This window comes from Aegilops tauschii, chromosome 5, assembly GCF_002575655.3.
Source record: "Aegilops tauschii subsp. strangulata cultivar AL8/78 chromosome 5, Aet v6.0, whole genome shotgun sequence".
In the NCBI taxonomy this organism is placed as follows: Eukaryota; Viridiplantae; Streptophyta; class Magnoliopsida; order Poales; family Poaceae; genus Aegilops; species Aegilops tauschii.
In genome coordinates, this window is record NC_053039.3 from 435,941,623 (window position 1) to 436,012,504 (window position 70,882).

The 70,882-nt window shown below is 51.2% G+C and overlaps 4 protein-coding genes and 1 long non-coding RNA gene across 5 annotated transcripts in view; all 5 read left to right on the plus strand.

Moving 5' to 3' along the window:
* Positions 1-25,462: 25,462 nt before the first annotated feature.
* Positions 25,463-26,406, plus strand: LOC141022956 (uncharacterized). The gene is made up of 2 exons (XM_073499247.1): positions 25,463-26,263; positions 26,377-26,406. The coding sequence occupies exons 1-2, from the start codon at positions 25,463-25,465 to the stop codon at positions 26,404-26,406; spliced, it is 831 nt and encodes a 276-aa protein (XP_073355348.1).
* Positions 26,407-31,000: 4,594 nt separating this feature from the next.
* LOC141022957 (F-box protein At3g22700-like) lies at positions 31,001-33,680 on the plus strand. Its single transcript, XM_073499248.1, has 2 exons — positions 31,001-32,139; positions 33,449-33,680. Exons 1-2 carry the CDS (start codon positions 31,001-31,003, stop codon positions 33,678-33,680), a joined length of 1,371 nt encoding a protein of 456 aa, XP_073355349.1.
* Positions 33,681-44,565: 10,885 nt separating this feature from the next.
* Positions 44,566-45,787, plus strand: LOC109749131 (chlorophyll a-b binding protein, chloroplastic). Its single transcript, XM_020308118.4, has 2 exons — positions 44,566-44,824; positions 44,927-45,787. The coding sequence occupies exons 1-2, from the start codon at positions 44,685-44,687 to the stop codon at positions 45,576-45,578; spliced, it is 792 nt and encodes a 263-aa protein (XP_020163707.1). The 5' UTR covers positions 44,566-44,684; the 3' UTR covers positions 45,579-45,787.
* Positions 45,788-53,155: 7,368 nt separating this feature from the next.
* Positions 53,156-54,142, plus strand: LOC141022958 (uncharacterized). The gene has a single exon (XM_073499249.1). It carries the CDS (start codon positions 53,156-53,158, stop codon positions 54,140-54,142), a length of 987 nt encoding a protein of 328 aa, XP_073355350.1.
* An 11,617-nt stretch (positions 54,143-65,759) lies between these two features.
* The window catches only part of LOC109749139 (uncharacterized), a 6,995-nt gene continuing 1,872 nt past the window's right edge, over positions 65,760-70,882 (plus strand). Inside the window, exons 1-7 of the long non-coding RNA XR_002229560.3 lie at positions 65,760-66,163; positions 66,251-66,445; positions 66,626-66,768; positions 66,976-67,116; positions 67,327-67,447; positions 69,704-69,802; positions 70,593-70,681. This is a non-coding gene — a long non-coding RNA (uncharacterized lncRNA). The remainder of the gene's footprint in view (positions 66,164-66,250; positions 66,446-66,625; positions 66,769-66,975; positions 67,117-67,326; positions 67,448-69,703; positions 69,803-70,592; positions 70,682-70,882) is intronic.

Sequence of the window (70,882 nt, forward strand, 5' to 3'; positions counted from 1 at the left end):
TGGGATACCCGTGGTGACAATGGGGTATTTTATTGATCCACTTGATGTATGTTTTGGTGATCAACTTGCGGGTTCCGCCCATGAACCTATGCATAGGGGTTGGCACACGTTTTCGTCTTGACTCCCCGGTAGAAACTTTGGGGCACTCTTTGAAGTTCTATGTGTTGGTTGAATAGATGAATCTGAGATTGTGTGATGCATATCGTATAATCATGCCCACGGATACTTGAGGTGACATTGGAGTATCTAGGTGACATTAGGGTTTTGGTTGATGTGTGTCTTAAGGTGTTATTTTACTACGAACTCTAGGGCTGTTTGTGACACTTATAGGAATAGCCCAATAGATTGATCGGAAAGAATAACTTTGAGGTGGTTTCGTACCCTACCATAATCTCTTCGTTTGTTCTCCGCTATTAGTGACTTTGGAGTGACTCTTTGTTGCATGTTGAGGGATAGTTATATGATCCAAGTATGTCATTATTGTTGAGAAAACTTGCACTAGTGAAAGTATGAACCCTAGGCCTTGTTTCCTAGCATTGCAATACCTTTTACGCTCACTTTTATCATTAGTTACCTTGCTGTTTTTATATTTTTAGATTACAAAAACCTATATCTACCATCCATATTGCACTTGTATCACCATCTCTTCGCCGAACTAGTGCACCTATACAATTTACCATTGTACTGGGTGTGTTGGGGACACAAGAGACTCTTTGTTATTTGGTTGCAGGGTTTCTTGAGAGAGACCATCTTCAACCTACGCCTCCCACGGATTGATAAACCTTAGGTCATCCACTTGAGGGAAATTTGATACTGTCCTACAAACCTCTGCACTTGGAGGCCCAACAACGTCTATAAGAAGAAGGTTGCGTAGTAGACATCAAGTGGGCTCTGACCACTCCCCCCTGATTCTTGACGACGGTACTCACTCGGTCTCCTTCCCTTGGTTTTAGTTTGATGCATCCTGGCTCTTGGTGGAGGGCTTTGTTAACTTGATAGCGCAAAAGATCTCTACTTTCCTATCTTCTAACCGTCGCTCCTTTGGCCCGATGGACGATTGGCATCAGTGCTCCTATTTTCTTCGTAGATTCCTTCGTGGATGGTCTAAGAACCACTTTGCCAAGTCAATGCATGAAAGTTTGGCTGGCTGCCCAAATCGGCTCTCTTGATGCTCGCGCGGACGGTCCGGGCCTTTCCCCCGCCGAGTGGCAGACTCGGTATGGCTTAGAAGAGGACCTTTTGGTTCTCCACCGTCAGGAGGAAGTTTATTGGAGGCAAAGAGGCACTATTAATTGGACTTTAAAAGGCGACTCGCCCACGTCGTACTTCTTTGCAATTGCTAATGGCAGGCGTCGTCGATGTTTGATCGATAGTCTTCTTATCAATGGCGTCAGGGTCTCTGACCAGTCTGAGATTATGCGACATGTGGTTAATTTTTTCTCCTCTCTTCTCTCCGCTAAACCTGAGGTGGGTTTTAGGCTGGCTAGTGCTTTTTGGTCCTCCCATGATCAGATATCGAATGATGAGAACGAGAACTTGTTGATTCCCCTATCTGAAGATGAGATCTTTGATACGATTTGTTCTGCCAACTCTAATGCGGCTTCTGGGCCCGATGGCTTCTCCATTCCCTTCTTTAGGCAGTTTTGGCCTTAGTTAAAGGGCCTCGTCCAGGCGATAATCCAAGGTTTTTGGCTGGGAACTGTTGACATCTCTAGGCTGAATTACGCCGTGCTCACTCTTATTCCTAAAGTCAAAGGGGCAGACTTGATTTCCCAATTTAGGCCTATTGCCTTGATCAATAACTTTGCGAAGCTTCCGGCTAAAGGTTTGGCTACTAGGCTCTCTCCGATCGCTCACCGTGCCATTAGTCCTTTCCAATCTGCGTTCATAAAGGGTAGATTTATTCTGGATGGCGTGCTCTATTTGCATGAGATTGTCCATGATTTGCGGATCAAGGGTACTAAAGCGGTGGTTCTCAAGCTCGACTTCGAGAAAGCTTACGATTCGGTGAGCTGGAACTTCCTTCGTCAAGTCCTCCTTGCTAAGGGTTTCGATGGTGCGGTGGTTCACCGTCTTATGCAGCTGGTCACGGGAGGACATACGGCTGTGTCGGTCAATGGGCAGATCAGTAACTTTTTTGCTAATGGCAGGGGCCTTAGACAAGGAGACCCAGCTTCCCCCCTTCTCTTCAATTTTGTAGCGGATGCTCTCTCTCATATCCTGTCTCGGGCAGCTCTTGCTGGCCACATCACCCTTATCCCCAATGGCATCACTCATCTTCAATACGCGGACGACACCATTATTATGGTTGAACTTAACGAGGCCAGTCTTACTCATTTGAAATTCCTGCTTCTCTGCTTTGAAGCTCTGTCGGGTCTTAAAATCAATTTTTCAAAGAGCAAAGTCATTGTTACTGGGGTTACTGACTCTGAGGCTCAGAGAGTTGCGCATCTTCTAAACTGCTCTCTTGGGTCCTTCCCCTTCAAATATTTGGGCCTTCCGATCTCCCCCCATAAGCTATTGGCTAAAGACTTTGCTCCAGCTGTCACCAAGGTAGGGAATAGGGTTTTACTGTGGAGAGGGCGTTATAATACCCAGGTGGGCAAGGTTGCCCTCACCAATGCTTGTTTGTCTTCTCTCCCAATGTTCTTAATGGGCTTCTATCTCCTGTCTGGAGGGATACACGCGGGCTTTGACAAGCACAGGGGTGCTTTCTACTGGAATTCTTCCGACAACAAGCGCAAATATAGGATGGTGAAATGGAAATTATTGTGTAGGCCTAAGAACATGGGGGGCTTAGGGATCATCAATACGGCGGTTATGAACAAGTGCCTCATGATAAAGTGGTGGTGGAAAATTATGTTCCTCGAGGAGCGCCCCCTCTAGCTTTCTTTTCTCAAGGCTAAATACTTCCCGGCCTCGAGCCCCATGTTTGCTTCTTCTTCGGGTGGCTCCCAGTTTTGGCTTCAGCTAGTTAAAGTTCGCCTAATTTTTCAGTCTTTGGCCAAGTTTGTAGTTAGGAATGGTAAGTCCACTCGTTTCTGGTTAGATTGCTGGGCCGGGGACTCCACTCTCGCGGTGGCTTTTCCGGCTTTATTCTCTTACTGTTCTGATCCGGAGATCTCTATCTTTGAGCTCTCGGTTAACAACTGGGACCTAGCCTTCCATCAATCCCTTTCTCCTGCAGAGTTGGATGACTGGCAACGTCTTACTGCCTGCTTCCCTTTGCTCTCGGATGAAGAAGACACGGTTGTCTGGCCTCATTCTTCTTCTGGTCGGTTTTCGGTTAAGTCTGCTTACGCCAAGCTTATCTCAGGCTCCCATACGCTCAAATTCAAGAATATTTGGAAGGCGCGTATCCCTCCTAAGATCAAAATCTTCATGTGGCAAGCTCTCCGTCGAAAGCTCCCTGCGGCTGACCAAATTCGGAAAAGGAATGGCCCGGGCTCTGATAGATGCGCTTTATGTGGGGCCATTGAAAACACCGAGCATATCTTCTTTCACTGCTCTTTGGCCAAATTTCTTTGGAGCTGCATTCGACATTGGCTTCACGTTAATTGGAACCCCTCGTCCTTCGAGGACTTGCGGCGCTGTGTTACTGCTTTATCCGGGCGGTCTAAGAGGGTGTTCTGGGTTGGTTGGGCAGCGATCTGTGTTGGAAATATGCCCTAGAGGCAATAATAAAATGGTTATTATTATATTTCCTTGTTCATGATAATTGTCTATTGTTCATGCTATAATTGTATTAACTGGAAACCGTAATAGATGTGTGAATACATAGACCACAACATGTCCCTAGTAAGCCTCTAGTTGACTAGCTCGTTGATCAATAGATGGTTATGGTTTCCTGACCATGGACATTGGATGTCATTGATAACGGGATCACATCATTAGGAGAATGATGTGATGGACAAGACCCAATCCTAAGCATAGCACAAGATCGTGTAGTTCGTTTGCTAAGAGCTTTTCTAATGTCAAGTATCGTTTCCTTAAACCATGAGATTGTGCAACTCCAGGATACTGTAGGAATGCTTTGGGTATACCAAACGTCACAATGTAACTGGGTGGCTATAAAGGTGCACTACAGGTATCTCCGAAAGTGTCTGTTGGGTTGGCACGAATCGAGACTGGGATTTGTCACTCCGTATGACGGAGAGGTATCTCTGGGCCCACTCGGTAATGCATCATCATAATGAGCTCAATGTGACTAATGAGTTAGCCACGGGATCATGTGTTACGGAACGAGTAAAGAGACTTGCCGGTAACGAGATTGAACAAGGTATAGGGATACCGACGATCGAATCTCGGGCAAGTAACATACCGATAGACAAAGGGAATTGTATACGGGATTGATTGAATCCCTGACATCGTGGTTCATCCGATGAGATCATCGTGGAACATGTGGGAGCCAATATGGGTATCCAGATCCCGCTATTGGTTATTGGCCGGAGAGGTGTCTCAGTCATGTCTGCATGGTTCCCGAACCCGTAGGGTCTACACACTTAAGGTTCGGTGACGCTAGAGTTGTTATGGGAAATAGTATGTGGTTACCGAAGGTTGTTCGGAGTCCCGGATGAGATCCCGGACATGACGAGGAACTCCGGAATGGTCCGGAGGTGAAGATCGATATATTGGACGAAGGGTATTGGAGACCGGAATTGTTCTGGGAGTACCGGGTGACGACCAGCGTGACCGAAAGGTGTTTCGGAGGCCCCGGCAAGCATTGGGGGGCCTTATGGGCCAAGGGGAGGGGGCACACCAGCCCACTAAGGGGCTGTGCGCCCCTCCCAACCCCTCTCACGTAACGTGGAGAGGTGGGGGCGCCTCCCCTAGGGCAGCCACCCCTCCTGGCTTGGGGGGCAAGTTTCCCAGGGGTGGGGGCGCCCAAACCCATCTAGGGTTTCCCCTGTGGCCGCCGCCCCTCCCCTAGGGAACCCTAGGGCGCCTCCTCCACCCCCCTTCTCCCTATGTATAGTGAGGGAGAGAGAGAGGGCAGCCACACCCCTTGCCTGGCGCAGCCCTCTCCTCCTCCAACTCCTCCTCCTCCGTAGTGCTTAGCGAAGCCCTGCTGGAGAACCACGAGCTCCATTGCCACCATGCCATCGTGCTGCTAGAGTTCTCCCTCAACTTCTCCTCTCCCCTTACTGGATCAAGAAGGAGGAGACGTCCCCGGGCTGTACGTGTGTTGAACGCGGAGGCGCCGTCCGTTCGGCGCTAGATCGGATCTTCCGCGATTTGAATCGCCGCGAGTACGACTCCATCAACCGCGTTCTTGTAACGCTTCCGCTTAGCGATCTTCAAGGGTATGAAGATGCACTCCCTCTCTCTCGTTGCTAGCATCTCCTAGATTGATCTTGGTGACACGTAGGAAAATTTTGAATTATTGCTACGTTCCCCATCAGTGGCATCATGAGCTAGGTCTGTGCGTAGATTCTATGCACGAGTAGAACACAAAGTAGTTGTGGGCGATGATTTGTTCAATTTGCTTGCCGTTACTAGTCTTATCTTGATTCGGCGGCATTGTGGGATGAAGCGGCCCGGACCGACCTTACAGGTATTCTTACGTGAGACAGGTTTCACCGACTGACATGCACTTGATGCATAAGGTGGCTAGCGGGTGTCTGTCTCTCCCACTTTAGTCGGATCGGATTCGATGAAGAGGGTCCTTATGAAGGGTAAATAGCAATTGGCATATCACCGTTGTGGCTTTTGCGTAGGTAAGAAACGTTCTTGCTAGAAACCCATAGCAGCCACATAAAACATGCAACAACAATTAGAGGACGTCTAACTTGTTTTTGCAGGGTATGCTATGTGATGTGATATGGCCAAAAGGATGTGATGAATTATATATATGTGATGTATGAGATTGATCATGTTCTTGTAATAGGAATCGTGACTTGCATGTCGATGAGTATGACAACCGGCAGGAGCCATAGGAGTTGTCTTAATTTATTGTATGACCTGCGTGTCAATGAAAAATGCCATGTAATTACTTTACTTTATTGCTAACCGTTGGCCATAGTAGTAGAAGTAATAGTTGGCGAGACAACTTCATGAAGACACGATGATGGAGATCATGATGATGGAGATCATGGTGTCATGCCGGTGACGAAGGTGATCATGCCGCGCCTCGAAGATGGAGATCAAAAGGCGCAAGATGATATTGGCCATATCATGTCACTTTATGATTTGCATGTGATGTTTGTCATGTTTACATCTTATTTGCTTAGAACGACGGTAGCATAAATAAGATGATCCCTCACTAAAATTTCAAGAGATGTGTTCCCCCTAACTGTGCACCGTTGCGAAGGTTCGTTGTTTCGAAGCACCACGTGATGATCGGGTGTGATAGATTCTAACGTTCGCATACACGGGTGTAAGCCAGATTTACACATGCGAAACACTTAGGTTGACTTGACGAGCCTAGCATGTACAGACATGGCCTTGGAACACAAGAGACCGAAAGGTCGAACATGAGTCGTATAGTAGATACGATCAACATGAAGATGTTCATCGATGATAACTAGTCCGTCTCACGTGATGATCGGACACGGCCTAGTTGACTCGTATCATGTATCACTTAGATGACTAGAGGGATGTCTATCTAAGTGGGAGTTCATTAAATAATCAGATGAACTTAATTATCATGAACATAGTCAAAAGGTGTTTGCAAATTATGTCATAGCTTACGCTTTGGTTCTACTGTTTAAGATATGTTCCTAAAAAAATTTAGTTGAAAGTTGATAGTAGAAATTATGCGGACTGGGTCCGTAAACTGAGGATTATCCTCATTGCTGCGCAGAAGGCTTATGTCCTTAATGCATCGCTCGGTGTGCTGAACCTCGAGCGTCGTCTGTGGATGTTGCGAACATCTGACATACACGTTTTGATGACTACGTGATAGTTCAGTGCGTAATGCTAACGGTTTAGAATTGAGGCGCCAAAGACGTTTTTGAAACGTCGCAGAACATATGAGATGTTCCAAAGACTGAAATTGGGATTTCAGACTAGTGCCCACGTCAAGAGGTATGAGACCTCTGACAAGTTTCTTAAGCCTGCAAACTAAGGGAGAAAAGCTCAATCGTTGAGCATGTGCTCAGGTTGTCTGAGTACTACAATCGCTTGAATCGAGTGGGAGTTAATCTTCCAGATGAGATAGTGATGGTTCTCCATAGTCACTGCCACCAAGCTATTAGAGCTTTGTGATGAACTATAACATATCAGGGATAGACATGATGATCCTTGAGCAACTCGCGATGTTTGACACCGCGAAAGTGGAAATCAAGTAGGAGCATCAATTGTTGATGGTTAGTAAAACCACTAGTTTCAAGAAGGGCAAGGGAAAGAAGGGATACTTCATGAAACAGCAAATCAGTTGCTGCTCTAGTGAAGAAACCCAAGGTTGAACCCAAACCCGAGACTAAGTGCTTCTGTAATGAGGGGAACGGTCACTGAAGCAGAACTACCCTAGATACTTAGTAGATGAGAAGGCAGGCAAGGTCGACAGAAGTATATTGGATATACATTATATTAATGTGTACTTTACTAGTACTCCTAGTAGCACCAGGGTATTAGATACCGGTTCAGTTGCTAAGTGTTGGTAACTCAAAATAAAAGGCTACGGAATAAACGGAGACTAGCTAAAGGTGAGATGACGATATGTGTTGGAAGTGTTTCTAAGGTTGATGTAATCAAACATCGTACGCTCCCTCTACCATCGGGATTGGTATTAAACCTAAATAATTGTTATTTGGTGTTTGCGTTGAGCATAGACATGATTGGATTATGTTTATCGCAATACGGTTATTCATTTAAGGAGAATAATGGTTACTCTGTTTATTTGAATAATACCTTCAATGGTCTTGCACCTAAAATGAATGGTTTATTGAATCTCGATCGTAGTGATACACATGTTCATGCCAAAAGATATAAAATAGTAATGATAGTACCACATACTTGTGGCACTGCCATTTGAGTCATATTGGTATAAAACACATGAAGAAGCTCCATGTTGATGGATCTTTGGACTCACTCGTTTTTGAAAAGATTGAGACATGCAAACCATGTCTATTGGTAGATATGCATGAAGAAACTCCATACAGATGGATCGTTTGGACTCACTTGATTTTGAATCACTTGAGACATGCAAATCATAACACATGGGCAAGATGACTGAAAGGCCTCATTTTCAGTAAGATGGAACAAGAAAGCAACTTATTGGAAGTAATACATTTTGATGTGTGCAGTCCAATGAGTGCTGAGGCATGCAGTGGATATCGTTATGTTCTTACTTCATAGATGATTTGAGTAGATGCTGAGTGTATTTACTTGATGAAACACAAGTCTGAATTATTGAAAGGTTCAAGTAATTTCAGAGTGAAGTTGAAGATCGTCGTGACAAGAGGATAAAATGTCTGTGATATGATCATAGAGATGAATATCTGAGTTACGAGTTTGGCACACAATTAAGACACTGTGGAAATTGTTTCACAACTAATACCGCCTAGAACACCATAGTGTGATGGTGTGTCCGAACATCATAACTGCACCCTATTGGATATGGTGCATACCGTGATGTCTCTTATCAAATTACCACTATCGTTTATGGGCTAGGCATTAGAGACAACCACATTCACTTTAAATAGGGCACCACACAATTCCGTTGAGACGACACCGTATGAACTATGGTTTAGAGAAACCTAAGTTGTCGTTTCTTAAAAGTTTGGGGCTGCGACGCTTATGTGAAAAAGTTTTAGGCTGATAAGCTCGAACCCAAAGCGGATAAATGCATCTTCATAGAATACCCAAAACAGTTGGGTATACCTCCTATTTCAGATCCGGAAGCAAAAGTGATTGTTTCTAGAAACGGGTCCTTTCTCGAGGAAAAGTTTCTCTCGAAAGAATTGAGTGGGAGGATGGTGGAGACTTGGTGAGGTTATTGAACCGTCACTTCAACTAGTGTGTGTAGCAGGGCACAGGAAGTTGTTCCTGTGGCACCTACAGCCATTGAAGTGGAAGCTTATGATAGTGATCATGAAACTTCGGATCAAGTCACTACCAAACCTCGTAGGTCGACAAGGATGCGTACTACTTCAGAGTGGTACGTAATCATGTCTTTGAAGTCATGTTGCTAGACAACAATGAACCTACGAGCTATGGAGAAGCGATGGTGGGCCCGGATTCCGACGAATGGCTCGAGGCCATAAAATCCGAGAGAGGATCCATGTATAAAACCAAAATATAGACTTTGGAAGAACTACTTGATGGTCGTAAGGCTGTTGGGTGCAGATGGATTTTAAAAGGAAGACGGACAATGATGGTAAGTGTCACCATTAAGAAAGCTCGACTTGTCATTAAGATGTTTTCCGACAAGTTTAAGGAGTTGACTACGATGAGATTTTCTCACTCGTAGCGATGCTAAGAGTCTGTTGATATTAGCAGTTACTGCATTATTTATGAAATCTTGCAGATAGGATGTCAAAAACATTGTTTCCTCGACGATTTTCTTGAGGAAAGGTTGTATGTGATACAACCAGAAGGTTTTGTCAATCCTGAAAGATGCTAACAAGTATGCAAAGCTCCAGCAATCCTTCTAAGGACTGGAGTAAGCATCTTGGAGTTGGAATGTACGCTTTGATGAGATGATCAAAGATTTTGGGTTTTTTACAAAGTTTATGAGAAACTTGTATTTCCAAAGAAGTGAGTGGGAGCACTATAGAATTTTTGATGAGTATATGTTGTTAACATATTGTTGATCAAAAATGATGTAGAATTTCTGGAAAGCATACGGGGTTATTTGAAAAGTGTTTTTTGATGGAAAACCTGGATTAAGCTACTTGAACATTGAGCATCAAGATCTATAAGGATAGATAAAAACGCTTAATAGTACTTTCAAATGAATACATACCGTGACAAGATTTTGAAGGAGTTAAAAATAGATCAGCAAAGAAGGAGTTCTTGGCTGTGTTACAAGGTGTGAGTATTGAGTAAGACTCAAGACCTGACCACGGCAGAAGAGAGAGAAAGGACGAAGGTCGTCCCCTATGCTTTAGACGTAGGCTCTACAGTATGCTATGCTGTGTACCGCACCTGAAGTGTGCCTTGTCATGAGTTAGTCAAGGGGTACAATAGTGATCCAGGAGGGGATCACATGATAGCGGTCGAACTTATCCTTAGTATCTAGTGGACTAAGGAACTTTCTCGATTATGGAGGTGGAAAAGGAGTTCGTCGTAAAGGGTTACGTCGATGCAAACTTTGACACTAATCCGGATGACTCTGAGTAGTAAACCGAATTCGTATAGTAGAGCAGTTATTTGGAATAGCTCCAAGTAGCGCGTGGTAGCTGCATCTACAAGATGACATAGAGATTTGTAAAGCACACACGGATCTGAATGTTGCAGACCCGTTGACTAATAACCTCTCTCACAAGTGAGATATGAACAAACCCCATGGGTGTTGGATTCATTACAATCACATAGTGATGTGAACTAGATTATTGACTCTAGTGCAAGTGGGAGACTGTTGGAAATATGCCCTAGAGGCAATAATAAAATGGTTATTATTATATTTCCTTGTTCATGATAATTGTCTATTGTTCATGCTATAATTGTATTAACTGGAAACCGTAATAAATGTGTGAATACATAGACCACAACATGTCCCTAGTAAGCCTCTAGTTGACTAGCTCGTTGATCAATAGATGGTTATGGTTTCCTGACCATGGACATTGGATGTCATTGATAACGGGATCACATCATTAGGAGAATGATGTGATGGACAAGACCCAATCCTAAGCATAGCACAAGATCGTGTAGTTCGTTTGCTAAGAGCTTTTCTAATGTCAAGTATCGTTTCCTTAGACCATGAGATTGTGCAACTCCAGGATACTGTAGGAATGCTTTGGGTATACCAAACGTCACAACGTAACTGGGTGGCTATAAAGGTGCACTACAGGTATCTCCGAAAGTGTCTGTTGGGTTGGCACGAATCGAGACTGGGATTTGTCACTCCGTATGACGGAGAGGTATCTCTGGGCCCACTCGGTAATGCATCATCATAATGAGCTCAATGTGACTAATGACTTAGCCACGGGATCATGTGTTACGGAACGAGTAAAGAGACTTGCCGGTAACGAGATTGAACAAGGTATAGGGATACCGACGATCGAATCTCGGGCAAGTAACATACCGATAGACAAAGGGAATTGTATACGGGATTGATTGAATCCCTGACATCGTGGTTCATCCGATGAGATCATCGTGGAACATGTGGGAGCCAATATGGGTATCCAGATCCCGCTATTGGTTATTGGCCGGAGAGGTGTCTCGGTCATGTCTGCATGGTTCCCGAACCCGTAGGGTCTACACACTTAAGGTTCAGTGACGCTAGAGTTGTTATGGGAAATAGTATGTGGTTACCGAAGGTTGTTCGGAGTCCCGGATGAGATCCCGGACATGACCAGGAACTCCGGAATGGTCCGGAGGTGAAGATCGATATATTGGACGAAGGGTATTGGAGTCCGGAATTGTTCTGGGAGTACCGGGTGACGACCAGCGTGACCGAAAGGTGTTTCGGAGGCCCCGGCAAGCGTTGGGGGCCTTATGGGCCAAGGGGAGGGGGCACACCAGCCCACTAAGGGGCTGTGCGCCCCTCCCAACCCCTCTCACGTAACGTGGAGAGGTGGGGGCGCCTCCCCTAGGGCAGCCACCCCTCCCGGCTTGGGGGGAAGTTTCCCAGGGGTGGGGGCGCCCAAACCCATCTAGGGTTTCCCCTGTGGCCGCCGCCCCTCCCCTAGGGAACCCTAGGGCGCCTCCTCCACCCCCTTCTCCCTATATATAGTGAGGGAGAGAGAGAGGGCAGCCACACCCCTTGCCTGGCGCAGCCCTCTCCTCCTCCAACTCCTCCTCCTCCTCCGTAGTGCTTAGCGAAGCCCTGCTGGAGAACCACTTGCCACCATGCCATCGTGCTGCTAGAGTTCTCCCTCAACTTCTCCTCTCCCCTTACTGGATCAAGAAGGAGGAGACGTCCCCGAGCTGTACGTGTGTTGAACGCGGAGGCGCCGTCCGTTCGGCGCTAGATCGGATCTTCCGCGATTTGAATCGCCGCGAGTACGACTCCATCAACCGCGTTCTTGTAACGCTTCCGCTTAGCGATCTTCAAGGGTATGAAGATGCACTCCCTCTCTCTCGTTGCTAGCATCTCCTAGATTGATCTTGGTGACACGTAGGAAAATTTTGAATTATTGCTACGTTCCCATCAATCTGTTGGTCGCTGTGGACTACTAGGAACAAGTTTACTATTGAGCATATCTTTCCGGCTAACCCTGTGAGCTGCTTATTTAAAGCAAGTGTCTTCTTGCAGCAGTGGAGATTATTGACTAAGGAGGTGGACCTCGAGGCTTTTGACGATATGTTATCTAAGATGCGGTCTACGACTTCTTCCCTGCTGCGGCGATCCAGAATGATGGCTTAGTCTCCTGCCCTTTTGGTTTCGGTGCTGGCCTGCGTGCCATGATTGGCTAGGTTGCCATGTATTCGTACTTGTTAGTTGTTGCTATGATACTTTGCTGGTCTGGTGATTGTGGTGTGACTCTGCCTGATGGCTTTATTTATAAAGTCGGGCGTATGCCATTCCTCTAAAAAGCCTATATGCATGCAGACAACCAAACTGTGCACATGATGGTTTTCTGTTTGTTTTTTCTCCGCCAGGCTCAACTAAGACGCACATGCAATACACGCAAAATCTCCGCGGGCAAACAAACACGTCCGTGTTGTATCGATCAAGCCACACGGCCAGGTTATATTTGGTTGTACCCCATCTCCGCTGCTACGTGTAAACCTCCTCGGCGACGGCGACTAGTCTAGCTAGCCGGAGAGCGGACGGGTGACACATGTGAAATGAATAGTTGGTTTGGTCATTGGAGCCACACGATGGTTAAGTTCACGTACCTAGGCGCGCGGTGCACCGGCCGGGTTCGCGTCATGACCGGGGCACGACTGGACTGACTGGCTGTAACCAACCGAGGGTTGAACTGGCCCGCCAGCCTCGACATCGCCGAAAGTGCGCATTTCCGTGGACAGAAGAAGAGAAGATTCCATGCATGCATGCACGACGACCAGGTCGATCGACGCGGAGCACGACGTGATCCCGTGCATTCGTCCGTCCGCTGATTGCTGACAACGGAAATTATCTAGTCTAGAGGAAAATTCAGTTGGGCGTCGTCATGGGTGTAAAATCGGAGAAACGAAGAAACGCGTGAACTCTGCTGGTCCTATATGCTATGGCTCCTGCCATTAATTGGTGCCGTGATTTTGAGGACTTGACGTCGTCGTTCGGGGTCGCGCAGCCAGCCAGCCAAGAGCCAACCTCTGGTCGCTGCCGTTTCTCTCTCGTTGCGTACGTTGTGGATCCATCGCCGCCTCAACTCTCTCATCGCTTTCAGCTCCTACGTACGCATGCACATCCGCTGGCTGCTGAAGAATGGAGCCAAGGTCAGATGGAACAGAATGTAAGCGGCATTAACAAGTCTCGTACGACCTACGTAGTACCTGCCACTACATGGGATGGGAGTGAGACAATACTGGTATGAAAACATATGAATGCAACTAACGCGTTCGCATTGACGTACCGATCGACATGGAACTCTATTCTACTAGATCGACACGATATCATCCTTTTCCAAAAAAAGATGGACACGATATCATGCGAGAATGCGAGATGGGAGGTGATGGCTGAGGGATGTTAGAAGAGTTAAATGCACTAGAGGTCCTAAAAGTTTCGTCGGGGGTCATTTTAGTCCTAATTCTTCCAAAATGCATCTTTAGGTCCTAATTCTTTAGTAAGTGGTTCACCCGAGGTCCTTTTTTGACGAGCGCTCACTGACCTGCCCGCGTGGTGTGTTGAGAAATTAAATCCACTACTGCTCCGACTAGGCAAAGAAGGATCTCGGACGAACCACTTACTAAAAATTCAGGACCTAAAGATGCATTTTGAAAGAATTAGGACTAAAATGACACCCCGATGAAACTTTTAGGACCTCCAGTGCACTTAACTCATGTTAGAATACACTAGCCGATTCTTCCCTTGACCCAAGATTGATCAGTCACATTCTTGGGGGTTGATTAGATCTTGTCCAGATGATTAGATCTCCTCGTCTCCCCGATGTGACAAGCCCTCATTTGGTTGAAATATCCGGTATGTTAAAAAAAACTCTGTAATGTTGTAAAAACAACTTCAGGTTTCGTGCCCCAAACTGAAGTAGAGTGTCGTGGTTTTGGTGAAGTTCAGACAGCGTTGCTTCTTTGCCGTACCTCTGTATCCCTGTCAGGCCTTATTCATTTAATCCTCCTCTCAAAAAGATTGGAGTGGATTGGAGAAGCTTTTGGCTTGTAGGGGATCTAATCCCTTTCAAACCCTGCCATTCCCCTTCAAAAGTCACCTCAACCGAACAAGGCCTCAAGGTGCAACGTGTAAACCTCGTGGATCTGGGAGACGACAACGACGGCGACGAGGCCAGATGATGCCGACGCCCGCGAAGTGAACTGTAGAGTCAAACCACACGGGCTGGATTGGAACCGTGCGCCCAGCGCGCGGCCGCATCCTTTGGCCCCATCTTGTTCGCCTCCATTTTAAAAAGAGAAAAATGTTTCAAATACCAAGCCCTAGTTCAAGCCAGCGGCCCTAGTTCACGCCGGCAACACAGCCAGCGGCCTACACGTCCTCGCCGGCAACACATCCAGCCTCCAAAATGAATAGTTTTGTTTGCCGGCAACACAGCCAGCCTCGAAAATGAATGTCTTCCTCGCCGGCACACAGCCCGTTAGAATAAATCCGAGGCACTCCGTCGATCATCCGAGGACCAAGCAATCACACGAGCACGACACCGAGATTTGTTAACGAGGTTCACCCATCATGGCTACATCCCGGGGCCTGACTATGGGCGCTCCTCCCCATGACACCGCTACAGTACCACACCCGGTCGCCCTGGACACCGGCACATGCCGCCGCCTTCCCCTGCGTTCCAGTGCTATTATGTTGGCATAGGTTACATCGTGTGTCTAGCCCCGCTATATATGAGAGGCCTAGGATACAAGTGTCCTACTAGGACACGACTCCATATCCTATCTAAACACAATAGAACTACAAGTCCAACTGTAAACTACCTTGTACACAATATTCGACACAACTCTAACAAACTCCACCTTGGCGAATATTCTCCGCCACCTTGAATTCGTCCATGTGTCAAACTTTCATGTACATTGGACTTGAGCTTATCCCATGAGCACCGCTGCTACTCCAAAGACTCCATATAACTCCACCTGCAACTTGTAGTCCCTTCTTTTCTTGACCACGGTCAACACTCGAGCAAAATTAAGTTACTTGTTACTCTAGTTTGTGCTCCCAACTTTCAGAGTATCCGTCCATGCCATCACACACCGATCACTGACTTGCGTGAAAGTGAACAACTCACATATTGGGTGTCACACATAAGAGTTACCTGAACTCAACATCACCGCTCTTCCTTGACTGCCCTGTCTGAAACTTGAATGAATTTCACCATTGCTTGTAGTCATCCCGAGTCAAATTCGCAGTCAGATTCGTTTAATCCTCCTCCCAAAGGGATTGGAGTAGATTGGAGAGGATTTTGGCTTGCAGGAGATCTAATCCCCCTCAAACCCTGCCATTCCCCTTCAAAAACCACCTCAACCGAACAAGGCCTCACGGTGCTACGTGTAAACCTCGTGGATCTGGGAGACGACAACGACGGCGACGAGGCCAGATGATGCCGACGCCCGTGACGTGAACTGTAGAGTCAAACCACACGGGCTGGATTGGAACCGTGCGCGCACGCGGGGCCTCGGCTATCTGCCAAACCTACCCACGGCAGGCACAGCCCGGCCGGTTCCCGTCTTGACCGGGGCACGACTGGATTGGCGAGTGAGGCCAACTCCACCGCGCGACCCCAATCGGACGTCCGCTTTGCCCGGATTCTGTCCGTTTGGGTAGGGCGATGGGGTAGTGTCCGGGCGTGTCCTGGGATGCGGCCGCATCCTTTGGCCCCATCTTGTCCGCCTCCATTTTAAAAAGAGAACAACGTTTCAAATACCAAGCCCTAGTTCAGGCCAGCGGCCCTAGTTCACGCCGGCAGCACAGCCAGCGGCCTACACGTCCTCGCCGGCAACACAGCCAGTCCCCAAAATGAATAGTTTTATTCGCCGGCAACATAGCCAGCGGCCGGCAACATAGCCAGCCTCCAAAATGAATGTCTTTCTCGCCGGCACACAGCCAGCGGCCCAGCGTGCGGCACCCATGCCAGCCTCCAAAAAAGAAGGGCCACGGCCGGTCGGACGACCTAGTTTAGGCCGTCGGCGTCGAACATCTCCTTCTGCCAGGCCGCCGGAATTCGGCTGGGCGTCGGCCATGGACGGGGGAGGGAGGGGGCGGCGGGACGTGGGAGGGTTTGGGGGAAATGGCGCCAAATGAGGCGCGGGTGGGTTTTGCTTTGTGCCACCGACAGGTGGGCGAGGGGGGACAAACGCGCGCTGTCCGTTTCACCCCAAAATCGGCGCAAACTTGGGCCGGGGATGGGTCGAAAGCGGACAGAAAACGGACAAAAGTCCGTTTGCTCCCGCACGCTAGGCCGTCTGGTTCGTTCGTTTTACCCTAAACGAACGCACGCGGACATAATGAGATCGCGCGGTGGAGTTGGCCTCGGCCTCGTGTTCGGTGGAGAGATGCCATGGCAATTCTGCGGGTACAAGATTCCTTCTATGTCGAGCGAGCTGGCAACCAAGTCCAACCATGCATGCATGGACGACGACCCGGTCGACACGGAGGTCGTACAGTACGTCCTCGGCTGCTTGCAAACCTGAACCAATATAGCCACAAGAAAATTATTATGTCCATGCAAAAACATAATTTATGTTCTCTCTCGTTGGGTGCCCTGGCTCCTGCAGAAATAAAATGGAGGTCGCTGCGAGCCAAGTCAGCTGGAACAGAATATGTCAGCACATTAACAAGTACGCATGTACGTATCTATCCCCTCGAAAAAGAATCACCATACTATACGTGTACGTACGTTGGGACTGAGACTTCGTCTTAAAACATGAACGCGTTCGGAGAGACGTAACGATCGGCATGGAATTCTATCCCAGATCGACACGATCATGGGAGAGGGACGTGGCGTGCGTACGCTGGAGGAGAACACAATTATTTGTTGCAGTTGTGGCCGCCGAGGTGACGGATGACACATCAACTGCTTGTCTTCATCCTTGACCCGAAACTGATTCTTTTTTCCCCCGTCACATTCTTGCGGAATGATTTGATCTCCACTAGAGCTTTGGTGCGGTTTGATCGGCGTTTGTATCATTCTCCTCGTCCTTCTTCGTCTTTCGCGATCGAGCTGACGAGTCACCATTTCGATCACAGAATTCAGCGTCTTGTACTCGTGGTGCACTTGATGAAAAAGGTGATTGAACTACTGTTGCCGCTTTTCACTCTTCGGGTTTAGACACATTCCGCCGACCCTGTCAACTCACGTATAATCTGTTGGGGTGGAGCCTGCAGTCGAGGGCACACAATTAAAGCGTCTACAGCTGGACTATGCAAACAGGGCTCTCAAACACCCGTGTCCATGAGCACCGACTGATCAGTCCTTAAATTTACTCATCTACATCCGAATACCTCATACTAAAAATCTTAATTCCATAAAAAAACATGCAAAGAAAAAAATCCACATACTATGTACTGTAGATCAATTCTCTTAATCCAAGTCAGAGATGTTCACTATCTCCATGCTCGACTCCGGATATGTTAGGCGGCAGCCACGGCTCCGGCTCCTCCGCCTCGGCCTCCGCATCCATCTCCGCTCAACCTTGTCGAAGAGCGCGTTGGTCGCCGCCCGTTCCTGTCGGATGAACTATCGGTCGGCCTCCACATAGGCCTCATCCTGAATGGACTCCAGGATGGCCTGCTGCTCCGCCATCTCGTCTGCTTGCGCGACGGTGAACTCCGCCTCCATGTCCTCCATGTTAAAGCTCGGAGCCGGCGCCAGCTCCTACTCCGGCCGCTCCGTATTGTCTGCCTCATCCTCCTCCACCACCACCTCCATCGGAGCCGGCTACTGCTCCTCTCCCTCCTCCTCCGCCGCCCGCTCCTCCTCCTCCTACTCCGCCGGCTCGGCGAGTCCGGAGGCAGCCCGGCAGCGATGCGGGCAGCGCGCACGGTGCGCCTCGCCCGGATCTCCTGCTCGATCTGGTACCAGCGCTCTGGCCTGAGCATAGCGTATGTGGTTATTTTTTGCCGGACCATGGGGAAGCCGGAGAGCATGGGAAGAGCGGCGAAGCAGGAGAGAGGAGGTGGATCGGCTCGTGCAGGTGGCGCGAAGAGGGAGGAGGTAGATGGGCTAGGGTTGGGGGGACGCCAGCCGGCTTAAATAGCCGAATTTGGCCTCGGGCGGCGAGCCAGAGCGGTGCCACACGACGTTCACATCCCGCCCCACCGGAGGAGACGTCCGTCGGACCGCCGGGTTTCGCCGATTCCGCGTGGGACCCCGTCGTCAGTTCAACGTGGCCGTGGGTTTCCGCGTGGGACCGTGGGATTCCGGGTTTCATTCTTTTTCTCTCTCTCTCTGTTTTTTCATTTGTTTCTTCGGTTTTATTTTTCATTTTCTTTTCTCTTTGGTTTCTTTTTTGGTTTTATATTTTTTGTTTTATTTATTTATTTTGGTTTTCATTCTACATTTTTGTATATATGTCAACAGCATCTTTCCAATACATGTTTAACATTTTCCAATACGAATTTATATTTTCTTTAATACATGGTCAACATTTTTCTATACACATTTTAAATGCTTTTTCGAATGTTTGATTAACATTTTTAAATACAAGATTAATATTTATTGAATAGATTGTGAACATTTTTTATACATTTTAATTTTTTTAAATGCTTGATTAATAGTTTTCAAATAAAAAGATTAATATTATTTGCATACATGGTCAATATTTTTTCTATACACATTTAATATTTTCCAAACGCTTGATTATGATTTTTCAGACACTTGTACAATATTTTTTCAAATGCTTGATTAACATTTTCATATACATGGCAAAAAAAAATTCATCATTTTTAATACATTGTCAACATTTTTCTATACACGTTTACCATTTTTCCAATGCTTGATTAACATTTTTAAAATACTTATTTAATTTTTTTTCAAATGTTTGATTAACATTTTTACATACATGATAAAAAAATTTCATCATTTTTAGTACATTGTCAACAATTTTTCTATACACATTTAACATATCCCAAATGATTGATTAGAAGTTTCAAATACTTGTTGAACCTTTTTTCAAATTCTTGACTAACATTTTTGTAAACATGACAAAAAAATTCATCATTTTTTAATACATGATCAATAATTTTTCTATACACGTTCATCATTTTTTCGAATGCTTGATTAACATTTTTCAAATACATGTTGGACATTTTCAAATACTTGTTCAGCATTTAGAGTATTTTAAAATATGCACAAAAGTATAAAAATAAAGCAGAGAACGAAAATAGAAAATGTAAAAGAACAACAGAAAAAAGAGGATGTGGCCTCCCGCGCGTGTGAGCCGGCCCAGCTTGCTCGCCCCTTCAGCGAGTCGGAAGCTAGACTCGGTGAATGCGAGATATAGTGGCGCGCAATGAACCGGACACCGTTGTTGATGACGAAGCTAAGGGTTGGGCTGGAATTCAGGCATAGTTGCCCATATAATCGGATATAGGCCCACGTTTTAAGTCAATTTTATGGGTATTTTCAAACAAGGGGTTTCCATTAAAGAAACGCGTTACAACAGTTCAAATTAGAAGAAACATCAAGCAAGGCCCCCTAGGATTTTTTTCTGACATGCACATAGCTCCACCATTGGCGATGTGGCCTTGACTTCAAGCGATAGATTAGGATGATGCAATCGCTACACTCGGCGCCACGGGGATGTGGGAGCGTCATCCCGCCGGCTACGAGCACCACCTACTGTATGACTATGGGAACTTTTATGCATCCAAGGTCTTCTAGGATACGGCGAAGCAGCGGCCGGATTGGGTGAATGAATCGGACAACATCGACAATGACAAGGCTAATGGTTGGGTTGGGGTTTATAAATATGTTCCCCTTTTCAAAATTTGTTCGCAAATCCGATAAATGTTCGAACTTTCTTTTTGGAGCTTCAAGAAATGTTCCACTTTTCGAAAAATGTTGATCTTTCCAAAAATAATCATGTTTACGAAAGATGTTCATGCTTAAAAAATGTTCCTGTTTTTAAAAAATTATTCACACATTCACAAAAAATGTGTTTTCGATTTTTTTCAGTTTATAAAAAAAGTTTACAGCTTAAAAGTTCCGCTTTTCAAAAAGTACTCACTATTTTTTAATAAAGTAATCGTGTTTTGAAGTCTTAAAAAAGTCTCAGATCTGTCGCTGCTGATGACTTCATTAAGTTTCGCGGTACCTAATAGCCACCAAGTATAATGATGTCGAATGGTTGTCCGGCCGCGTTCACAAGAAGGCGATCGCGCATTCATCCTTGGCACCCTCATATTTTTGGGATTTTTAAATTTCGAACTGAGACAATAGACAAAAACAAAACCCCATGGACATAGAAAAAACAGAAAAAACAAACAAGAACATAAATATGTCACATACATCTAGATGAGCCCTAGACATTGTCATGATGCAAACTCCTCTCATCATCCCAAAGAAAAGGATTTTCAGGTTGTTGCTTTCTACAGCTTGTTCCCTCACATTTTGGGGATTTTTTTAACGTTCAAACGGACACAACAAACAAACAAAAAATCCCACTCGGCAAAGGAAAAAAACAGACATAAAACAAACAAGCGGGCACAAACAACACTTAGATTTATTTTTTTTAGAAAAGGAGGCGTGCCCCTGGCCTACAAACAACACTTGGATGTGAAATAAATATGTCACACATCTAAATGAGCTCTAAACACTCCCATGATGCAAACTCTTCTCATCATCCCAGAGAAAATAATTTTCATGCTGTTGTTTTCTAGCGGTTGTGCCCTCACATTTTTGGGATTTTTAACGTTCGAACCGACAGACAAAAAGAATCACTCAACAAAGCAAAAAAGACAAAAAAACAAGCAAGAGGGCACAAACAACAGTTAGATGTGACATAAATATGTCACACACATCTAGATGAAGCCTAAACACTCCCATGATGCAAACTCCTCTCATCATTCCAAAGAAAAGAATTTTCAGGCTGTTGCTTTCTAGCGCTCGTGTAGGAGAAATCCAAGAGAAGCAGGCAATGAACGAGAAATGCAACAGACCATTCAAATATTTCCAGCACTAAGTTTAGTCTCTGGCATGAGCCATCCTTGTTTAATAAATCATAATTTATAGGCTACTAAGCTATTTCAGTATAGCAGATGTATACTATTCGACGAAGACACGATTTTCACTAAAATCTGAATTTATGGCATGCTGTGTTCAACAACTTCACTAGATAAGATGGGAGGTCCTAGCGGAGTTAATCATCATTGCCAATAGATCCAGGCCATTGGCATCATCACCAATTAATTACTTGCATCTTTGAGTGCCGGAGCTCGCTCGCTAGAAAGAACAAATGACAAAGAAACAACTCAGTAGATCTTCAACCTTCCTCAACAATATAACAGGTTCAACCATCATAGTCAAAAAGAACTACGGACAAGATGGGAGGTGCCGAGTGTAATACCTTGGAGGAGGCGTGCCAGGATCCGCGGGGAGGGGGGCGCAAGAAACATATGGAGCAGCCTCGACGCCCCGACGACCAGGAAGTCTGGTAGGAAAGACGAAAGCTGGGAAGCCAAGACAGAGGAGAGCTTAGCTGCCGGCATCGGCCAAAACATTGTTTTCTCATCATCTATATTTAAGATAATTTATAAACTACATAAGCAGTAGATTTCTGGAAAGAAGGGGTACAAGGATTGAAATTGGAGCTGCACACTGCTTTTACTACTTTCTTTCTCTGAAGTGCCAAGAGACACCATAAGGTGGGTATACAAACTAAACATTCTCTTAGCAAGAAAGAACAACTGCAGCCAACTACATCACCAGGAAAAAACATCTACTCTTAAGAGCACATTTTCTCTTATTATGTTTTGAGTCAACTGAAAGTGATTCAAAATGCATGAACATTCATGGATGAAGTGTATGCATTCTGGAAGATTTAAATCCAAGACTACCCTATAGTTAAATTCAGAGAGGATTCTAATAGGCAATACACAGACGCTGATGAAAACCAGAGATGTCTTTTTCTTGGTAGTTGACGTGTAAAATTCAAACAATCCACAAACAACACGACTGGTATATGAATGTAACAAATCATAAACTGTAAATCAGAAGAAAGTATATCAGCTATGCGGCATCCACGACTTGACAAAAATAGCCACTATCTCACCAACATCATTGTTTGAACATATGGAAGCAAATATCCTGGCATGATGGCAATGAAGGAAAAATGTCCATTCGGTCCTCAACCGAAAGAATCCTTTATAGCCCTTCACTACCTTCTACCCTCCACAACCGGCTAGTAACTGTGCTTACTTTCTACAGCGTAGATAAACCGGGGGAGGTACTGAACGAACATCAATATATGACTCTCTCTACACTCTACACTCTACAATTTACTCTTAGAAACACCATACATATATTTTCTCGAGTATACGGCATACACAAAATTTATGTTCATTAATTGTATTGGAAACATGCAAGGAAGCTTATATTCTTTCCCAAGCTCTTGTTCCAGGCTTTGCATACTCAAGTATTCCACCTCCTTAAACTTGAGAGTCAGCTTAACTCTCAAGTTCTTCTTGCAGTACTGTAATTGTTTCACCTTCACATCCAGCTGAGACCTCAAGCTCTCTCCTGAAATCGTGCAAGAATCCTCACAGACCATCGTAAACTTTCATTGTCACCATCTTCTCTGTTCCCACTTGCAGCTGATTCTGCCCAAAGAAGCTCTGCGTTCTGACATGCAGCTGCAGAGAAATCATTTGTGCATTCAGTACGTATTAATGTACCAAAAGGAAACACAAACTGAAAAAGGAGAATGTATGACACAGATATTTCTAGCTAGCTCATAAGGGTGCTGTGCACGCCTAATTAATTTATCATCACTGCGTAAACTAGCATCGTAAGATAATGCATATTGGGTAGTCTCCTATTTGTACTTGAACAGATTTCTGCTACCTTATCACAGCTCAATCAAGTGATGATCAGCTGACATGCGGACTCTACTCCTGTAGACAATTTTTGCTTGAGAAACGCGTTACTTGCTCAAGGGACAATTGTCGGTTCAGAAATTTGTAACTTGCTCAAGAGACAATTGTAGATTCAGGAACATGTTACTTGCTCAAGAGAATTGTCAGTTCAGAAAGCAGACTTAATAACTATTTACCTCTTCCTAGTTAACCTGTGTTTCCGGACAGAAACTAGCATATGTTTAACTCAGCGCTCAACTCTGTTCACGTCCTCCCATTAATAATTAGATCGGTTCTGGTCAACTAATGTCTAACAGGGTTCAAATGTGTACAAGCGCAAGTAAGGACACTATAAACCTTAAAATCTATGAGAACATTACACCATAGGAAACAGATTAATAGGTTTATACAGCACATGAGACTGAACAAAATTATCAGAAGGACAAGCTAAGCCCGCCTTCAAGGATTAATTGTAACTCTTCTGAAGAGATTACCAACAACAATGCGAAGAAAGACAGATTTCATATACCACGATCTGATATCTTATTCAACAGTGCTGTTGTACCTCAAAAGGTGCATCTATAAATGGTCAATCTTTTTAATCCATAATATACTTAAACTATTTTTCAAAATTTAGTGATCTTTGCAGTTTTCCATGGCTATATTTTTCTGTTACTAGAGATCATCAGAGTATTAAGTTTTGAATTTATGTAAGTTGCAAACCTTTCCGCTAGAAATGATGTGTATATGTACGATAAAACAAAGCCTTAACTGTCCAGATTATCTGGGAAGTGGGGATACAGAAGATAAAGGACGCATGTCAGCAACAATTTTTCTCTTTTGGAATTGATCCATGGGGTTATTTAATTTTATTTCTTATTAACCCTTCTCTTGTTATTTTCTTCAAGTACATAACTGACCCCCCACCCCTAATGCCCCGCTGCCCGGCTGTTTATCAGAGAACAACTTGGTTAAGTGTACTCATCATCCATTTCAATATTCACAGATTTACCGTGTTCACTTCCGCAACTGCTAATATCGAGGCGTGTGCATCGGCGGGGCAAAATTTCGTGTTTTGACCCTTTTGTCAAACAAAATCGAGATCTGACCCCAGTTTGAAACTTTTTCAAGATCTGACCCTTTTGCTACTGCCAAACCTTCAGGCGGTAGGGTTGCACAGTCTACCGCCGCAGGTTCTGGCGGTAGGTGTGGCTGACGGCCGTCAAGCCGTTAACGGCTGCTTACGGACCTACCGCCATAGGCAACGGCGGTAGCTCACACAAACCTACCGCCGAGAGCCCTGGCGGTAGGTTATCATAGTCCGCATGAACTTAACTGCTTTGATTTTGTCTTCAATTTTTTTGCCATAGACATAAGAAACAATAAGCACAATAAGCCAATGGCGACTACGGTTTACCTACTCCGCCGGCGTCCAGCCGGCGTTGAGTCTTCCCTACCGTCCTCTGCTTCTACCCCTCACCTCCGATCGCTCTGGACCCTCGGGCTGACCAGGGGGATAGCTTGCCTGTCTTCCCGGCCTTGGGGTTGGGGGCTCGACGAGGAGGGTAGATTGGTTCTACCAGTAGTGGTGGCGGATGCTTTTTCGGCCATGGACGTGTTGATGGGCAATGAGCAGGTTGTCCCTGCCGCTCACAAGGATCTGCACGATGGTGTATCTGCAGCTAGTTCTGTTGCTGCACCCCCACCCCTGGCTATCTTTGTCACCCCACGAGAGAGGAAGAAGCTCAAGAAAGGGGCAAGTGCAGGAATAGAAGATGGTTTTGATGGGCATAGTGAGAGTACAATCCAGAGTTTGGTGGCCTCCCAGGTGGAGAGCCGCCGTGCCTAATGTATACCTTGTGTTGGAACTGTCGGGGGCTTGGCGACCCCGCGACAGTTCGAGAATTGCGCGACCTCGCGCGGGAATGTGCGTCGACGACCCTTTGTGTTGCGGAAACGCAAATTGCAAAGTATCGGGTGGAAGGTTTGGCGAGTACACTTGGCTTTGATAGTGCCTATGGAGTTGGTAGTTCTGGACGGAGTGGGGGGCTGTGCATCTACTGGAAGAACACGGTAGACCTCACACTAAGGAATTACTCCAAGTATCATATTGATATGGTGGTTCAGGAAGTTGGAAAGGACCCTTGGCACCTGACTTGTTGGTATGGAGAGGCGGATAGAAGCTTAAGATATAGAACATGGGATATGATGAGGTTCCTGCGAGCGGATGAGCGGGACCTCCCATGGATGTGCATCGGTGACTTTAATGAAGTGCTCCGCAGGGAAGAACACTTGGGTCCGAGTGATCGAGCATGGACGCAGATTCAACAGTTTAGAGAGGTGGTGGATGCCTGCGGGTTAGCTGATATTGGCTACGTGGGCATGGACTGGACATTTGAGAAGAAGGTTACAGGTGGCCAATATTGTCGTGTCCGTCTCGACCGGGCACTTGCGTCCAATGAGTGGTGTAACATGTTTCCTTTTGCTACTCTGAGGCATCTTACTGCTATAAAATCTGATCACTCCCCTATACTGTTGATGAATGAGCTTGAAGCTAATAATAGGAGAGTTGCAATCGCTCGTCCGTTCCGATACGAAGTGATGTGGGAGCGTCACGAAGAATTCTCTAGGGTACTGCAACAGGCATGGTCGAGCAGGCCGAAGAGCTCTTCGGTCGCGGAGCTACGACAGAAATTGGACGTGGTTGCGGCTGCGTTCACCTCCTGGAGTGTGCAGTCCTTTGGTTCAGTCCGCAAGGAGCTGCGGGAGCTCAAGGGCCACCTTGAGGCAATGCGTGCTGACCCATGCAGGACGGGACCAATGCATGCAGAGTTAAAAAATCAAGAACGCATTGCTGAATTGAATTATAGAGAAGAGATCCTTTGGCGTCAACGATCTCGCATCCAGTGGCTAATGGAGGGCGATAATAATACAGCGTTCTTTCACAGGAAGGCCTCGGCGCGCCGAAGGAAGAACCGAGTTGACAAGCTCACCCGTGCTAATGGCACTGTTTGTGAAGACCAGGATGAGCTTGGCCAGATGACATCAAATTTCTATAAAAACTTGTATGCGTCTGAAGGAACAGTGGGTATGGAAGAGGTTCTATCGCATATCCCTTGTAGAGTTTCGGCGGAGATGAATCAGCAGCTTAATGCCCCGTTTTGTGAACAGGAAGTTAAGGAGGCATTGTTTCAAATGTTCCCAACCAAAGCCCCAGGCCCGGATGGCCTCCCGGCACACTTTTTTTTAGAAAAATTGGGATATTTGTCGTGAAGAGGTGACTGGCATAGTATTACGGATTCTCAATGGTGAGGATTCTCCGGAAGAGATCAACAAAACCTTCATTGTTATCATCCCTAAGGTATCAAAACCGACACTTTTGTCTCAGTTTCGACCTATTAGCTTGTGCAACGTGATACATAAAATTGTCTTGAAAGTACTGGCTAACCGTCTGAAGCTCATCCTTCCGGAAATTATTTCTATGGAGCAATCTTCCTTCGTGCCAGGTAGACTCATTACCGACAACGTGATCACTGCCTATGAATGTTTACACTATATGAAAGTCAAGAGGGGGAAGAAAAATACTTTTTGTGCTCTCAAGCTCGACATGATGAAGGCCTATGACCGCGTAGAGTGGGCATACTTGAAGAAAGTTATGATCAAGCTGGGTTTCAATACTATTTGGGTTGAACGGATTATGAGTTGCGTATCTTCGGTCTCTTTCTCAGTGTTGTTTAATGGGGGCAAGTTGGAAGAATTTAAGCAATCTAGGGGACTCCGGCAGGGTGACCCTATTTCACCGTATCTATTCTTGCTAGCGGCTGAAGGATTATCATGTATTTTGAAGGGCCGAAATATCACTAATGATGTTGCTGGGATCAAAGTGGCCCCCACTGCACCATGTATTAATCACTTGCTTTTTGCAGATGATAGCATTTTATTCTTCAAAGCCAATGAAGTGGGAGCCCGGCAAATTAAGGATTCTCTGGACATCTATTGTCAGGCGTCAGGACAAAGGGTAAACATGGACAAATCTTCTATTTTCTTTGGAAAAGGTTGTTCTGACGCAACTCGTGGGCAGATTAAGGGACCCCTTGGGGTCCAAAATGAATCACTAGCGGAGAAATACTTGGGATTGCCCTCGTCCGTGGGTAGATCTAAGAATGGAGTTTTCAAATATCTCAAGGATAGGGTTTGGGCTCGTGTAAGAGGGTGGATGGAGAAGGCTTTATCTTGTGGAGGGAAAGAAATCTTGATCAAGTCGGTGGCTCAGGCGTACCCACCTATTCGATGGCGTGCTTCAAATTACCTCGAGGTCTTTGCGAGCATATAAATTCTTTGCTTAGAAAATTTTGGTGGGGCTGCAAGGACGGTGAGCGCAAAACAGCATGGGTTTCGTGGGACGAGATGAGTAGGCCGAAACGAGATGGTGGTCTAGGCTTCCGGGACATTGAGCTCTCCAATCTCGCGTTATTGGCTCGACAAGCATGGCGAATGTTAACTAACCCAGATTCCATTAGTGCCCAAGTTTTAAAGGCAGTCTATTTTCCTGAAGGAAATATCCTAACTGCTGTTATTGGTTCACGCCCTTCGACCGTCTGGAGGTCCATCTGCGAAGGTAGGGATGTGTTGAAGCTGGGCGTAATCCAGAGAATTGGTGATGGAAAAGAGACACAGTTTTTGATAACTGGTTGCCACGCGACCATAAGCTACAGCCGATTTGTGCAAGCAGTGCAACACCGCCGGAGTTTGTTAGTGAATTAATTAACCAAGCCGTGCATGCATGGAACATAGAGGCTGTACGAGAGCATATGATCCCACCTGATGCGGACGTGGTGCTAAACATCCCGCTAAGTTCAATCAACTTGCCGGATACCTGGGCATGGCACTATGAGCACTCCGGACGATTTTCTGTCCGCTCAGCCTACCGGCTACTAGTGGAGACGAAGCGACAAAGAGAGGACTGGCTCGAGCACCGACCGGGGTCGTCCGACCTTGAAGGAACTCGCCGGCAATGGTCTGATTTATGGGGCATCAAGGTTCCTTCTAAAGTTAAATTTTTTGCTTGGCGACTTGCTCATGTGTCCCTCCCGACGGGTGATGTAAGGCTATCTCGGAACATGGCGCAGGAGGCGACTTGTTCTGTCTGCAATGCAGCTGAAGATTCGTGGCACCATTCGCTCATAGATTGTAACATGGCGAAAGCAGTATGGTCGCTGATGGATGATGATGTTGTGAATCTTGTTCAGTCACGTGATCAGGAGGATCCTAAGTTGTGGTTGTTCAATCTAATCGAAGTAGCATCACATGCAGAAGTTGTGACGGTCCTGATAACACTATGGTCCATTTGGTGGGCTCGCCGGAAAGTGATTAACGAGCAACAATTTCAGAGTCCGCTATCGACGTTCTCCTTTATCCAGCGTTTTCTATCAGAGCTTGAAGGGCTACCAGTCAAGAAGTCTAACCAGCCCAGCCAACCCCGTAGGCCTGCCCGGGGCGGCTGGCAAGCTCCTGCTGTGGGAAGTGCCAAAATTTATGTTGACGGAGGTATAGACATAGGAGAACGGAAGGGAGCTGTAAGTGCAATTTGCCGTAATGTGAGCGGTACCTTCCTGGGCGCGTCCTCAATGGTTTTCGAAGGTCTTACACATCCATCGACACTTGAAGCCATTGCATGCAGTGAGGCAATGTCGCTAGCTCTTGATCTAAACCTCTCACGGTTACAAATTGGTACGGATTGTCTACAAGTGGTTCGCAACATCAAGGAGGATAACCCATGCAGTTATGCCGTAATCATCAAGGAGATTCTCGCGAAAAAGGCGTTGTTCCAGGAGGTGTCCATTAGTCATGAAAATCGAGCATGCAATATTGAAGCACATAGTCTAGTGAAAGCTGCCACTTCTCTGGAGAGTGGGCGCCATGTTTGGCTCACCTCACCCCCACCAATAGCTTGTATCCCTACAAACATTGTTTAAATAAAGTTATATGGTGTTCTAAAAAAAAAGAGAACGCAGCGCTGTTGGACGAAACGCTCACGCGGCCGCCGCAAGTCGCACGCATGCGGACAGCGCGATCGATCTCCAGCAGCAGCAGGGACTCCAACGCCCGCGCCGCCGTCCGCCGTGGCTCCGCCCCCGGCCCACCCACTTTCCCCCTGCTCCCAGGCTGTAGGCCGCCGCCCTCCTGTTCGTCGTTCGCGCGTGTGACGCTACTTCACTGCCGGCTGCCGTAACTTGTAATTTTCTTTGATGCTTCCCGTGTTTCCTCCTTGATGCTTTCTACTTAAACTATGTTTTATTTGTAGTTGTATCAGTGTACAAGATGCTTTGAACTGAAATTTATACCATGTTGTATCCAGTCAAATACCTAGGGCATTGTTGAACTCAAATTAATGTAATTGCCAATTTCATTTTATATTGTAGAAAAAGAAGATGAAGTGATTTTTCCTGTTGCAACCGCATAAGTGGAAAGAGTTTATGAGTATAATCAAGACTGAGTTGAGGAATAGAATGAACGAGTGATGATTGGCTGAATTAAAGAATGGTTTGCTATGTTGCGCGAGATGTATTTGCAAGTACTGATGATGATGATGATATTGTGTATCACTTTCAATCATATAGGTCTCGCAAAGGGCTTTTAACTCCTCGAAGTGGTACATTTTTAGATTTTTATCAATGATAATTGTTTCACATGATGTTTATGCCTTTATTTATGAAAATGTTTGTTTTGATGTCTTGAAGGTGTTGACTCTTCTCCCACCGTTCATGATGTTATGCGAGGCACTGATGAAGCAAAGCAAACTATTGATTTGGTACTCTTTTTTTCACGTATTGTTCTTTGTAGTTTTTGTCATTTATTTATTTATTTTATTGTATTGTTAAGCATTGAGTTTAAATTCTAAAGTTTTCATGCAATTGAGCCATATATTGTATGGGGTTTCTTTTGAGGTAGCTAAAAGCCTTATGAATGTTAAGTTTTTCCCTCGTGGAAAATTTTTTTGGGCCCGGGGCTTGCTCCAATCCTAGCTCCGTCATTGCTTCCGGCGATGTGTGTTCATTGGAAGGACACGTTCCCGTCGACTATGAAAGTGTCTGTGGTGATTTCGTCAATCTAAAGATGATGTGCCAGCTCAGTCTCTCGGAGGTGCTCATGGGAGTAGGGTATGCGTGTTTGCGTTCATACGGGTGAGTGTAGGCGCGTATGTATGAGAGTCGGCGTTTGTACCGTGTTAAAAAAATCGGCGCGTCGTGTTGTCTACTAATAAGCTGATTAAAAAAATATCTATATCTAGTAAGTTTTGGTGCAAGACCGATGCATGGGCATGCTGCTAGGGCTATTCGTGAACTTCCTCTGGTTCGTTTTAACTCTGCATATCAGTTTTGTCTGAAGTTAAAGTAACTCTACTTTGATCAAACTTCTAGACAAAAGTATCAACATTCACGACGCCATATTAATATTGTTAGATTCGTTATGAAATGTAGTTTCATAGTATATATATTTGGTATTGTAGATATTCATATATTTAAATTTTGTCAAACTTTGCAAAGTTTGACTGGACACAAATCTAGTATGCAGAGTAAAAAGGACAAGTTTTTGTTTTGGTCACGAATTGGGTCAATCTTGCTCACATACGTCGCGTGTGGCCTATACTATATATGAAACGTATACGATGGGTCCGAGATAGGCCTCACGAAACCCTTCCGCCGATCGAGAAAGGAAACCCTAGCTAAGACAAGACAGTACCACATGGATCCCAAACGTGTCTGTAAAAGCCGTCGGGCAGAGTTGGCTTTGGAGTTGCCGGAGGACGTCGTGGAGGAGATCCTCCTCCGCCTTCCTGCCAAGTCCGTCGGTCGGTTCCTAGCCGTGTGCAAGTCGTGGCATGGGCTACTGTCCGACCACGCCTTCCAGCGTGCCCACCACGGCCGTGCCCCCCACGCCGTCCTCCTCCGCCGGCGCGCCCGAGCCCCCGGCAGCGACTGGGACTACGCCATCTACACGCTCCCCTTGGGCCAACCAGCGGCCACGGCGCTCCGCCTCGGCGAAGCCCAGCAGCGCGTGGTCCTCCATGGCTGCTGCCACGGCTTACTCCTCCTATCGCGAAGCGATCATCGCCCCAACTCCACCAACACCAAGTACTTGGCGTACAACCCCACAACCGGGCAACACGCCCCAGTGCCCGGCGGCTTCGACTATGGCCACCACGTCGCCGGGTTCTACTTCCACGCGGCCACGGCCGAGCACCGCGTCCTCTTCTACAGATGGCACCGGACAGATCTTGTGCGACGCCGGCCGCCGCGGCAACGGGAGACGGTGACCCGGAAACACTACGCGTACAGCGTGGCGGCGGCGGGCCGGCCCGGGGTCAGGGCTCTCCCCTCCACCTCGTACGGAGGCTACACCAGGTGGAAGCTCAACGACGCGCCGGTGATGCTCCGCGGCTGCCTGCACTGGATGAGAAGGTTCCCGCGGGTGATCGTGTTCGACACGGAGTCGGAGAAGTTCCGCGGCATGCACGGCCCGGCGGAGGATGGCCGCATGATTGGCCGGCTGGTCGGTATGGATGGGACGCTAGGCGCGTCGGCGTTCGCGGAAGGCAGCCGGACGGTCAGGGTGTGGGTGCTCCAGGACTACAGGAAGGAGACCTGGGTCGTCAAGCACACGGTGGACGTTCGATTCATGGGCGGTGGCTTCGACTTCAAGTGGCTGGGTATTGCCCACGTGACCCAAGAGGGCGACGCCTTGTTCTACGGGGCGCGGCGGTACGGCGTGTATAACCTCACCGGTCGAAAAGTGGTGAGCGCCGGCAAGGAGATCGGTTTTAGTCTCACAGCGACGTGGCACGTCTACCGGGAGGGCCTCGTTTCTCCGGCCCCCAAAGGCAGGTACTCATCTGGCTCCGACCGGCCACACCTGGCCTAGACCTGTGAAACTATTTCTTCTTCTGACACTAAGTTCTCTACCACTTTGTTACACTGATATCCCCGTTGTGTCCTTGGCGAAACAAATGCAGCTGAGAGGTTGAATGAACAATTTGAATTATGTTTTTGCTTGATTATGTGCAAGGTCTGATATGAACTTTATGTCCAATTGCGGTAACTTGGCGAAACAAATGCAGCTGAGACGGTGCTTGGATTCAAGGGACTTATTTTAGTCTGACTAAAAATAGTCTCTTTGAGAGGCTAAAGTTTCAAGCACCCCTGACTAAAGAGGGGCTAAAATTAGTTTTGAGACTAAGGGGGTGTTTGGTCCAGAGACTTTTTTATGTTGGGACTAAAAAAAGTCCCTAAAAGTTCCTAGCAAACCGAACAGGGAGGGACTTTTTTGAGACTTTTTGCTAAAAGTCCTTAGAAGCACCTTCTTGAGAGTCTTTTTCAAAAAGTCCTAGGGACTAGAAAAAGTCCTAAGACTAGAGACCAAACACCACCTAAAATTTTTTAGTCAGGGGTACCCCTACTAAAATGTGGATTAGTCTTCTCTCTCCTCATTTAACTCCTCTTCTTTAACACAGGCGAGTTCTGGATTGGAGGGTTTGAAGGCTAATAAATGCTCATTAACTTGATTTTAGTCTATTTAGTATTTGGATCCAAGCATGGGTGAGGCTAGCAAGTTTTAGTTCCACTACTTTTAGTCATGAGACTAAAACGTATCCAAGCACCCTCCAAGGATGATAAAATCTTGACATGTGACTTGTGAAGCGTGCATGTGTGCACAATATGTAAGTACTAGCCGGGTCAATGACAAGTAGTATAGGTACACGTAGTTAGTGCATGCATTGAATCGTTAGTTGCATGCATGCATAGGTTAATTATACGGTTGGCTAGCCAGTTGGCTAGATAGGTTAATTTAAGTTGAACAAATGAATGAGAAAAGAGACCGTGAGGGGCACAACAAAAGCCAATGTGTTCACCAAGGAGAGAGCCTCTCGGCAAAGCTAGTGGATGGTGTGTGTGAGTTATGTGTATGCGTGTGTGTTTCATATCGTGTGTGTTCTTGAGAGAAACAAAGAAAGAAAAGAGATTGTGCGGAAGAAGGAGATGCTGCGAGAGGCGGCTCCAACATAAAAGCTCTGACAGCCGACCATGGGAACTATATATAGATCATTCCTAGATAAAATATGATACATGATTATATCTGAAAAGCTATTCCAGTTCATGTTGGCTTTCGCTGCTGCTATTCACTCATCCTCGATAGACTCGAGGATGAAGCGGTTCTCCGCGACAACGTCGGGGTCGGCAATAAGTTCGAGGATGACGCGGTTCTCCATGACAACGTTAGGGTCGGCAACAAGTTCGCCAGCATCGGTCGTCTCGTCGGTCTACTGCTCCTCCGCCACAAGTCGCTCCGCCTCTACGGCGATGCCAATTGCACTGTATCTACCGTGAGAAGGATCTCATTCACCTTACTGCAAGAAACCAACCCTTGAAGAGTTTTTCTCGTCAATTATTTGCTACAACCAACAATTTATTTAAGCGTATGTTCTCCTACGTACCGCAACCTCTTCATTTCGTTGTAGTTATAATCTCTAATCTTTGTGTTGCATGAATTCTCCATATATGATGGCTTCTATAGCAGCGTTGTCCTCAGCTTCATCAACATTGAGCAAAATAATGCCATATATTAATTTAGGAACTAGTGTGACCTCAAACAACAACATAGAAGTATTGAAGTGATGGTGACACACACTCTTTTACCTGCATAAATTTTCTGTTCATAACAAGGAACCAGTTCTAGCATCAAATCCAGTATGGTTGCATATGAAATCTTCATTATCGTGGCAACACCCTATCATTTTAACAACACATCAAAGTGTGTCAGAGAATGGCGTGTAAAAGGAAACGCCCCCTATATTAAATGATAGGGCATATGCAAAGCTAACGTCAACAGCCTAGTAATAGACGACTGAGATCTCAGAGATCAATCGTGTATGTCTCCATCATCAAGCGCGATCCATACTAAAAAACCTGGTCCTAATTTTAGATTATGCAGGGAAGATAACCCAAGGAATGATACATATAGTACATAGGGACAAGCCCAAGGAATATTACACAGTGCATAGGAAGATGAAGCATGTTAACACAGGAACCACATAAACAACCAACAACAAAATGAGTCGTAGAGAAGCAGTTAATAACCCAACAACAGGGGCGTGTTTTTTCCTTGAACAAAACCAAAAGCGGATCATTATCTCCAGCAACATCACATGGATATACAAAAACATGATTCTAGTGTACTATCCATGTTCACATCCATTATTTCAACAACAGAAGAGGTGGCATTCATAAAGAAAGTCTACCCTCTGGATAAGGAGAATTGTTAGTTGTGTGATTGCTATACAAACAAGACAACACAATTCTACCAAATTTGATTCGGTTGTACTCGCCTTTCCAATCGCCAATACAACTTCTCTTTGTTGAAAAGAGAGCTCGACGAACATGGTTGTCTCCATTCCTTGCGTTGGTGCTGTTTTTTGACATTATCGGGAAGTAGTCATGTCGGTTATATTAACAACGTTGTAAGTAATTACTTTTATTTACCTAGCAGAGGTATTTTCAAATGTAGTAGGCGATGAAGATAGTAATATATTTGGAGTGACTCCTCCACTATTATATCCAAGTTGCGCATTTTCAGTGTTAACTTCCACTGTCAATGTGATGGCAAAAGACCTGCTTTAAAGAGAAACGAAGATCAAAGTGTGTGATATGGAGGCTGGTCGTATAGGTTCTAGATGGCGTTTTCCCGATCTCCTGATTAGGGTTTTCATGTGCTTGTGTTTGGCAACAACAAATCTTAGGGCCATTCCTAGCTTTGAACAATCTCAGTTCCTCATTGATGTGAGACAACTCTATCTGAACCTAACTTCAAGATGCCCAAAAATATTTTTTTCGACAAAGGGTGAAATTTATTGACTCATAACGAAGCATCAAGTGGATACACAAACAATGAGTGCACATTCGGCCTATGCATAGCTAAGATGACAAAACCCACAAGCAAATAGCAAAGTCATATAAGATCGAAGTCATGCCTAAGCGAGAAAAAACAACAAATCAGCGACCAACAAACTACAACAACGACTGTTCCACACTATCCATCTCATGACATCATAAGGAGAACGATGTTCTTCAGCAGCAGCACTTTCAGGAAGGGAGCGACACTACGCCGTCATCACCGGATCCAACCACCAAAAGTCGGAATCTAGGTTTTCACCCTGAAGAACTAATCCGAGCATATCCGAGCGATGCCTTCAACAAGGTAATGACGCATAAACATCTCCATTGCCATGTATGACTAACTCGTGTCAGACCTAGGTTTTCACCCCGGAGCTCGAGACCGGGTACTCGAGAATCACCACCATCAGATTCAATCATATGTTGTCACCACCACTTCTCCAAGATCCTAGCAACTGGATGCGATGGACTAAAACCGACCGCCGCCACTACACAAGCATACTCTTTGCGTCAAGTCGTCGTACGTAGATTGCACCTCACAGCTAGAGGCAACCACTGGATCTGAAGATAGGAATCCTTGTGATGCTCAAAAACATTTGACCATGATTTTGCACGCACCAAAGCTTCTTAGCAAAAGGAGCCTGGTCCCAACACCCCAGAGTGAAAAACCAGTTGGGTGAGGGGTGGGGTCCATAAGTGAAGCACACTTCAAGATACATGCCAAACACAGTGTCGGCTCACAGTGCCTCGGAGTCAACTACCAGTCGGGTGAGTGTGTGGTAGACAAACACAACACCATCAGCTAGGTGTGGTATACCAGTGACGCAGGCGCGAGTCAGGTGAGGGGTGTGGTGGACAAGTAAAGCATCGTTAGCTAGGTGGGGATACACCAGTCAAGTAGTCATCTGTCGGGTGAGGGGTGGGATGTACAAGCGAAGTTGTACTAGCCGAGTGGAGGCACACAAGTGAAGCAGTCACGAAACATTGGACACCCGCTCTTACCCATTGCAAGATACGTGCACGAGGGATCACCGCAAAGGACACTACACATAGTGGACGTGCATACGTCCATAGCCCACATGTCATGGACCCTGGAGCCATGGGGCGGTGAGGCATGGACCAACGCGATCAGATGATTGGGAGCGCGCCAGTCTGGCAGCGGTGCATGCCACGGCTGGATCTGACGGGGCGGAGGGTGTGTGAGGGCGCGAATACCCCAAGAGGCAGGCACTCCAACATCCTTTAAATGAGTAATATTGGGTGGTATGTGCGAAAACGATACTTACCAAAAATGATACGTAAACCCTCAATGCCAATATATTAGTCATATTGGCCTTGATTTAGATTCTTGGTTTGGAGAGCCGATGATGCAACGTTGAGAAATGGATGCTGGGAGATACTTTTGCACTGAGTATAGTTGTTGATGCCACAATGCATGTTGAGGTGGTTATCCATGGTATCGTGTACATGTCGATGAGTGAACAAAGTACCCCCTATCTCTATGCCTGGAAATATAGCTAAACAAGCTTTTTGATGATCATGCGCAAGTCTTGCTCGTCCTAGATCATGTTGTGGTCTTGTTTGGTGTGTAATAGATGATCCCGTGCTTGAAGATCCAGGCAAAGTTTCTTCAAATGTGTAGTTGTGATAGGCTGCCATTAATTCCATCTTTAGTAATTTCAAACAATTTTAGATATTTTTTGTTTTGCAACAATTGTGATTCTAAGTCTTGATACAATAACATACTCATGTTTGATTTGTGTAAATCATAGTACACGCGTTCAATTGCAAATTGTATATTAGTACGAGGATGCAATATTTAGCATGTCATCATGTGCAGACTTTATGATAGCACAAGGATAAAGTGCATGTCGTGCTCCCTATGTTTTGTCGTTTGTGCAAATTATATGACATCACAAGGATCTAAAGTGAGGTTGGAAATTTGTCTTCACTAAAGTGTTTTTTACATCAAATAGATTTTATTCCTCAAATAATGGACATGTCATTTGCAAGCAAATGAGAAATAAAATCAGGGATCTCGTCATCCCATGACCCAAAAATCTATTGCAAAAAGAGTTCTTTGCTATTTCGTCTGCCACATGATTTGCCTATTTGAAACAGTGTTTGAAGGATATCTTTGCAACGTGCACAATCAGTTGTTTGCACTCCGTGATGGTTGCTAGCTCAGGACCTAAGTAGTGCTCAATTTGGTTGTTAGTATCAACGACAAAGGAACAATCAGCCTCGATTTACACCTTAGAACGGTCGATATGGCCCGCCAAGTATAGTCCGTTCCTTATTGCAATTAGCTCTGCAGAATCCACATCACGGATATTGGCCACAAACCAACTTGCTGCGGCTACAAAATCACCCCGGTCGTCACGAGCCACGGCGTCACAAGCACCTGAGAGTGTTTCATAATGAAAGGAGGTATCAACGTTTATCTTCACCATCTCATGACATTGTTTATTTCCACACATGAACACTCTTCCTAGTTGGACCTTTGGCCACACAAGCCTGTTAGCTGATTCCGTAGGATGTCGTCTCTATGTGTAGCATTGTTCCTAGTGCTAACCATTATTTGATTTTATTCTTGTCGTAACAAATATTAATTCCTTTTCACTGACTGTGTGGACGATAACCTTATATCTCCCTAAAATTTATGGCGCATGCTACGAATCATCCGGCTGATGCCAGAAAATTTTAAGCCGCCTCACGGACCGTTAGATCAGCCCGACCGTGTCCGTCCGATCCCTTCCTCTCAGCGGTGGAATGGTCAACGCACGCAGTCTCCTCCTCCCATCGCACAAAACAGTCCCCTCTTTCTGCTTCGATCTCTCAGCATCGGGAGTCGCCAGCGAGTGTTGCAACGGAGCACGAGTAGCCGCCGGCGAGTGCTACGGTGCAGCACTGGCCATGAACGTGGCCTGCCGCCCCTTGCGTGCTGCGTTGCAACAACACAGTGAGCGCCACCGCCTTTGGTCTCCTCCTTGGTGATGCGTTGTAGCACCGGTGACGAGCGCTGCATCGGAGCACGGGACCCGCCGCGTGAAAGCTCCATTGAAGCACCGAGCTTCGAGAGCCGCCGGCAAGCGCTACGCTGCCGCACGGGGAGCCGCCCCACGCGAGTGCTACATCAAAGCACGGGGTTGCTGCCGACGAGCGCCCCATTGCAGCTCCACCGACGAGCGCTCCATTGCAGCTTCACCGCCGGTCACTTGCAGCACCCTGCGTCTCAGCGTCAGCGCGTCGACGAGGTTGCACCACAGAACCTATGCCATGCGCGTCGCGCCCCCTCCAATTTGCAGCGGCTAGAATGCTACATCGCAATACCGGCTGGCTCCGGCGAGTGTTGCCTCACAGCGCCGGAGACTCTCGGCGGTGCTTCCAGATGCTCCATGGCAGCAGCTGCGAACGGCGATCCCCACCCCTCGCAGCTGGCCCCATGTTGCAGTGTGCCCTTGCAAAAGCATGCTTCTCCCCGGACGTTGCAACGGCGTGCGTCATCCCCGGTCGCAGATGCGAGCGACCGCACCGCGAAAAAAAATTGCTTGTAGGAGCTGGTGGCGACTGTGTTGGATTGCAGCGGGCTTGAGGCGGCGGGCTTGCAGTCCCTGACGTGGGTTGGAGGGCGGGGGAGGAGGCCTTCGGTGGTGTGGCTCTGCTTCGTCCCAGATCGAGAGGAAAGGCGAGGGGAAGAAGATGAGCCGCGGCTGGATCCTGGGAGGAGGATAAGGCTCGGTGGGGATGAAGTGTGTTGAGCGTACGTTGTCTACCACATGTGTATAGGACTTGGGTCTGTATTTATACCGTTGTATCTCTCTCTCCCCCTCGTATATTTGTACATCTTGGGAGACAAGTAGAGGCCGGTCCACCTTGTACCTATATATGTGCGTCATGCACACGATCAATGAATTATCGATGCATGCAATCCCTTCTTTCCAACTAACATGGTATCAGATAGCACGCCGATCCCTTTCCTCGCATCCGCCTAAACCCGTCGCCGCCGCTCTACACCCGCCGCCGCCGCTGTACGTCGCCGCCGCGCCTCCCTCTTCCCCGCAGCCGCCGCCCCTCCTCTCTGCCGCCGCTGCCCCCTTCTCCTCTAGCCGCCGCCGCTAAACCCTAACCCTACCCGCGCCGCCGCCGCTAAACCCTAACCCATCCGAGCTGCCACCACCCTCCCACTGCCGCAGCTCCTCCATGGCGTCTTCCCACTCCAGCAACTCCAACCCGTTCGCCGGACCCGAGCCTGACGCCACCGCCGTTCGCGATCTCGACATCCACACCCGTGTCCCCATCAAGCTCAACCAGTCCAACTCTTCGTACTACGCGTGGAAGACCTACTTCAACCTCCTCTTCCGCGAGTACCACCTCCTCGAGCACGTCGACGGGAGCGTTGATGGCGACCTCATGGCGGGCGATTCGGATTGGGCAGCCATTGAGGCCTCTCTCATCCGGTGGTTTTATCTCACTGTCTCGCCGGACATCTTCCACACGGTCATCTCGGAGGATGACGACGCGTGTGCCGTGTGGACCAAGATCAACAACCTCTTCACTGATAATAAGCTTCAACGTCTCGTGTTCTTGCAGCAGGAATTTTTTGGGTGCCACCAAGATGACTCCTCCATCGACGACTACTGCATGCGCCTTAAGCGGCTCGCCGACGAGCTCCGCGATATCGGCGCCAAGGTGTCGGACGAACTCATGCTCAGCACCCTCACTGCCGGCCTCAACGAGGATTTCGGCAACGCGGCCTCCAACCTCTCCCTGCTGCCGAACCCGACCTTCAACTCCGTCGCCGCGTATTTGCGCTTGGAGGAGCGCCGGATGAAGAAGGTCAAGGCGCGCGTACAACACACCGCCCTCGCTGCCGGGACCTCTCGCGGGGCGCCTCCGTCGGCCCTGCCTCACCCGCGCCCGGCCGCGCCACCGGGGTTCTTCCTCTCACAGGCCCCGCCCGCGCCTCCTACTCCAGCACCGCAGCAGCAGCAGGGCGGCGGCCGCCGCAACCGGTGCCGCGGAGGCGGTCGCTCCGGGCCACCACAGCAGCAGCAGCAGCAGTCGGGGTACGGGGGGGCTCCACGCCATCATCTGCCGCCCTGCCTTGGTCGGTCGGCACCAACCCATGGACCGGGGTGGTCCATGCATACCACATGCCAGTGCGCGGGCCCCAGGCATCCTCGGCCCGCACGCCGCCGGCCCTCAGGCGCACTACGCCGCGGCCCCGTACCAGGCGGGCGGCGCTGGCTACGCCACGGCCCCGTACCAGGCAGGCGGCGCTGGCTACCCGCTGGCGCCCGCTCCTCCGTCCGGCCACTCGCCGCAGGGCGGCTATGTGCCGCCCCCCGCGCCGCTCCAGACCGGGGGCTACTCCCTCCCGCCGGCTCCGTGGGACCCCGTACTCCTCGCCGCGCTGCACTCGGCACCGTCTCCCTTCAACTACGGAGGCGGCGGTGATTGGTACATGGACACGGGGGCTACCACCCACATGACGTTGCACCCCGGTAACCTTGTCTCTTCCTTCCCGGTCACCACTTCGAACCGCATCACCTTCGGTGATGGTTCCTCCGTACCCATTACTCATGTCGGTCATAGTTTCTTTCCGTCTACTTCTACACCTGTTAACATGACTAATGTTCTTGTCTCACCTAACCTAGTTAAAAATCTTGTCTCCGTTCGTCATCTTGCATGTGACAATCCTCTTACCGTTGAATTTGATGGCCTTGGTTTCTCTGTGAAGGACGCCCGCAGACAGATGGTGCTCCACCGATGTGACAGCCCCGACGACCTGTACCCGGTGCACTCCGCCTCCACCGCCACCACCACCGCCTCTCCAGTCGCCCTCACCGCCGGTGTTGACCTCTGGCATGCACGCTTGGGTCACCCCAACTCCACCGTCCTTCGTCAGATTCTTAAGAGTTTTTCATTTTCATGTAATAAGTTCGACGAGCACACTTGTCATGCTTGCCGTATCGGTAAACATGTTCGTCGACCCATTAGCGAGTCAAACACTATTTCTACTTTTCCGTGTCAGTTAATTCATAGTGATGTATGGACATCTCCAGTTGCGAGCAACACCGGTTTCCTATATTATCTTGTCCTACTAGATGATTTCTCTCATTTTGCGTGGACGTTTCCATTCCATCGCAAATCCGATGTTCTCGCCACCCTCACGGCCTTTTACTCCTACATCACCACCCAGTTTGGGCGCCCTATTCTCGCCCTCCAGACTGACAACGGAAAAGAGTTTGACAATGCTGCCACTCGCTACCTCCTAGCGTCTCACGGCACCACCTTTCGTCTCACATGCCCCTACACATCACAGCAGAACGGCCGAGCCGAGCGGATTGCCCGCACTCTTAACGACTGCGTCCGCACATTGCTGTTCCACTCCAACGTGCCCCCTCGGTTTTGGCCCGATGCTCTCGCCACTGCTACTCTCCTCGTCAACATTAGGCCCTGTCGTCCCCGCTGGAACTACACTCCGCACCAACTTCACTTCGGTTCTCCTCCCTCCTACGATGGTCTCCGCATCTTCGGTTGTCTATGTTACCCTAGCACCGCCTCCACTACGCCACACAAACTCGCCCCTCGCTCTGTAGCTTGTATCTTTCTAGGATATCCCCCTAACACCAAAGGTTACCGGTGCTACGACCCTGTCTCCCACCGTGTGTACACCTCCCGACACGTGTACTTTGATGAGCGGGCATTTCCTTTTCACCAGGTACCCCCTTCTGCAGAGGAGTCAGCGCCCTCTTATGGTGTATCAGACGCGGCCCTGGTGCAGCCCCCGGCGCGGCCCCATGTGGCCCAGGCGCGGCTCCTTCCGGCCCCTCCTGGCGTGGTCTCAGCGCCCCCAGCCGCGGGCCCCTCGGCTTCGGCGTCCCCTCCCGCGGCCCCGGCCCCAACCGTGGGTCCCTCGGCCTCGGTCCCGGTGCGGCCTCCTGCGGCTTTGGGTGGCCCTTCGGCTCCCACCCCGCCGGCTGCTGCGGCCTGCGGCCCTCCGGCTGGCCCCGTCGCTCCGCTCAGCGCTGGTCCCGCGGTAGTGCCGGGAGCGACGAACCCTTCGTCATCCTCGTTCGTTGCTCCTGCCGCAGTCGACCCGCCTCCTGCTGGCATGGTGACGCGGTCTCGCGCCGGTATACACCGGCCCAGCACGCGCTATGCCGCTGATGAGTATGCGTGCGCGGTGTCGACATCATCCTCTCCACCGTCGCCCATCCCCTCGTCCGCACACGCTGCCCTCCGTGATCCACATTGGCTCGCCGCGATGCGTGAGGCGTTTGATGCGTTGCTGCGCAACCGCACCTGGCATCTTGTTCCGCGACCCCCTCACGCCAATGTCATCAGCGGCAAATGGGTGTTCCGTCACAAGACCAACCCGGAAGGTTCTCTCGAGCGCTACAAGGCTCGCTGGGTGGTGCGCGGCTTCCGCCAGCGTGCTGGAGTGGACTTCACCGACACCTTCGCCCCGGTCGTTAAACCGGGCACGATTCGCACGGTGCTTCAGCTAGCAGTTTCCCGTGCCTGGCCTGTGCATCAGTTGGACGTTTCCAACGCTTTTCTGCACGGCCACCTCACGGAACGGGTCTACTGCGAGCAGCCGACTGGCTTCGTCGACGCCGAGCATCCCGACCACGTTTGCTTGCTCTCTCGGTCCCTCTATGGACAGAAGCAGGCCCCCGGGCGTGGTACCAGCGCATGGCTGGTTTTCTGCAGTAGCTTGGGTTTCGCATGACCCGCTCCAACGCCTCTCTATTCGTCTACCATCAGGGCACTGCTACTGCGTACCTGCTCCTCTATGTGAACGATATCATCCTGACGGCATCTTCGCCTGAGCTCCTTCAGCGGCTCACGGCTCGTCTTCGTGATGAGTTTGCCCTCAAGGATCTGGGAGCGCTGCACTACTTCCTGGGCATTGAGGTCGTTCGCCGTGCCGATGGGTTCTTTCTGCATCAGCAGAAGTATGCTCATGAGCTTCTTGAGCGCGCGGGTATGCTTAACTACAAGCCCGCCTCCACGCCTGTCGACACCAAGGCGAAGGTGTCTGCTTCGGAGGGCTCCCCCGCGTCCAATGCCGCGTTCTACCGCTCCATCGTGGGCGCCCTGCAGTATCTCACCCTCACTAGGCCTGACTTGCAATATATATGCAGTCCAGCAGGTGTGCCTTCACATGCACTCCCCGCGTGACTCCCACTGGACTCTGGTGAAGCGTATTCTTCGGTACATACGCGACACTATGACCCTGGGACTCACCCTGACGGCCTCCTCCTCCATCGACATGGTTGCCTACTCCGACGCCGACTGGGCTGGCTGCCCCGACACGCGTCGCTCTACGTCAGGCTATTGTGTCTACCTCGGCCCTTCGCTGATTTCGTGGTCGTGCAAGCGACAACCCACGGTCTCTCGCTCGAGTGCCGAGGCGGAGTATCGGGCAGTGGCTAACGCCGTTGCTGAGTGCTTTTGGCTCCGTCAGCTGTTTCAGGAGTTGCTCTGTGTGGTCCCTAAGGCCACGATCGTCTACTGTGACAATGTCTCCGCCGTTTATCTCTCCGCCAACCCCGTTCATCATCGCCGGACAAAGCATATTGAGCTCGATATTCACTTCGTTCGCGAGCAGGTGGCTCTTGGGAAGGTTCGTGTTTTGCATGTTCCTACCACTCAGGAGTTTGCCGATGTTATGACTAAGGGACTACCGACCCCAGTCTTTGAGGAGTTTCGGTCCAGTCTCTGTGTCTCCGGCGACGCTTCGACTGCGGGGGGTGTTGAGCGTACGTTGTCTACCGCATGTGTATAGGACTTGGGTCTGTATTCCCCCTCGTATATTTGTACATCTTGGGAGACAAGTAGAGGCCGGTCCATCTTGTACCTATATATGTGCGTCATGCACACGATCAATGAATTATCGATGCATGCAATCCCTTCTTTCCAACTAACAAAGTGGACGGGACCCGCAGAGAACACGTGTCAACCAGAGGAGGCAGTTTGACGGGCGAGAAAATCATCCGGTTTAGAATAAACGTTTTCCAAAATTTATAGCCTTGTACTATAGGCTATATGCTCATACAAACACGAACCCTGCGCTTACATTAAACGTTGCTTCCAGCATCCATGTGCTAAGTTCCGGCTAGCCTGTTTTTGTATCTATTGTTTGCAGTAAACCTTTCATCATGTTGTATGTACAGAAGAGTGTGTATCTCTCTAATTTATTTTTCGTGGGTGAGCAAATCCGGTTTGCCTCCAGGTGGCAGCCGGCGAGTGGCCACACTGGGGACGCCGGATACCGACCCATATCCAGAGGCATCGGGGCGGCCAATGGGGTCGCGCGGACGTGTCGCGCCCCGCGTCCACCAGTTGTGCCCTGCGCACCTCAGTCGCCGTATAAAGATCCACCTCGCGCACCGGACATCTCCACCCAAACACACACCATCCACCAGTTCATCTCACTGAGCTCGCAGGCAGCCCCAGCCACCAGCGAAATGGCCGCGTCGGCGCTGCACCAGACGACCAGCTTCCTCGGCACCGCCCCGCGGCGCGATGACCTCGTCCGCAGCGTCGGCGACTTCGGCGGCCGCATCACCATGCGCCGGACCGTCAAGAGCGCGCCCCAGAGCATCTGGTACGTGCTGCTAGTATTTCCCATGGTTCTCTTCTCTCTCCCCGCGACATTCATCATATCACTGGACTAATGCACCTTTTTGATGGATGGATGAATGTGTAGGTACGGCCCTGACCGTCCCAAGTACCTGGGCCCGTTCTCCGAGCAGACCCCGTCGTACCTGACCGGCGAGTTCCCCGGCGACTACGGGTGGGACACCGCCGGATTGTCGGCTGACCCAGAGACCTTCGCCAAGAACCGGGAGCTGGAGGTGATCCACTCACGGTGGGCGATGCTCGGCGCCCTGGGGTGCGTGTTCCCGGAGATCCTGTCCAAGAACGGCATCAAGTTCGGCGAGGCCGTGTGGTTCAAGGCTGGCGCCCAGATCTTCTCCGAGGGCGGCCTCGACTACCTGGGCAACCCCAACCTGGTGCACGCGCAGAGCATCCTCGCCATCTGGGCGGTTCAGGTGGTGCTCATGGGCTTCATCGAGGGTTACCGCGTTGGTGGCGGCCCCCTCGGCGAGGGCCTCGACATCATCTACCCAGGCGGCGCCTTCGACCCACTTGGCCTCGCCGACGACCCCGACACCGCAGCTGAGCTCAAGGTCAAGGAGCTCAAGAACGGCCGCCTCGCCATGTTCTCCATGTTCGGCTTCTTCGTGCAGGCCATCGTCACCGGAAAGGGGCCCGTTGAGAACCTCTTCGACCACGTCGCCGACCCGGTCAACAACAACGCGTGGGCCTTCGCCACCAACTTTGCCCCCGGAAGCTAAATGTGTTAAGCCATCTGTCCGTCCATCGGACGAGATATGCATGTGTACTTGTACGTCGTGGATCAACGTGTAGCTGCACGTACTTTGTGTGTTTATTTGTACCATGATCGAGCGAGCGAGATGACCTCTCGCTGGCTGCGCGCAATGTAAATTAATTAAGCACGAGATGCACGAGCAAATGGATGGAAGAATCGTGTATCATTAGTACATTACTCGAGATCATCAACTGGCATGGCGTATATGGTACTTCAAGCTCATGAAACGGGACATTCGCAACGGCATACGGAGATCCAACGGGCCAACTAGACAACTCTGTCTTCGTGGCTATTCTTGGTTCAGAAACCCAGTTTCTCTCGTTTGAAATCCTTTTCAGATCGTAACTTTGAAACGCATGCAAGCATGAACATGAACACACAGATTTTGCAATGCAGAACTTGCATCTTTTCTTCATGGGAAAATTTTATTTTTGCTGCTCTAGATTTTGCCAATTTTCCTTATGTCACTCTAGATTTCGACATTTCACTTTTGCAACTCTGGAAAACCGACCTCGCCCTGAGCGCGCCCTCGCCCCCCGCACCTGACCGCCGTGCGCCACTCCGGCGCCGGCGTCCACCGCGCTCTTGCGCCCCGGCTTGTGCCACTTCGGCCGTTCCGGCCACCTCTTCCCCCTCTCCGGTCCCGTCTTCCTCCCTGGCGCGTTGCTCGCCGCAGCCATGACCTCCAGTCCCAGATCTGGCTCGTCCATGGCCAGGCCGGAGGGTGAGAGGCCGATCGTCTCTGGGCTGGGGCTCTCGGAGGGCTCGGCGGAGTCTGACCCCCAGCCGGCGGTGGAGTCGGCGCCGCGCCTGGTGGCCCCTGCTGCGGCCTAGGAGCGGCCGCCTCCGTCCAAGAAGGAGCTCTGGCGGCTTCGGCATGGCCAGGGGACGCAGGCGGGCTCTTCCAGGGCCAGGCAGGGTGGACCGCCGCCGCCGCGTGTGGAGGTGATCCCGGAGCTGCGGGACAAGTGCTTCAGGTGCCTGGAAAACGGCCACTTCCGGCATGACTGCACCAACCAGGAGGTGTGTTTCCGGTGCAGGCTGCCCAGACATGGATCCCGCGACTGCAAGCGACCGAGGAGTCCTTCCTCTGCCGACGAGCTGATGCGCGAGGCTATCGCCAAGGTGGCTCGCCGCACCTCTCCGCGGGTGAGCCCGGATCCCCCGGTGGCCCGCGTGGCCGCCCCGCCACCGCCGCAGCTCTCCTACTCGCTGCCGCGGGCGGCCGAGGCGGCTTGGCCATGGCTGGCACCCCCCAGGCTCCAGGTGGCCATGGAGGCGGACGAAGGCGAGTCCGAGATCTGTGTGGTTCGGCGTTCGCAGTCCACGGAGGAGCTGGAGCATCGGCTGCGCTTCGCCATGGTCGCCTACGTGGGCGGTGCTCGGAGAAGGCTGGCGCCACAACGCGTGCTCGAGATCCTGGCGGGCAAGCTTGACATCACGGATGATCAGGTCTCGGTGCACCCGTACAGGACAGAGGATTTCCTGGTAGTTTTCGCCTCGGCGGCGATCAGGAACAGAGTCGCGGCGTGTCCGGAGGTGGAGTTCCAGGGAGATAGGCTGCACTTCAGGCCGTGGAACCGGCAATCGCAGGCAGTGCACTCGATCTTGGGATCTAAGGTTTGGATCGTCATGGAGGGGATCCCGCCCCATGCTTGGGAGAGGGAGACGGCGGAGGACCTTCTGGGCACGGCGTGCAAGGTGGACGCGGTGGCGCCGGAAACTAGCTCAAGGACAGATCTTTCGGCATTCAGGCTCACGGCGTGGACTGCTAATCCAGAGGCGATCCCTTCCCTTCGCTGGCTCGCCATCCCGGAGCCTGGCTCGGAGATCCCTCCGCCGCTGCTGCAGTACAAGGTTCTCATACACGTCGACGCAGTTGTAGACTTCATAGAAGCTGGGGAGCCTTGGTTCTTGGGCGGCTCCTCCGATAGTGGTCAGAGCGGTCTGCCAGGCTCGCCGGATGGGTTCAGTGACGATGGAGGTGGCGCCAGGCCGCAGCAGCGAGTTTGGCTGTTTTGTGTGAGAGACGCGCGCGGCGGCGAGCTTGGGCGCGAGGGAAACGGCGGCGGTCATGCTGGCTCGACGAGGAGCGCAGAGAGGACAGCCTGGCGCCTGCCCCCGATGGCCCCCACCCCGGTCGTGTCGCATGGCGGGCCCACGGTGAGGGTGCAGGATAGGGTGACAGCCAGGAAGTCAGCTTTTGACCGTCTTTCGGGTCAGCAGCTGGGTGGGGACGCACGAGAGAAGGTTCCCGAGACTAGTTTGAACAGTGGTGGCGCGTTTTTGACCGGGCAGGCGGATGGAGCACAAGTGTTACCGTTGGGAGAACGTGGGGTGACCCTGGTTGTTGAGGGTGCGGATCCCCAGACCGACATGATTGCGGGGACTGGACAGCCACCTCTCCTGGCCCCGTCCCCGACCCGCATGACGACGGTTACATCAATGGATGCGTCAAGGAGCTGCGCGCCAATGGGGACTCTTCTGCCACGCGCTGGAGAGGATGAGGCAGACCCCACGGGGACTGGGAGGCTGGACCCACCGGAGATTCTCACCGATCGCTCCGTCTAGGGGGGCAGACTACAGCTGGTGGGACCTACTGGGCCACCCACGAGGGACGCGGAAGGCGGGAGAGGTGAGCAGCAGGAGGTGGCCCTGGCCTCGGATAGGGAGCCAATAATGGAGGGACTGGCAGCGGACACTGAAGGTGGGGCTGTAACACCCCGGATGTAACTTTCCATATTTGTAACTCCAACTCTTGCCATTTTCGACTACGTGTTATGATATTCCCTTCGTGGTCGGGTTTTGTCTCTCGTTTTGCATTTTTTTCATGTCATGCATCTCATATCATGTCATCATGTGCATCTCATTTACATACGTGTTCGTCTCATGCATCCGAGCATTTTCCCCGTTGTCCGTTTTGCAATCCGACACTCCCACACGCACCGGCGCACCCCCTCTTGTTTCTTTTCGTGAGCGGGTGTTAAACGTTCTCGGAATGGATCGAGGTTTGCCAAGTGGCCTTGGTAGACCACCTGTCAAGTTTCGTTCCATTTGGAGGTCGTTTGATGCTCCAACGGTTAACCGGGTAACCGCAAAGGCCTTTTGAGTGTGCAGCCCAACACCCCTCCAAAACAGCCCAATAACCCATCTAAGCCCACTCCATGCTCTCGGTCGTTCGATCATGATCGTGTGGGCGAAAACCGCACTCCATTTGGAGTCTCCTAACTCCCTCTAGCTATAAATATGTGCCTCCCCCGGAATTTTCGCGCAGATCAAACCCTAACCCCTTCCCCTCTCCGCCGCCGGACACGTCCGGTCCGGCCGGACGAAATCGCCGCCGCCGCCCAGAGCCAATCCCGCGCCGCCACCTGTCACCGCCGCCACCCTCCACCGCGCGGCCCGGCGAGCCCGAGTCGGGCCCGCCCGAGCCCATACGCCGCCCGACTGCGCCCGCGCCCCGCCGCCTCGTCGTCTTCGCCCGCGCCCCGCCGCCTCTTCGTCTCCGCCGTCGACCGCCGCCGCCTCCTCCACTCCTGCCGGCGCCGCCGCCCGCACCCGCGTCCGCCGCCACCCGCGCCGGCGCCCGTCCCCGCCGCCTCCGCCCGCGACGCCGTCCCCGCCGTCTCCTCCCTCTCCGGCGCCCGGCCTCGTCCCCTCCGGCCGTCTCCGCCCGAGCTCCGGCCTCCCCGTCCTCCAAGTCCGGCGAGCGCCCCCGGTGAACCTCGAAGACCGCGCCGGATCTGGATCTGACGAGGTTGACTTCCCCCCCCTCGTTTTCTGCCAAATCCCGAAGATATCACAATATGTTGCTCTGTTCATCATGGCATATCTCATTGCATACTGCTCCGTTTTGCGTCCATGATATATAGAAATGTTCATCAAGAGATGCTCTTCATTTTGTTCCATTGTGCCATGCTCGTTTGAGAAAATCTTGATGCTCAAATATATGGTGCAAGAGTGCTATATGATGTTTACTGCTGTTACTTATCAGAACTTGATGTTTTGTTATTTTTGTTGCATTTGATGTGTGCATCTTATGGGCATGAGCTCTACAGGTGTTCTGATCTATACCATGCCATCTTTACAAAGGTGTATGCCATGTATTTTTGTGATCTATGTGGTGACTAGCACAAGCATGCAAACTAGGCTTCGTGATGTTTCTGTTTTCAGGGACTACGGATTTTGCCAAGTCTTTTACCTGCTGTTATTTTGTTGCCATGTATCCATGTGTCTACAGTGAGATCCATGCTTAATTTGAGTATGTTCAGTAAGGATGTTTTATAGATATAGTTGTGCTCTATCCATCCATGCCCCTGTTTGCATTTGTGGAGTGACCTAACATGTCTCAATCTTTCTCTACTTTTACTATAAAATATTCCTGGCAGATTGTTAACATGATATTCAATTTTGCCAAGGTTGTTGTAGTTGATCCATACATGCTATGCACTTGCTCTTGCCATTGTTAGCTTCATAGACATGCCATCTTGCTGTAGGTATGCTTGTTTTGTCATGCATTGCTTTGTGATGAGTGAATCGAGCTCACAAAGATGCCTTCATAATTCTGTTAATGCCACGCTCTGTTTTCTGCCAAGTCTGAAACCTGTTAACGAAACTTGCTATGTTTACATGGGTGCCATCATATCTTCTGTGCCTTTTTGGCTCATGATTATTAAGGGACTTTTGTTCTATGCATTTAGTAGATTCATTCGGTTACTTGTTTTGCTATGATAAGTTCCTGTAGCATGTTTTTTCTTGCTCTGAACATTGCTACCTGATGCTGTTTCAGCCATGTTCAGTATTTTCACCAAGTCTGTGAAGCTGATATCTTTTGCACTTTTGCCATGCTTGTTTGAACCTGTTATATTGTGATCTAGCCGTAGCTCAGTGTTCATCTTTTGTCAAGCATCTTCTGTAGATCACTGTCATATGTTTTTTTGCTATGTTGGGGTGCTGTAGCATAGTTACTTGATGTATTCTAAGTGCTATCATGCTGTTAATCGCAGAATCGTGTCATTCTTATTTTGCTTGCCATTTGCAAACCGTGCATCCGTTTCCGGTTATCTTTATATCGATTTCGACCGAAATCATCTCATCTTTCCAGTGGCATACTTGGTTTGCCATACTGCCTTTTTCATCCTTTTTCTTCCGGAGCACGCATACGCATCGCATATCATATCTCGCATATCATGCATGTATTGCATCATGTTGCTTGTGCATTTCCCGTGATTGATTGTGGTTCCATTGCTTGTGTTCTTGCTGTGGTTAGAGCCGGGAGACGAGTTCGTGAACGAGGAACCTGTTGAGTACGCTTACGAGGATCAAGCTTTCGACAACTCTGAGAACCATGCAGGCAAGATGACCATACCCTCGAAATCACTTCTATCTTTGCTTTGCTAGTTGTTCGTTCTATTGCTATGCCGCGCTACCTACCATTTGCTATATCTTGCCTCCCATATTGCCATGTCAAGCCTCTAACCATCCTTTCCTAGCAAACCGTTGTTTGGCTAAGTTACCGCTTTTGCTCAACCCTTCTTATAGCGTTGCTAGTTGCAGGTAAAGTTGAAGTTGATTCCATGTTGGAACATGGATATTTTGGCATATCACAATATCTCTTATTTAATTAATTTCTCGGCGCGGGCGGCGGCGGACGTGGGTGCGGGCGGCGGCGCCGGCGGGAGTGGAGGAGGCGGCGGCGGTCGGCGGCGGAGACGAAGAGGCGGCGGGGCGCGGGCGAAGACGACGAGGCGGCGGGGCGCGGGCGCAGTCGGGCGGCGTACGGGCTCGGCGGGCCCGACTCGGGCTCGCCGGGCCGTGCGGTGGAGGGTGGCGGCGGTGACAGGTGGCGGCGCGGGATTGGCTCTGGGCGGCGGCGGCGATTTCGTCCGGCCGGACCGGACGTGTCCGGCAGCGGAGAGGGGAAGGGGTTAGGGTTTGATCTGCATGAAAATTCCGGGGGAGGTACATATTTATAGCTAGAGGGAGCTAGGAGACTCCAAATGGAGTGCGGTTTTCGCCCACACGATCGTGATCGAACGACCGAGAGCATGGAGGGGGATTAGATGGGTTATTGGGCTGTTTTGGAGGGGTGTTGGGCTGCACACTCAAAAGGCCTTTGCGGTTACCCGGTTAACCGTTGGAGCATCAAACGACCTCCAAATGGAACGAAACTTGACAGGTGGTCTACCGGTAGTGTACCAAGGCCACTTGGCAAACCTCGGTCCATTCTGAGAATGTTTAACACCCGCTCACGAAAAGAAACAAGAGGGGGTGCGCCGGTGCGTGTGGGAGTGTCGGATTGCAAAACGGACAACGGGGAAAATACTCGGATGCATGAGACGAACACGTATGTAAATGAGATGCACATGATGACATGATATGAGATGCATGACATGAACAAAATGCAAAACGAGAGACAAAACCCGACCACGAAGGAAATATCATAACACGTAGCCGAAAATGGCAAGAGTTGGAGTTACAAATATGGAAAGTTACATCCGGGGTGTTACAGGGGCCAACGATGGGAATCATGCACATGCAGCATGCATGGTGGCATGCACGTACGACGTCACCGATGATACAAGTATGGAAATGGAGGGTGTTCTCGCTAGTGGGCTGGATGAGGGCATGCTGCAGCGTGACCAACTGGCCATTGTCCCCATCGAGGCAGAGGCACACGGGGAGACGGAAGGCATGACCGCGCAAGAGGCCCATGCGTATGGCAAGCTCAAGAGTTTCTGCTCCAACATCATTAAAAAACTCGCCCCTCCCCTGCTAAAAGAGGTACAGGCGGCGCAGCTGCGTCCAGATGCAGAACCTTTCATGCCCAAGAGAGCTACTCGATCGTCAAAGAAGGCTATGGGGACACGAAGATCAAAGGAGAGCCCGACTGAGAATGTGCTGCTTCATGCCCTTGGCATGGTTCCGGAGGACTTGGTGGTTGATGATGGGGCGGTGCATGAGCTCAAGGCTCTGTTTGACTCCCCATTGAGGGAACAACATGTGAGGATCATTGCTGCTCTCTTCGGCAAGACAATCCCATCGGCAGAGGAATTGGATGCGAGCAACTCGGTGATGATCTCTGTCAACTAGGAGGCTTGTGGGTGGGGCTGGTGGCAGGTCCTTCTTCATGGATCTACATCCCCAAGTGTTGTGTTGGAATGTTCGTGGCCTGAACAATCCGGCGAAGCGCAAGGCAGTGAGAGAATTCGTGTGCTCGGTGAAGTGTAACTTGGTGTGTTTCCAGGAGACCAAGATGGATGTAATGGATCATTTCATTGTTATGCAATGCCTAGGGCCATCTTTTGATGGCTTCGCTTACTTACCGTCCCATGAAACTAGGGGCATCCAGTGGCGTGGGATAGCTCCGTGTTGATGTTTGACACTTTCCAGTACAACGCTAATTTCCTTACGGGTTTGGTGCACACTAAGCTAGGAGATCCTTGGTGGATTTCGGTCGTATATGGGCCACAAAGTGACGAAGAGAAGAGCCAGTTCTTGCTGGACCTAGACGCGAGGCGTGCGGGCTGCCCGGGGACGTGGATGCTGTTGGGAGACTTTAACATGATCTTAAGGGCCGCGGAGAAGAGCAATAACAACCTCAACAGAACTATGATGAATAGATTTCGGCAGTTCGTGGACGACCAAGAGCTCAAGGAGATGTACATGCACGGCCAAAAATTTACGTGGTCGAATGAGCGGACGGTGCCGACCCTCACCAAGATTGATCGTGTGCTCATTTCGGTTGATTGGGAGTTGGAAAACCCATCTTACCTGCTCCAGGCGCTCTCCACCAGAGTTTCGGATCACGCCCCGTTGCACTTATCCACGAGTGCTAATTTTTGCCCCAAAAAGAGGTTTCGCTTTGAGCTTTTCTGGAATAGAATGGAAGGTTTTGAGGATGCTGTGAGAGAGGCCTGGGTATGTGATGCGTCCATCGTCGATCCCTACAAGAGGCTGGATGCTCTGCTGCGCAACACCGCAAACCACCTGCAAGCGTGGGGCCAAAGGAAACTGGTGAATGTGAAGACACTCATGCGGGTGGCCACCTGGGTCATCCATAAGCTGGATGTAGCCCAGGAGAACGGAATTCTGCAACGGGAAGAGGTGTGGTTGCGAAGAACACTGAAACACTCGCTCCTAGGTTTGGCTGCGCTCGAGAGGACAATTGACCGGCAGAGGTCGAGGCTCAAGTGGATCAAAGAGGGTGACGCCAACACCAAGCTGTTCCAAGCAGTGGCAAACGGAAGAAGGACCAAGAATTATATCCCATACATCAAACATGGCAAAGAGATCATTACCGACCAGGAGAGAATGGTGGACACGTTCACAGAAGTGTACAAGCAGTTGATGGGCACGGCACATGCTAGGGAGCATACTTTAGACTTGCAATTCCTACAGATGGAACCGAAGGAGTTGAGCTCACTTGAGGAGATCATTACGGAAGAAGAGGTATGGCAGGTTATCAAGGAAATGGCCCCGGACCGTGCCCCGGGACCAAATGGCTTCATCGGTGCGGTTTACCAATGAGCCTGGTAGATTATAAAATAGGACATTATGGCTGTGATGCTAAAGTTGTATGTGGGGGACACTAGAGGTTTTGCGAAGCTCAACAAGGCTCCTCATTCCAAAAAAGCCAGATGCGGAGGAGATTGGAGATTACCGGCCTATCAGTCTTATCCATAGTATCCCCAAGCTCTTTGCAAAGGTACTTGCTAACCGGCTGCGTAGCCGAATGCCGGAAATTGTGGCCATGAACTAGTCTGCCTTTATCAAAGGAAGGCACCTGCATGACAACTTTCTGCTGGTTCGGCAAGTAGCGCAGAAGATTCATGCAAGAAGAGTCCCAGGAGTGTTCATCAAGTTAGACATTTCAAGAGATTTTGATTCTCTTTCTTGGCCGTTTCTGTTGGAAGTCTTGCGGGCAAAGGGTTTTGGACAGAGGTGGATGACTTGGATCATGACGATCTTGCACTCTGCTAGCACCAAGGTGGTGGTGAATGGTGTCCCCGGTGGAAGCTTCTTACATGCCTGTGGTCTGCGCCAAGGCGACCCAATACCGCCGATGCTCTTTGTAATCGCCATGGAGGCACTTACGGCACTAATCAACAAAGCTACTGATGTGGGTGTGCTCAGCTCATATAATGGAATATCGACGCTGCAAAGAGTATCGATATATGCAGACGATGTAGCGCTATCGTCAAGCCTTCACGGCAGGACCTGTCGGTAGTTCGCGAGATGCTAGACGTGTTTGGGGAGGCCTCGGGGCTAAAAGTTAACTACCGCAAATCATCGGCAATCTTGATCCGTGGGGATCAGGAAGATAAGGAGAGGGTGGCCGGATTGCTGCACTGTGGACTTGCCGAATTCCCTTGCAAATACCTCGGTGTACAGCTTGCAATCCGAAGTTTAACGCGAGCTGAATGGATGCCTATGCTTGACCAAGTCCAGAAAGTGATCCCTGCCTGGCAACGAGGACTTATACAGTGACCCGGTCGGCTCGTTTTGGTTCAGTCCGTTGTCGCAGCTAGGCCAGTGCACCACCTGATGATTACAGATGCGCCAGATTGGGTGTTCGAGGAAATGAATAAATGGATGAGGTCGTTTTTCTGGGCGGGGAAGGACAAAAGCAATGGAGGGCAATGTCTCGTGGCATGGGACCAAGTTTGCCGACCAAAGCAGTTCGGAGGATTAGGGATAAAGAACATGAAAGCCCAGGCTCTGGCCCTGAGAGTGAGGTGGGAGTGGCTAAGGAGGACTGACCCTAGCAGACCATGGCAAGGTTTACCTATGGCGGACGAATGTAATGCGAGAGCTGTTTTTGAGGCCATGGTCAGGATTGAGGTTGGGAGGGGTGACAGCGTCCTGTTCTGGAGAGACAAGTCACCACGCGAGCCGGCGTGGCAGATATCGCGCCGCGCTTGATGGAGACGGTGCCAACGAGAATCATTAACAGCCGGACGGTCCATCAGGCTCTCACGGAGAACAGGTGGTACGAGGACTGTGATGCCACGGCTTCCTTCACTGCCCAGTTGTAGTGTATGCACCTTTGACATGCACTTGCTTCGGTGCATAGAGATGAGAATGAACCGGACCGATTCCCTTGGCCGGCGATGAATACGGCGAGCTACTCGGCCAAATCGGTCTATGACTACCTTTGCCCGAGCCTGCAGAAGTCCCCGACGGCGGCATGCACTTGGAGAAGCTGGGCGACGTTAAAGTGCAAGCTGTTTATTTGGTTGGCGTTACAATATAGATTGTGGACATCGGATAGACGGGCCCGTCATGGCCTCCAAGACCAACCGTCGCCATGTTTCACGTGCTTGCAAGCGGAGGACAATGTTGACCACATACTGGCCAAGTGCACCTTTGCACAGGAGGTGTGGCATCAAGTGTTCGACCTGCTCGGCCTCAATGTTGTAGGAACAACCCCAAACGACACCTTCCCTGTTTGGTGTATGAGAGAAAGGAAGAAGTTTAGGGGAGCTGACAGAAGAGGGTTCGACACTCTCGTGACGGCGGTGGCTTGGATACTTTGGAAGCAAAGAAACGCCAGGGTCTTCAACAGACAGGAGCAACAGAAGCCAGCACCCCTCATTCCCAACCTAGTGCTTGAGGAAATCACGGCATGGCATACGGCAGGGCTTGGAGCGGAACGTCTACAACGTTTTGTGAGGAGTTAGATTAGTAGTGTTTCGGAGTTGGAGTAGGTGTGTGTCACCCATCCTAGATGTTCGCATCAGGGAGGGGCATCTTGTAATTAACTCTCTTTCGTCTATAAAAATATGGTACGCCATTGGCGTACTCTCGAAAAAAAACTTTTGCAACTCTTAGTTTTTGACAATTATTATCACAATTGATATTCCATGGCAAAAGCAAAAATTTCAGAGTGGCAATTGTGATACATTGTCAAAAGCTAAGAGTGGCAAAAATAAAATAAAATAATTTTGCTTTTGCCACGGAATGGCAATTGTAACAATTGTCAAAATCTAAGAGTGGCAAAGGTGAAATGTCAAATCTAGAGTGGCATAAGAAAAATTGGCAAAATCTGAAGTGGCAAAAAAAACCTTTCTTGAACTCTTACAAGACGACTTCATGTCCAACTCAACACGTAACCGTGCCCAACTCGACGCTACCCCTAACACGTGTTTAGGCTCAAATTTGGAAAATTGGACTACTTTCAAACTTACGCTACGACTCAAATTGTTAGATAGAAGGAGATTAAATGAAAGATGAATGTGCAATCGCACTATGATTGAGAAGATGGCAAGTATGAGATGACTGGTAGTAGTCTTTAAGTGTGACTACTTGTGTATATATAGAGGTAAGCCGACGTCCGGCCTGTTTAGGGCGACCTCTAGAAATTCTATCATCGAAAATGCAATTCTTTGTCCAAAAGAACAACCTGCCGAGTCAAATTGATGAAAAAGACCAACTTTTTAAAAAATTGACAAAAAAGACCAATTAAGCCGTGGCAACAGGCGCGCCAACCGACACGTGGGGGAGGCGGCAGGCACTACAACAAGCGGCAGCCCCGGAATTACCGGAGACTGGGCGAGACCAGCTGCTGCAACGGAATTGGATGGGCTAGTGGGCCCTGCCGCCACACACCGTGGTGACAAGTCTCCACCAGCAGCTCGGCTATGTCTCTCTGCTCTCTGTTTTACTTGGTGTTAGCAAGTGTGAAAACATGCAAGGTTGACTGAAATTTAAATCAATCTGAAGGCCGATTTTGAAGATGTTGCAGTCGAAGAAAAGATAGATCCAGATGAGATCTATCCATTTTTATGTTTTTCGCTTACATGCACGATCGTTTCGTACTTTTCAAATGCTCCAAAACACTCCCAACATATTATCAAATCCCTAATTTAACCTATAAACCCTGGAGAACCGCTAGACAGGAGGAAGGTGGCCACGTCGCCTTTAAATCCCGAATGCCACCGCCTGTAAATTCCGTGCCCCGCCAAGGGCATTTTAGTCATTTCACGCGCAGGCATATAAAACGCAGCCCGCCCGTGTAGAAACCCTAGTCGCTGCCTCCGCCCGCACTCGCTCCCCCACCCACCCACGCAGCTCTCTTCCCCGACCCCTTCCTTACCCCGTCTGCCCGAGCCCCCCCCTCCCACCAACTGCTACTCCTCCACCGCCTTGCCACTTCCTCCTCCTCACCGTCCCATCGCTTGCACGCAGGCCATCGCGGCCACGCGCTTCGCGGCCGAACCCGATCTCGACCGCCTGCTCCGGGACGACGCCTCTCGAGTGAAGGAGGATGCCCAAACCATGGTCGAGCCAACGGGGGGGGGGGGGGGGGTCAAGGCTGTGGTTGGCGGCCCGGATGCAGGAGAACCGCTAGGCAGGAGGAAGGTGGCCACGTCGCCTTTAAATCACGAATGCCATCGCCTGTAAATTCTGTGCCCCGCCAAGGGCATTTTAGTCGATTCATGCGCAGGCATATAAAACGCAGCCCGCCCGTGTAGAAACCCTAGCCGCTGCCTCCGCCCGCACTCGCTCCCCCACCCACCCGCGCAGCTCTCTTCCCCGACCCCTTCCTTCCCCCATCTGCCCGAGCCCCCGCCGCCAACTGCTACTCCTCCACCGCTTCGCCTCTTCCTCCTCGTCGTCGTCCCATCGCTTGCATGCAGGCCATCGTGGCCACGCGCTTCGCGGGCGAACCCGATCTCCACCGCCTGCTCCGGGACGACGCCTCTCGAGTGAAGGAGGATGCCCAAACCATGGTCGAGCCAATGGTGGGGGCCGGGTCAAGGCTGCGGTTAGCGGCCTGGATGCAGGAGAACCGCTAGGCAAGAGGAAGGTGGCCACGTCGCCTTTAAATCGCGAATGCCACCGCCTGTAAATTATGTGCCCCTCCAAGGGCATTTTAGTCATTTCACGCGCAGGCATATAAAACGCAGCCCGCCTGTGTAGAAACCCTAGCCGCTGCCTCCGCCCGCCCTCGCTCCCCCACCCACCCGCGTAGCTCTCTTCCCCGACCCCTTCCTTCCCCCGTCTGCCCGAGCCCCCGCCGCCAACTGCTACTCCTCCACCGCCTCGCCTCTTCCTCCTCCTCGCCGTCCCATTGCTTGCACGCAGGCCATCGTGGCCACGCGCTTCGTGGGCGAACCCGATCTCCACCGCCTGCTCCGGGACGACGCCTCTCGAGTGAAGGAGGATGCCCAAACCATGGTCGAGCCAACGGTGGGGGCCGGGTCAAGGCTGCGGTTGGCGGCCTGGATGCAGGAGAACCGCTAGGCAGGAGGAAGGTGGCCACGTCGCCTTTAAATCGCGAATGCCACCGCCTGTAAATTCCGTGCCCCGCCAAGGGCTTTTTAGTCATTTCATGCGCAGGCATATAAAACGCAGCCCGCCCGTGTAGAAACCCTAGCCGCTGCCTCCGCCCGCACTCGCTCCCCCACCCACCCGCGTAGCTCTCTTCCCCGACCCCTTCCTTCCCCGTCTGCCCGAGCCCCCGCCGCCAACTGCTACTCCTCCACCGCCTCGCCTCTTCCTCCTCCTCGCCGTCCCATCGCATGCACGCAGGCCATCGTGGCCACGGGCTTCGCGGGTGAACCCGATCTCCACCGCCTGCTCCGGGACGACGCCTCTCAAGTGAAGGAGGATGCCCAAACCATGGTCGAGCCAACGGTGGGGGCCGGGTCAAGGCTGCGGTTGGTGGCCTGGATGCAGGAGAACCGCTAGGCAGGAGGAAGGTGGCCACGTCGCCTTTAAATTGTGAATGCCACCGCCTGTAAATTCCGTGCCCCGCCTAGGGCATTTTAGTCATTTCACGCGCAGGCATATAAAACGCAGCCCGCCCGTGTAGAAACCCTAGCCGCTGCCTCCGCCCGAACTCGCTCCCCCACCCACCCGCGCAGCTCTCTTCCCCGACCCCTTCCTTCCCCCGTCTGCCCGAGCACCCTCCGCCAACTGCTACTCCTCCACCGCCACGCCTCTTCCTCCTCCTCGCCGTCCCATCGCTTGCACGCAGGCCATCGTGGCCACGCGCTTCGCGGGCGAACCCGATCTCCACCGCCTGCTCCGAGACGACGCCTCTCGAGTGAAGGAAGATGCCCAAAAAATGGTCGAGCCAACGATGGGGGCCGGGTCAAGGCTGCGGTTGGCGGCCTGGATGCAGGAGAACCGCTAGGCAGGAGGAAGGTGGCCACGTCGCCTTTAAATTGTGAATGCCACCGCCTGTAAATTCCGTGCCTCGCCTAGGGCATTTTAGTCATTTCACGCGCAGGCATATAAAACGCAGCCCGCCCGTGTAGAAACCCTAGCCGCTGCCTCCGGCCGCACTCGCTCCCCCACCCACCCGCGCAGCTCTCTTCCCCGACCCCTTCCTTCCCCCGTCTGCCCGAGCCCCCGCCGCCAACTGCTACTCCTCCACCGCCTCGCCTCTTCCTCCTCCTCGCCATCCCATCGCTTGCACGCAGGCATCATGGCCACGCGCTTCGCGGGCGAAACCAATCTCCACCGCCTGCTCCGGGACGACGCCTCTCGAGTGAGGAGGATGCCCAAACCATGGTCGAGCCAATGGTGGGGGCCGGGTCAAAGCTGCGGTTGGCGGCCTGGATGCAGGAGAACCGCTAGGCAGGAGGAAGATGGGCACGTCGCCTTTAAATCGCGGATGCCACCGCCTGTAAATTCCGTACCCCGCCAAGGGCATTTTAGTCATTTCACGCGCAGGCATATAAAACGTAGCCCGCTCGTGTAAAAACCCTAGCCGTTGCCTCCGCCCGCACTCGCTCCCCCACCCACCAGCGCAGCTCTCTTCCCCGACCCCTTCCTTCCCCCGTCTGCCGAGCCCCCGCCGCCAACTGCTACTCCTCCACCGCCTCACCTCTTCCTCCTCCTAGCCGTCCCATCGCTTGCACGCAGGCCATCGTGGACAAGCGCTTCGCGGGCGAACCCGATCTCGACCGCCTGCTCCGGGACGACGCCTCTCGAGTGAAGGAGGATGCCCAAACCATGGTCGAGCCAACGGTGGGGGCCGGGTCAAGGTTGCGGTTGGCAGCCTGGATGCAGGAGAACCGCTAGGCAGGAGGAAGGTGGCCACGTCGCCTTTAAATCGCGAATGCCACCGCCTGTAAATTCTGTGCCCCGCCAAGGGCATTGTAGTCATTTCACGTGCAGGCATATAAAACGCAGCCCGTCCGTGTAGAAACCCTAGCCGCTGCCTCCGCCCGCACTCGCTCCCCCACCCACCCGCGCAACTCTCTTCCCCGACCCCTTCCTTCCCCCGTCTGCCCGAGCCCCCACCGCCAACTGCTACTCCTCCACCGCCTCGCCTCTTCCTCCTCCTCGCCGTCCCATCGCTTGCACGCAGGCCATCATGGCCACGCGCTTCGCGGGCGAACCCAATCTCCACCGCCTGCTCCGGGACGACGCCTCTCGAGTGAAGCAGGATGCCCAAACCATGGTCGAGCCAACGGTGGGGGCCGGGTCAAGGCTGCGGTTGGCGGCCTGGATGCAGGAGAACCGCTAGGCAGGAGGAAGGTGGCCACGTCGCCATTAAATCGCGAATGCTACCGCCTGTAAATTCTGTGCCCCGCCAAGGGCATTTTAGTCATTTCACGCGCAGGCATATAAAACGCGGCCCCCCTGTGTAGAAACCCTAGCCGCTGCCTCCGCCCGCCCTCGCTCCCCCACTCACCCGCGCAGCTCTCTTCCCCGACCCCTTCCTTCCCCCGTCTGCCCGAGTCCCCGCCGCCAACTGCTACTCCTCCACCGCCTCGCCTCTTCCTCCTCCTCGTCGTCCCATCGCTTGCACGCAGGCTATCGTGGCCACGTGCTTCGTGGGCGAACCCGATCTCCACCGCCTGCTCCGGGACGACGCCTCTCGAGTGAAGGAGGATGCCCAAACCATGGTCGAGCCAATGGTGGGGGCCGGGTCAAGGCTGCGGTTGGCGGCCTGGATGCAGGAGAACCGCTAGGCAGGAGGAAGGTGGCCACGTCGCCTTTAAATCGCGAATGCCACCGCCTGTAAATTCCGTGCCCCGCCAAGGGCTTTTTAGTCATTTCATGCGCAGGCATATAAAACGCAGCACGCCCGTGTAGAAACCCTAGCCGCTTCCTCCGCCCGCACTCGCTCCCCCACCCACCCGCGCAGCTCTCTTCTCCGACCCCTTCCTCCCCCCATCTGCCCGAGCCCCCGCCGCCAACTACTACTCCTCCACCGCCTCGCCTCTTCCTCCTCCTCGCCGTCCCATCGCATACACGCAGGCCATCGTGGCCACGGGCTTCGCGGGCGAACCCGATCTCCACCGCCTGCTCCGGGACGACGCCTCTCGAGTGAAGGAGGATGCCCAAACCATGGTCGAGCCAACGGTGGGGGCCGGGTCAAGGCTGCGGTTGGCGGCCTGGATGCAGGAGAACCGCCAGGCAGGAGGAAGGTGGCCACGTCGCCTGTAAATCGTGAATGCCACCGCCTGTAAATTCCGTGCCCCGCCTTGGGCATTTTAGTCATTTCACGCGCATGCATATAAAACGCAGCCCGCCCGTGTAGAAACCCTAGTCGCTGCCTCCGACCGCACTCGCTCCCCCACCCACCCGCGCAGCTCTCCTCCCCGACCCCTTCCTTCCCCCGTCTGCCCGAGCCCCCGCCGCCAACTGCTACTCCTCCACCGCCTCGCCTCTTGCTCCTCCTCGCCGTCCCATCGCTTGCACGCAGGCCATCGTGGCCACACGCTTCGCGGGCGAACCCGATCTCCGCCGCCTGCTCCGGGACGACGCCTCTCGAGTGAAAGAGGATGCCCAAACCATGGTCGAGCCAACGGCGGGGGCCGGGTCAAGGCTGCGGTTGGCGGCCTGGATGCAGGAGAACCGCCAGGCAGGAGGAAGGTGGCCACGTCGCCTTTAAATCGTGAATGCCACCGCCTGTAAATTCCGTGCCCCGCCTAGGGCATTTTAGTCATTTCACGCGCAGGCATATAAAACGCAGCCCGCCCGTGTAGAAACCCTAGCCGTTGCCTCCGACCGCACTCGCTCCCCTACCCACCCGCGTAGCTCTCTTCCCCGACCCCTTCCTTCCCCCGTCTGCCCGAGCCCCCGCCGCCAACTGCTACTCCTCCACCGCCTCGCCTCTTCCTCCTCCTCGCCATCCCATCGCTTGCACGCAGGCCATCGTGGCCACGCGCTTCGCGGGCGAACCCGATCTCCACCGCCTGCTCCGGGACGACGCCTCTCGAGGGAGGAGGATGCCCAAACCATGGTCGAGCCAACGGTGGGGGCCGGGTCAAGGCTGCGGTTGGCGGCCTGGATGCAGGAGAACCGCTAGGCAGGAGGAAGATGGCCACGTCGCCTTTAAATCACGTATGCCACCGCTTGTAAATTCCGTACCCCGCCAAGGGCATTTTAGTCATTTCAGGCGCAGGCATATAAAACGCAGCCCGCCCGTGTAAAAACCCTAGCCGTTGCCTCCGCCCGCACTCGCTCCCCGACCCACCCGCGCAGCTCTCTTCCCCGACCCCTTCCTTCCCCCGTCTGCCCGAGCCCCCGCCGCCAACTGCTACTCCTCCACCGCCTCGCCTCTTGCTCCTCCTCGTCGTCCCATCGCTTGCACGCAGGCCATCGTGGCCACACACTTCACGGGCGAACCCGATCTCCACCGCCTGCTCCGGGACGACGCCTCTCGAGTGAAGGAGGATGCCCAAACCATGCTCGAGCCAACGTGGGGGCCGGGTCAAGGCTGCGGTTGGCGGCCTGGATGCAGGAGAACCGCTAGGCAGGAGGAAGGTGGCCACGTCGCCTTTAAATCGCGAATGCCACCGCCTGTAAATTCCGTGCCCGCCAAGGGCATTTTAGTCATTTAATGCGCAGGCATGTAAAACTCAGCCCGCCCGTGTAGAAACCCTTGCCGCTGCCTCCGCCCGCACTCGCTCCCCCACCTACCCGAGCAACTCTCTTCCCCGACCCCTTCCTTCCCCCGTCTGCCCGAGCCCCCGCCGCCAACTGCTACTCCACCGCCTCGCCTCTTCCTCCTCCTGACCGTCCCATCGCTTGCACGCAGGCCATCGTGGCCACGCGCTTCGCGGGCGAACCCGATCTCCACCGCCTGCTCCGGGACGACGCCTCTCGAGTGAAGGAGGATGCCCAAACCATGGTCAAGCCAATGGTGGGGGCCGGGTCAAGGTTGCGGTTGGCGGCCTGGATGCAGGAGAACCGCTAGGCAGGAGGAAGGTGGCCACATCGCCTTTAAATCGCGAATGCCACCGCCTATAAATTCCGTGCCCCGACAAGGGCATTTTAGTCATTTCACGCGCAGGCATATAAAGCGTAGCCCGCCCGTGTAGAAACCCTAGCCGCTGCCTCCGCCCGCACTCGCTCCCCCACCTACCCGCGCAGCTCTCTTCCCCGACCCCTTCCTTCCCCCGTCTGCCCGAGCCCCCGCCGCCAACTGCTACTCCTCCACCGCCTCACCTATTCCATCTCCTCGCCGTCCCATCGCTTGCACCCAGGCCATAGTGGCCACGCGCTTCGCGGGCGAACCCGATCTCCACCGCCTGCTCCGGGACGACGCCTCTCGAGTGAAAGAGGAGGCCCAAACCATGGTCGAGCCAACGGGGGGGCCGGGTCAAGGCTGCGGTTGGCGGCCTGGATGCAGGAGAACCGCTAGGCAGGAGGAAGGTGGCCACGTCGCCTTTAAATCGCGAATGCCACCGCCTGTAAATTCCGTGCCCCGCCAAGGGCATTGTAGTCATTTCACGCGCAGGCACATAAAACGCAGCCCGTCCGTGTAGAAACCCTAGCCGTTGCCTCCGCCCGCACTCGCTCCCGCACCCACCCGCGCAGCTCTCTTCCCCGACCCCTTCCTTCCCCCGTCTGCCCGAGCCCCCGCCGCCAACTGCTATTCCTCCACCGCCTCGCCTCTTCCTCCTCCTCGCCGTCCCATCGCTTGCACACAGGCCATCGTGGCCACACGCTTCGCGGGCGAACCCGATCTCCACCGCCTGCTCCGGGACGACGCCTCTCGAGTGAAGGAGGATGCCCAAACCATGGTCGTACCAACGGTGGGGGCCGGGTCAAGGCTGCGGTTGGCGGCCTGGATGCAGGAGAACCGCTAGGCAGGAGGAAGGTGGCCACGTCGCCTTTTAATCGCGAATGCCGCCTGTAAATTCCGTGCCCCGCCAAGGGCATTTTAGTTATTTCACGCGCAGGCATATACAACGCAGCCCGCCCGTGTAGAAACCCTAGCCGCTGCCTCCTCCCGCACTCGCTCCCCCACCCACCCGCGCAGCTCTCTTCCCCGACCCCTTCCTTCCCCCGTCTGCCCGAGCCCCCGCCGCCAACTGCTACTCCTCCACCGCCTCGCCTCTTCCTCCGCCTCGCCGTCCCATCGCTTGCACGCAGGCCATCGTGGCCACGCGCTTCGCGGGCGAACCCGATCTCCACCGCCTGCTCCGGGACGACGCCTCTCGAGTGAAGGAGGATGCCCAAACCATGGTCGAGCCAACGGTGGGGGCCGGGTCAATGCTGCGGTTAGCGGCCTGGATGTAGGAGAACCGCTAGGCAGGAGGAAGGTGGCCACGTCGCCTTTAAATCGCGAATGCCACCGCCTGGAAATTCCGTGCCCCGCCAAGGGCATTTTAGTTATTTCACGCGCAGGCATATAAAACGCAGCCCGCCCGTGTAGAAACCCTAGCCGCTGCCTCCGCCCGCACTCGCTCCCCCACCCACCCGCGCAGCTCTCTTCCCCGACCCCTTCCTTCCCCCGTCTGCCCGAGCCCCCGCCGCCAACTGCTACTCCTCCACCGCCTCACCTCTTCCTCCTCCTCGCCGTCCCATCGCTTGCACGCAGGCCATCGTGGCCACGTGTTTCGCGGGCGAACCCGATCTCCACCGCCTGCTCCGGGACGACGCCTCTCGAGTGAAGGAGGATGCCCAAACCATGGTCGAGCCAACGGTGGGGGCCAGGTCAAGGCTGCGGTTGGCAGCCTGGATGCAGGAGAACCGCTAGGCAGGAGGAAGGTGGCCACATCGCCTTTAAATCACGAATGCCACCGCCTGTAAATTCCGTGCCCCGCCAAGGGCATTTTAGTCATTTCACGCGTAGGCATATACAACGCAGCCCGCCCGTGTAGAAACCCTAGCCGCTGCCTCCTCCCACACTCGCTCCCCCACCCACCCGCGCAGCTCTCTTCCCCGACCCCTTCCTTCCCCCGTCTGCCCGAGCCCCCGCCGCCAACTGCTACTCCTCCACCGCCTCGCCTCTTCCTCCTCCTTGCCGTCCCATCGCTCGCACGCAGGCCATCGTGGCCACGCGCTTCGCGGGCCCGATCTCCACCGCCTGCTCCGGGACGATGCCTCTCGAGTGAAGGAGGATGCCCAAACCATGGTCGAGCCAACGGTGGGGGCCGGGTCAAGGCTGCGGTTGGCGGCCTGGATGCAGGCGATGGTGGCGGACGTTGGGGGTCTGGCGGGCGTGGCGGCCGACGGGATCTGCTAGACATGTAGGCAGCTGGAAGGGCAGCAGCGGCCTGTGGGGCGTCGACCGGTCCAGCAGCCGCCTTGATGGAGAAGGGCCATGCAGGATTCGTGCCCCTGCACATCCAGGTTCTTCTCCGTCACCTATCCCTTCCTCCCTCTCCTTTCCACTAGGTATACCCATGTATGTTTAGCTGATGTGTCTCGTTCTTGCAGGACTATGACATTGGCACTGTCAACATCTAGCAGTAAGAGAAGTGGCCCCAATTAGTACATGGTTCGTTTTGGATTTTGGATCTGCAACATTTAGGAGGCTGGTCTGGATTAGGTCCGTTTCTTGGAGTATGACAAGTTGATGGTGATCCTCACGCTGACAAAATAATGGAACATTTAGTGCTGGTGCTTCTGAAGGTAAGTTCGCCTTCTGATCTGTTTCTTCTCTTAAAATAAGACTACCCTGTTTCACAAATTGTTTTGTAACCTGCGAATGTGGTTTAGGATATCTATTTTGCTGTTGTAAGTGTGAAAAATGGAGTGTAACAACCATTATACTGCAAGTTAGTCTACTGAAATTTGGCCATGGCTAAACAGGGCTTTTATCTTGAGCTGCTCATACTAGTATGACAAGGTGGAAAGTCAAGTGCTTATTGATCAAAGAAGAAGAAGCATAATAAGTGTGCACTCTCAGAGTTTCAGAGTGGGGTTGCTTCCTCTGCCCCCTTCATGTGGTTTAGGTTAGTTCTTCTTCTATGCTCTTCCTATTCGTCTGTTGTTTCTTGACATGCTTCTGAAATGTATTAGCACCAAACTAAATTTTATTTTATTTCGATTATGACAATGAATTTCCATAGATTATGACAAATGTTATAAGTGTGAAAAATGGAGTGTAAGAGCCATTGTACTCCAAGTTAGTGTACTGAAATCTGGCCATGGCTAAACAGGGCTTTTATCTTGAGCTGCTCACTACTATGACAAGGTGGAAAGTCAACTGCTTATTGATCGAAGAAGAAGAAGCATAATAAGTGTGCACTTTCAGAGTTCCGGAGTGGGGTTGCTTCCTCCGCGCCCTTCATATGGTTGAGGTTTGTTCTTCCTCTATGCTCTTACTTCCTATTCGTCTGTTTTTCTGAACATGCTTCTGAAATGTATTAGCACAAAACCAAATTTTATTTTATTTCGATTATGACAATGAATTTCCATAGATTATGAAAAATGTTATAAGTGTGAAAAATGGAGTGTAAGAGCCATTATACTCCAACTTAGTGTACTGAAATCTGGCCATGGCTAAACAGGGCTTTTATCTTGAGCTGCTCAGTCAAGTGCTTATTGATCGAAGAAGAAGAAGCATAATAAGTGTGCACTTTCAGACTTTCAGAGTGGGGTTGCTTCCTCCGCGCCCTTCATATGGTTGAGGTTTGTTCTTCCTCTATGCTCTTACTTCCTATTCGTCTGTTTTTTTTTTTGACATGCTTCTGAAATGTATTAGCACAAAACCAAATTTTATTTTATTTTGATTATGACAATGAATTTACATAGATTTTCATTACTCAACAGAAACCTTAAACCTTGTTCACTGGGTTTCTTCTTCCTTTTCCTGGGCCATAGCAACACATTTGCAACAGCACACCAGACTCAATTTAGTTGACTAGCAACAGAGCAAAGGTGTGGTAATTCCCAATCTGACAATTAATTGCATGCATTTTCCTATCTTCAAGGGGCCACTCTTTGATTCAGAGTAAAATCAGCTTCTTCACCTATGGAGGAGGTAGATACTGACAGAGTGTATGACCAGGTGTTCTCTAGGTTCTGCATCATCAGTGTGCAGGTCTAGATTCTGCAACATTGGTGACCAGTTGTTCTCTAGGATTCTGCAGCGTCATCCTCAGGAAGAGAAGGGAGGGGAGGACGAGGTGAAGAGAGGAGGGAGAGGGAGACGGCGAGCATATGGAGAAGCGCTACCAGGAGCAGACCTGGACATCGGCGGCAACAAGGCCATGCCCGAGTGCGGGCGATCCCCCCCCCCCCCCCCCCGGCTCCCGTGTCGTCCCCAGCGGGCGACCCGGGGGCGACTAGGGTTTCCCCCCGCCGCCGCCACCCCCCCCCCCCCAACATCCCCTCCCCTCGCCGCCACCTGAGGGACGCCTGGCAAGCCCCGGCGGCTGCCGATGAAGGTGGCGGCGAGGCCTCTCGTCGCTTCGTTCCCGCGCGAAGGACCCCGGACACCGGGGCGGCGGCCCCGGACGGCGAGGCGGCGCAGCCTCTGCGACAGGCGGCATGCGCGGGATGTGACGGCCGGAGTCGTCGGCTGCTCGGGCGGCGCGGATCCGGCGGGTGGTGGTCGTGGCGCGGTCCCTCCGCTCCAGATCTGAAGGTCGAGCTCCTCCTCCTCTGCTCACTCCTCCCCTCCGGCTGTGTCAGATCTGCAGCTTTTGCTGCCAGTTCCGGTGCTGGCGGGGTGCCGGTGGCATATCTCGAGTCCGGGGGAAACCCTTGGTCGGATCTCCGACCACGGCGGTGAGGGTGCGTGCGCGCATCGCCTTTCTTCCTTTGAGGCACCGCGGAGGTCTCCCGTATCCATCCCCGTCCCAGATCCCGGGTGAAAGCCCAAAACTCGTCTCGGGTTGGGCGGTGGCGGCGTCCTGCACGTCGTTCCCTCCTTGGAGGCGCCGCCTTGGGTTTGTCTGGTTCTACGGGTGAGTGGTGCCGAGATAGGAGAGTGCTCGTCGGCTGCGAGTCCAAGTAGAGGCTTCCCAAGCTTTGACCTTGGGTCCTTGCAGCTTGTTTCTTCGCCAATCCTCCCAGTGGTTTTCCTTCTGCTCTCGGTGACCCCGGGCAGGTGCCAGTGCAGCTAGTGGTGTGCCTTCGACGTGGTGAGGACGGTGTGATATGCCTGCTCTGGGTTCCGACCGGCACCTGCTCTTGCTCTCGGGTGAGCGCCCAACGACCCGACGGTGCGGCGCCTTCGAGCCTAGGTGAGAGGATTGGGGTCCTCTTCGGCGTTGGAAGACAGGTTTCGTGATCCCAACCACACGAACCGGCTGCGCGCAGTTCTTGCTGGCCTTTGGCTGATCCTTGACGCTACTCTGCTCCCTGCCTCTTGGTGCCGATGTGCTATGGGCTTCGACATTACTTGCAGAGCTCTCAGGTGTATATTTATGTGTGCAGTAGTGTGCGTTGCGTTGTAAACTGCTCTGTCAGCTCCCTTGTATCTTTCGGTCGCTCTTGCTTGGTGGCCTTGTGTAATCCTGGCCGGTTGATGGCTTTGTTAATTCAAAGTCGGGCTCCCCCTTGAGCCTTCGTTCTAAAAAAAAAACAAGGCCATGCCCTCATCCACCTCCGTGCGGGCACCCTGGTATGAAGCCATCTCCTTCTCCTTCTGCATGTGTGGAATTGAAGGAACTTAGGCTTAGACTATGTACATGTAGGTAAATTTTATTTATTTGTGACCTGTACATGAGTTGCTGGTCATCAATGACTTGCAGACAATTCCATCAGACTTGGCCAAAAATACCAAAATCTCAGCATAAACATATCACTTGTACATATGTTTAAGGCTGATGCACCTGTCTAAATGAAGCTACACAAGTAGGAATTTATTTTGCTAATTGTTGCCTCTAGCCATAGCTTTTTGAATTCTGGTCTTCTAATTATTAGATTTTTATGCTGCAGGTCTGGTCTACGCTAAATGAATGTTGGTGTTCTAGATCTGGCTGTATCTGCAGTGCACGAGTGTGTCGACGAGAAGGAGCAACAACTCCTTGGACAATGGTATGGCCTAATGATTTATGTTTGTTTGCTAACATAGTGCTAATGGGTGTGAAAATTAAGGTTCAGCCGCGTCTGCGGCAGTGGCGGGGACCTCTGCCCGTGGTCTCCGTCTTGCTGCTCATCCTCTTTTCTAGGTATAGACAACATAGTCAGATCGTCAGATCGGTCAGCAATCTGACAGTAAATAGCCATTCCGTTTATAGTTAGCTGTTGCAGATTGTTTATATAATTATCCCTGGTTCTATTACTCTTTTGTTTAGGTACATTGACTAATAATGAAATTGCAACTGTATGGAGTAAAGCCAATTTATTCTTTTGGAACTAAACTCGTTCCAAGGTAAATACTACAGGAAGCACACATATGTTCATGCCATCCCTGAGTATATTGGATTTAGATATCGATGTATATATGCGGTATGTCTGTTCTATAAAGACGATCGCGAAGAGTGTTTGTTCATTGGAACAGTTTTTTTCTCCTGATTTAGCGTCTTAGTACAATATAACTATCTAGAAAGCATTTTATAGGAGATCACATTCGGACTTCTGTACTAAATTCTTCATAGCCTTACTGTGATAGTTGCAGTGTAGCTCTCACATGAGGCCTACTTATTATTTCTCTCACCTTTTTTTGTCCAAACTACTGGTTTTGACACCTTGCTCGCGGTCCCCGCGCGCCGCTCCCCGCGTCTGCGGCAGCGGTGGGGACCTCTGCCCGTGGTCATATTTCTATAGTTTATGGCCTATCAATATCTAATTTCTCATCTGATTTTGACACCTTGCTCTTCTGCAGTTTTGTTTCACTTTTCAAGGATGAGTATCTTTACTTTGAAAATGAACTCGTCATATTTCTATTGGAAATGAAGTGATGTTGCTTCCCAGGTAAATAACTGAATTCTCTTCTACTTTAGTAGATTCAGTAACTTTGCTTTAGAGTTGTTGTTTAAAAGTAGCACTACCCCTGAGTAACTATATCAATGGCTGCCACTATGTAAATCTTAGTTCCACTAGATATGATAATCATGGTTCTTCTGTCTTGGTTTGATGATTTTATACATGCCAACAAGCATCCATGCGATATGT

Coding starts and splice junctions, on each gene's coding strand:
- LOC141022956 (XM_073499247.1), top strand. CDS start 25,463: ATGAGGTTCCTGCGAGCGGATGAGCGGGACCTCCCATGGATGTGCATC. Junction 26,264..26,376: donor TCACCCGTGCTAATGGCACT/GTTTGTGAAGAC, acceptor TATCCCTTGTAG/AGTTTCGGCGGAGATGAATC.
- LOC141022957 (XM_073499248.1), top strand. CDS start 31,001: ATGGATCCCAAACGTGTCTGTAAAAGCCGTCGGGCAGAGTTGGCTTTG. Junction 32,140..33,448: donor TCTCCGGCCCCCAAAGGCAG/GTACTCATCTGG, acceptor CATCCTCGATAG/ACTCGAGGATGAAGCGGTTC.
- LOC109749131 (XM_020308118.4), top strand. CDS start 44,685: ATGGCCGCGTCGGCGCTGCACCAGACGACCAGCTTCCTCGGCACCGCC. Junction 44,825..44,926: donor AGCGCGCCCCAGAGCATCTG/GTACGTGCTGCT, acceptor ATGAATGTGTAG/GTACGGCCCTGACCGTCCCA.
- LOC141022958 (XM_073499249.1), top strand. CDS start 53,156: ATGCTGTTGGGAGACTTTAACATGATCTTAAGGGCCGCGGAGAAGAGC.